The sequence below is a fragment of the Marmota monax genome, unplaced genomic scaffold (genome assembly GCF_021218885.2).
Source record: "Marmota monax isolate L192 unplaced genomic scaffold, Marmota_monax_Labrador192_F-V1.1 WCK01_AAM20220418_F8-fsc00064, whole genome shotgun sequence".
Taxonomy (NCBI): domain Eukaryota; kingdom Metazoa; phylum Chordata; class Mammalia; order Rodentia; family Sciuridae; genus Marmota; species Marmota monax.
Genome location: NW_026694542.1, coordinates 7,533,173 through 7,603,680, shown reverse-complemented (window position 1 = coordinate 7,603,680; position 70,508 = coordinate 7,533,173). Strand labels below are relative to the sequence as shown.

Here is a 70,508-nt window from a genome sequence, read left to right as displayed (position 1 = left end):
ATAATTGCTACTAGAGGTCTCAGGTCCTGAACCCAAAGGTTGAAGGTCAGAGTTAGGAATACAGACCAGACCAGTCACACCATAACCCCATTTCCCCTATCTCCCTCAGCCTTAAACTTCCTAAAACTCTGATTTTGTTTATACTGCTCAAATTATGGAGGTGGGTTGGGGGCATCTAGCTGCCTCTGGCATAGGAGTTGAAATTTATGGAAACATTATTGTGTCTGCCTCCCATGGCTAGCCTAGGACCAAATACACACCTACCTTGAGCTTCCTACCTTGCGGAATAAGAGAAGGATGGGGGAGGGGTGCAGGGGAATGGGGCTTCCATTAAGGAGAAATCAGAAAAAAGACAAAAAGAGGTGGCCATGGTGTGCTGCCCTTTGAAAAAGCCTGCAAGAGCTAGGAAGCCAGGACTCTTAAGAAATAGCCAGGGGGCTGGGGATTTGGCTCAAGCGGTAGCGTGCTCGCCTGGCATGCGAGCGGCCCAGGTTCAATCCTCAGCACCACATACAAACAAAGATGTTGTGTCCGCCAAAAAATAAAACATTAAGAAATAGCCAGTAGTAGTGTGCCAGGGCAAATGAGACTACAAACAAACAAAAGACTCATCCTTGACGGTCCCCCCACCCCCCGGAGTGGGGCAGCCAAGCGAGGGGAGCTCTGCCGGACTTTGCCTCAGCGCCAGGATACTGGCTGCATCACTTGCCCAGCCCACTAGAATGCTGTTGGGAAGAGTGCCTGACCACAATGCTTGGTTGATAAGTCATGGGTACCCCTGTCTGCTACCCATTCTCTTTTCTCCCTGCTTTTACTTTGCAACCTCTGCCTGGCAGGGAGCCTCAGAGTAGGGGTTGGGGAGCAGAGTCCTCCAGATGGTATTTAATACTCAGTGATTTATGGGTGCTGGAAAGGGCCGGGTGGAAAGCCAGAAAGAGGAAGGCCCAAGACTAGTTTCCATGAAGCACCAGCACCTCATTGACAAGAGTTGAGGTACCTATTTCCTTGATGCCTGTGCCTCAGCTTTGAGACTGAGTACAGATTTCACCATTCCCAGGGCCCAAGATTCTGGTACTATTTTGTATGAGACCAATGGAACTGGCTGGAATAAGGTTAATGAACACATGTCCAAATCCTTAACCTTTTCTTTAAGCTCCAGATTACTAGGAGAGGGAAGAAATAAATGAGGTTGAGCAGTTCCATAGCTACTATTTTTGGAGGATTTATTTTTTTTAATGCATTAAAAAAATTCTTGTACACAAGAATTCTTTTGAACCCTCCATGGCTCCAAGAAAAACTGTTTGAAATGTCCTTTCTTATGGGGCCAGGGGGTTAAGTGCCAGGGATGGAAGGCTAAATGCCAGGGATGCTGGTTGCAGGGATGCTTGGGACCGAGGCTAATGGCCTCCCTGCTGTGGGCTCAGGAATACCAGGCCCAGGCACTGGTTGCCCTGAGAGATGCAGCCATTTTTACTTCTGATTGAAGGGCACCACCTTCTGGGATTTTCCCTTCTGTTGTGGGAAACAGTAGAATATACCCGAGGGTCCAACACATCCTGTGCCCAAGAGTGCAGAGGGCAGGGAACGAGAGAACACTGAGACACTGGGGTAGGGTGAGACCAGTTAGTGATTTATACTGTTTAGAATTTGGTCCCTGCTGGTGGAAAGAAGATGCATTTTGTGAGAACCCCTGGTAATTGCCCCTCATGAGGATGATCTCAAAAGGTCAAGGGATGGGCCTTGAATAGCCTTAATGTCCCTGAAACAGTCCATTGTGTAGCTATTGTCTATACATGTAAAGGAACTCTTCTTGACCCTATTCATACTTTCTTTTCTCTCTCTCTGCCTCTGGGGTTTCTCAAGCAAATAATTGCATACTACCTTATCCCTAGATCTAAGACTATCTTCTTTAAGATTCAACAACAAAAAATCCAACACATATTTCTTAAGTCCCTACTATATGCCAGACATGCTAGGTTTCGGGGATATGCAGATGAATGGCACATGGTCCCCTCTCTGGACAGCATGTAGTCTGGTTTTCAAAAAATTTTCCTTTGCAATGACCTTTGGAAAACAAATTGGTGCCCATCTCCTTTCTGTGTCATACACCTGGATCATGTCCTCAGGCTCCATCTTTCACATTCCTTTAAAATGTGCTCATGTGGTAATATGCACTTTGATTATTTTGGATTGACTTTTCCTGTACTCTGATGTGTCTTCCTTAGGTATAATAACAAGAATTAGACGCTATATTTCATGTGCAAGTATCATATGAATGTGTGTACCACTGTGTTAGCTGACTTTCTTTATCCACTTGCCATTCATTCATACACCCAATAGTTATTACATGCCTACTAAGTGTCATGCACTCTACTAGGGTCTAGGAATGGAATATAGGTAAAATGGACACTGCCCTCCTTGAGCCTACAGTCTGGGGTACATATGGGAGGAAACAGAAGGCAAAGGATCCATATACCACAAACAAATATAAAACTATAAGCTGGGACAAGTGCTAAGAAGAAAAGTACAGAGTGCTATAAGAGTGTGCAAGAGGGAACCCCTATCTAATCTGGAAGGCTCAGGGAAAGGTTTCCAAGGAAATGGCATTTAAGCCGAGATCTGAAAGAATTGTTGAAATAGGTAAAGATGAGTATGGGGAAAAACATTTAAGGCAGAGTAAAGGGTATGTGCAAAGGTCCTGAGACAGAAGAAACCAGAGCATCCCTAAGAATTGCAGGAGGCCAAGTGAGACTGCATCATAGAGAATGAGGCAGAGGGTCATATGAGTCAGGCCCGCCTGGAAGGTTAGTCAGAAGATTGACCAAGAAGGTCTTCAGTCTTTATCCCACCGTGGATAGGCACATAAAAAGAAAGTCAGCCCATGATGACTCTTTTCCCCAGATTACTAATGTAGTTCACACTTATATTGAAGGAACAATACTGATGGTCTGAACTGCTAGGAACTTTCCCAGTGTCCTGAATGGTGTTGCTATGCCTGATTGGCACTGAGGAGGCCCCCAAACTGATGGATAAAAACCAGCCTACAGTCTTCAGGCAATGTATGTGCTCTGCCAATGTGGATATAGGGGCAGGGTGGAGTTCTCTGAGTATCAGCTCCACAGTGATGTTTGGAACAACCCCAACACTATAGGCCTTGTTCCTAGATAACTCTATCATATGCACCCCCCACTTACATAGTCTGCTTGCCCTACCTCCCCTCCTACAGCAGCTGTGCTCTCCACCCAATCTGGAGAAGGTTTTTGGATAAGAACTCTGACTCTGCCAAGGGTTGGGTCTTGACCTGGTAAGTTTAAGCCTCAGTACTATTGGGAAGCATGTATGCATACATAGCCTTAATAGTTTTCTAGAAGTATTAATGGAAACCATGGAAAAAGAGGGCTGGAATGGTCAGACCAGGCCTTTCTGAAGCCCTTCCTTTCATCCTAGATATTATTTGGAGAATGTGGCTTGGTGCAGTGACATCTGCTGGCAAGACTGGGCAGGTGATAAAATGACCAGATGCCTACTCATTCTCATGTTTTTTCCAGACCAACAAGAATATCTTTGTTAACCCCTGAGATTGAGTTGGGCTCAACTTCAGTTAGAGAAAGGCTGAGGAATCCAAGATTGTGGATTTGAACCATGTATGAGCTAGTCTGCACTGAGCAGAGAAAATGTGTTTTCCTAGTTGTAGCTTGCACCTCTCATGTTGGCCAGTTGATTCACATTTGGGTATAGTTAGTCACAAGAGAGTTTGGGTAAACATGTATAAATGACTCAGGGAAACCCATTCCTAGGAAAGCATCTTTCAACAATTAAAAAGACTCATATTTTACAAATGGCAGAATGCAAGGTCACTTTTCATCCTCCTGAAGTTGATTAGTTTGGGAAATTTTTTAGTTTCTTACAGGAAAATGGTGTCTATAGAACCATCTTCATGGTTCTTATGGTGCTTAAGAGTGAGTATGGCTTTTAAAGTGGCCCCTCAATACTTTCTGGGGTAGGGCATAAACTGCCTCCTGTTTTCATCAATGTCATCTATACATTCTGTTCAAAATTTCACTCTTCTTCAATAGCATGTTTTACTCACCCATACAGTACCAAGGCCTTGCACAGGCTAGGCAAGTGCTCTGCCACTAAGCTACAGCCCAAGTACTTTTTATTTACTTATTTATTTTTTGATACCATGGATTGAACCTAGGGGTGCTTTATCACTAAGCCACATCCCCAGCCCTTTATTTATTTTTTATTTTGAGATAGGGCCTCACTAAGTTGCTGTGGCTGGCCCCCAACTCATGGTTCTCCTGTCTCAGCCTCCTGAGTTGCTGGGATTACAGATGTGTGCCACCTTAATAGGCTTCTGACTTCTTAATAACTGACTCTGTAACTGAATATGACTCAGATAAAGCGTCTCTCTTTCTCATTCAAACTTAAAAGAAAAATGATCAAGACTCCGTCAGAGAAATTAGTAATGTGTAGATGTTCACAGAAAAGAAAAGAAAATAAACACACAGAAAACTGGGGTATATCCTCACTAGAAATAAAACCAGAAGCACAAGTGAGGGCAGTTTTCACTTTCAATAAAAACTGCAGAAATTTCAAAAGCGGTTAACATTTAGTTCTGGAAACAATGTCTTAAGTTAGCAGTCTTGCACTAGTGATGATGTAAATTTGTTCAAGTTTTTTTTTGGGGGGGGAAAGAAATAAAGCAATAGATCAAGGGCAGAAATAAAGATAGAAGAGAGCTATAGATGCCTGCAGATACTGACTTCAGCATTATCTGACATGAAAGACCCACAAGCCCACAACGGGAATGAGATCACTTTATATCATAGTACTATGGCCAAAGTCACAAAGCTATTACAGTTACAATCGTGAAGATTACAGAAGAAAATGTTAAGAGTATGCCAAAAATATGAAATCTCATGTAAACAATGAATGCATATACATAAAAATGTGCATAAATAATAAAATGTGTGCAGATGGAGTAAAATTGGGCGGCTATGTAAAACAATAAAAAGAGCTTTGTGGTAGCGGTAAGATTAAGGATGTCTTATTATCCTAAAAAATTTACTATTATTACAATGGACTGATAATTTTTGAAAAGTTGGAGGGGGCTGAGGGCAGGTGAAAGTCTTATCCCTTCTATACACACTTGTCCCAACTTGACAGGGAAAGGACGGTGTTGGCTTATTCATGGTGCACACTCAGCTGCCGGCCCAATGCCTAACACATATCAGATGCTCAGTAAATATTTGTTCAAATAAATAATGAAAATGACTATAATCTAAAAAGTCTCAACCCATGGTTACTGGGTACATTGCATCCTGGGGAATAACGAGGTATTTGGTTTTGGTGGAATCAAAAAACAAAGGCCCATCCATAATCGCAATTCCCTGGTCTTCTTGGTAAGTGAATTTGGGCATGGAAAACCCAGGGAGAGACCTTCTGTTAAAGCAAACCCAATTATACCGAGGAACATATGTTGCCCTGAGGCCTCTGCTGCCATAACAACATCATGTAACTATAACTACAGCCCTGGAGGGCTTTGGCCCCGTCAAATATGGAAAAAGATGTCTTCATCATAAGACAGCTTTGTGTTCAGACTGACTTCCCTAGGGGGCTTGGATCACGGAAGGGAGGTAGATAAGTGGAGGAAGGGGGAGATGAAGGGTAGGTAGGGACAGGAGAAGAATTCCTATTGAAACAGAATAGAGTGGGTTTTTTAAAGCAATTTTCAAAATGTGGTTATTTGAGTGTTTAGCTTTGGTAGTTATTTATAACCCCAGCTGCAGAGGCGGGGAGCTGTGTCTGAGCCTGCTGGGATCTATCCAATAAGTTCCCCCAGGGTGGGCTGGGGGGAGTGTTAAGAGTGATACAAGAACCAAATTAACAAGTGGCCAGAAGACATGAGGAGCTCCAGGCCACTTCCAGCAAGAGAAGGAAAGAAGGGTGCATTAGGACTATGCTGACTCTATTTTTAAAGCAGCTGTAAATGAAAAGATTTTAATATGAGTTATGATCATATCAGCAACCTTTGAGATTCTCCCAAAGGGGTAGAGAGAAAGCCAATACTTTTATTCAAGAGTTAAAAGCTGAACCTGGCTCCCCTACCTAGCATCGTCTTAAAAAGGCCCTGGCATGGTTCTCCCACCTTATAAGACAGTCATTTGCACAGAGGAAATGCCAATCCCTGACCCCGCTGGGCACAAAAATGGTCAGAGAGAGGCATAGAGGAGAGAGGATAGCTGGTTCATGCAAGTCTTTCCTAACTGTCAATACCTGGCAGTGGTGTCAGGACTATTCAATATAGTGCCACCCTAATGACTGAGCCTTTTTAGGAGTCAGGAAGCAAGGGAGAAGCTGGAGACATTGTGACCATCCAGGCAAGGATTCCAATCTTTAGGAGCTCCTAGGCCTTTGAGGAAACCATAAACAACTACACTTGAATTTGAAATATGATACCTATCAATTCCCTGGTAAGGGATCATCTCAAAGGAAATTGAGGGATCTTTAAGGGAGTTTACAAGACAAGACTGAGAAGTATGATTTCCTCCCTTGGTCTCCCTGACACTCTGATCATTCTCCTAACAGCTGCCAGAGTGAAGTCTCTAAAATGCAAGTCTGATCACAGGACTCCTTTGCTTAAAGTTCTTTAGAAACTGTCCATCACCTCCAGTCCAGTCTCCTTAGCAGGGCCCTGAAGGTCCTGCATGAACTGGTTCCCAACATCAGTCCTGCTTCTTTTGGCAAACACCTCATCTCTACCATGCCAAGGCAGTCACCCCCAGACACAATGCTGTTACACACATCTATTTCTGCAAATGCTGTTTCCTTTGCACCTCATTCTATGAAATTCCACTGGCTTCACTTCTTCTGTGTAAACCTACAAATCAAACACTTCATTCTTTCCTCTGTTCCACTTCTGGACCTTGTTTATCCTTTTGTTTTGCCATGTAATACTCTACAGCATTTTGAAACTGAGCTTACTGAAAAGTAAGGCACTGGTCTGTCTTCCTTACTGGACTCAAAGTTCCTTCAGTAGTAAGAAGGTGCTTTGTCCATCTTGGTGTGACTCAGTGTCTGCTGTATAATACCTGGGTAATCACTCTTGTGTTTCTTGAGTTGAAGTGAGGTTGAACAGACAAAAGCAAACAATCATTGAGACTATGTAAAGATACAGTCACAAACATTAGGATGTTATAGCCATGACTAGGGTGGCTGGAAATATAAATAACAACAGCCATTTATTGAGCACTTGCTCTATTTCAGCAACTGTGATGAGTGCTTTACAAGACTAATTTCCTTCATTCCTTACAATAACTTGAGAAGTGGCCATTAGTGTTCCTACTTCACAGATGAGGGAACTAAGGCAGATAAACTTTAAAACGTGTCCAAGAGCAGATAGAAAGTGGCAGAGCTAGAGCTCACATCAAGGCCCCACACTTGACATTAGTAGAAATGATGAATAAAACAAGATTTGTGTTACTTTTGTCTATTTGAGAAATGGGGTGGGGAACATCATCTACCAATTGTACAAGTATAAATATAGCAGTCAATGAAAAATAATATATCACTAAGCTCTAATACTTGAATAAATGAGGAGGGCTGGGATTGTAGCTCAGTGGCAGAGCACTTGCCTTGCATACGTGAGGTCCTGGGTTCGATCCTCAGCACCACATAAAAAATAAATAAAAATAAAGATATTGTGTCCATCTACAACTAAACACACACACACACACACATAAAGAATAAATGAGGAAAGTCTCTCGGAAGAAAGAAAAATGTCAAGAGCGTTGGGAGATGCATCCAGGCACTAAGAAGAGCCTGTGAAGAAGCATAAAAACAGGGAGAACTGTGGAAAGTGCCTATGTGAAGTTTGGTGGGTAAGGATGGCAGGGGCTTTGAAACCAATAGCTCCTGCTTATAATTGTGTCATGATGAAAATGACTCTAAAAGATTACATGCAGCTAAGGAGAAAAATAAAAATAAATAAATAAATAAATAAAATAAAGAAAACAATTTTTAAGATTCCCCTTTCTGGGGGGGGGGGGGCTAGGGATGTAGCTCAGTTAGTAGAGTTCTTGCCTAGCATGCACAAGGCCCTGGGTTCAATCCCTAGCACCACCAAAAAAAAAAAAAAAAGATTCCTCTCTCTCTGTTCTAAATACACCTAGCTGCTCTGCTGTTGTTTTCCTTATAATCATATTTCTATCCTGGTGGTATTAGTGTTTTCATCTTTCCAAAAGAGCATGTACTTTTTGAGGTAAGAAACATGTCTAAATGAAATTGTAAACTCTTCAGTGTCAGCTGCAATGTTAGAGAACCCAGTATAAGAGATTGGTACCTAATGTTGAATATCTATAATGCTAAAAACGATAAAGATATTCTGATTGACTAGCAAGCATATACTGCAGGTAAAAACACCATTGGGCACTATTAGAAAGTATGGTATAAACTGAGATATGTTCTTAATATGAGGTTCTTACCACTAATCAGGGATCCAGAACATCCATGAGTGACCTCAGGAGAACAGCAGTTAGTATAAAATACAGAGTGATAATGTGAAATTAAATGCATGAAGGGACAGAAGGGGCATAAAAAAGAAATATGAGACATCTTCAAATAAGTTTTCAACCCACTTATTCTAATATATTTATACTAAGCAATAAAAGTTAAATACTAAATACTAAATCTGCCTGTGTTAATAATAGCCCAGTATATCCTCAAGAAGAGTGCGTGCAAGCTAAATGTCTGGGACTTTTAACTCTTCAGAGTCCTCTGTTTAGCATTTCAGTCAGGTTGCTTTGTTCTAAATTCTGTGCCTGGGGTAAGTTATCTCAGCTGGTTGAAACTGAGGTCCAATACCCTGACTTAGTGCCTGAGCTTGCTTGGATTCCACCAAGCCACTCTCAGCCAAACCTCGTTCCTCTCATTCCTTCAGGGAGGTTAAATCTTGAAGCCTGATCTCCACTTTCCAGCCTTATAGCTCTTATTTCAACCTAATATCCTTGACCATTTTCTTCCCAGAAGAAGAAAATGGTCAAGGATATTTCTCATTATTAAATACCCATTCCTTTTTGGACTCCAGCTTTACTAAAAATATTCCTTCCTCTTCCTCCCTCCCCCACAAGCACTCTTGACTCATACATCGGGATTCCAAAGTCCATTTGGGTTAAATGGGGTTCAACGTTTCTCCTACACTCAAGAAATGTTTCCCACCCTGGCCACACTGCTCTCAGACCCAAACAGTGGGGGAAGGAGGTGGGTGCTCACCACAGAGCTAAACTGAGAATTCTTTGGAGCTACAGCTTTTGGAGAATAGCTTTGCCTCCTCCTGTAACGTGAACGACAAACTTATTGCTGTTCGCTTAGGGCAAGGACAATGTCTCCTCTACCACACGGGGAAACTTCCTCAGGACAGACGCCACCCTTTCGTTCCTTTTTTGAATCCCTATTCCCACCCTTTTGGGACACAAATTGACTCCTAAAAAACACAAGTTTCTTGTGCAAAATTATCCCTTCCCAACTTGAGTTTATGTGATAAATGGAATCGTCTTTTAGGCAGTTAGGCAACGAATGGGTTAAACTTCGACAACCTGATGGATTCTGGGGATTTCCTTTTTCGAGTCCAGAAATTAAAACGACCGGGAAGAGAAATTTTGCCCAAGGTAAAGATGAAAACTGTTAACTTCAAATGTCAGGCTTCTGCCCCAAAGAAGAATGGCTGCCCACGACCACGAAGGGTGCCACTTCCCTAACTAAAAATGGCTGGCCGAAAGGTCCACTACCGGTACTACTTCCAGCCCAAATCCAAAATGGCGATCACTAGCCTCACCAAAAGAAGAGAACCTCCCAGCACCCTCTCTGGCTCATAACGTCAGGTGACGCGAGCTCCAGCCGGAAGTGAAGGAAAAAGCGCTTCAGCCCGCCGCGCCTGCGCAGAAAGCTCTAGACGCTGAGAGGCAGGAGGCACTTGGGATCGTCCGCTGGATTGGGACTGCTACAGAGGCCGCCACGGAGCCCGCCGGAGCCACCGTTCCTGCTGCTGCTGCCGCCGCTGCCCGAATCGGAACCGTCGGGCCGCAGCCGCCGGCAATGCCACGAAGGAAGGTGAGAAACGGGAGAGGGATGGCGGGTTTTTAAGGACAGTCGATGAAGCAACGTGACGCAGTTGGCCACGCCTTGAAGTGGTCGGGTTCCAACTTCCCGCTCCCCCAAACCTAGCTCAGCCACCCTCTCTTCAGTCGGTACCCAACAGAAAAATGTGGGCCCGACCCTGGCCTCGGCCTATGCTTGCAACTATTCCCGCCCTCTACTTGCCCGGATCGGAGGCGTTCTTATTGTTAATTGGTCTCTGAAACGTCTCGGAGCACATTGATTGGCTGGTGACGCCGCCTATTTGGGCCCAACGGTCACCTCCCCGCGTGCGGGGGCGGTGTCTGGGCCAGGCCCCAGCGTTCTGCCACTGGTTGTGGTGAACGATCCCTCCTCTCTCGATTGGACAAGCTTGGCAGTCTGTCCCGTGGGGGCGCGGTTTAGTAGGGCCTGGATTGGGTGACCCGAGTCCCCGCCCTTCCGGGTGTGGAAGCTGGTAGTTGCGGAGGCGTGGTTTGTTGTGAGGTTCTCCTTCCCAGGTGGGGGGCACAACAAAGCCAAGGACCGAGGTGGTGGAAAACCAGCGCCCACTCCCGAGGGATCCCTTTCAGGCCTGTAGCGTCTAAGCTGTCATCTTCCTGTATTTGCTTAGTTTGTCACAAATGCTGTTCGTAGGTTAATAAAAACTTGGCTGTAATTGGAATGGTCTTATGAGATCACACAGGAACACCCGCTTCTCTTTTTTCAACTGAGCACACAGAAGCTTACTGGAATGTCTCAAAGCTACTCATCAGGCATTAGCAGAGCCACAACTACAAAACAAATGTAGTGCAGTTCAACAGATTTTCATTGACTGGTTGCTGGGGAGTGAAAAATTCAATAAGACTTAATCCCTGGCTTAAAGATATAAATCTGATGGGTAAAACAGACATACAAGTAACCATAGAAAGATGTAGTAAGTTATTTACTTGGGAATATAAACACAGTGTTAAGAGAAGGGAAATGAGGAGCAATTAAGTCTGCTCTGGAGTTAGTTGGAAAGTAAATTGGTGAAAACCAAAAAGAAGAGTTGAGTTCTATCTACGGTCAAGCCAGGAGGAGCAAGTCAGAGGTCAGGGATTCACATATCTGGGTCATTGAACTAGGTGACCTTTAAGATTTCCTTTCATCCTAGTGATTTTCTGTGACCCTTTCTGAGGCCTTTGTTGATATCTGGGCAGGCTACCCATGAAATATTTGGAAAGCTGGGTGGGTGGTATTCTGCTCATTTCTGGAGAAAATCTTTTCCCACAGAGGCTTACCACGTTAGATATTTACACATTTAATGTCTCCTAAAATGACCTAAGTTGGTAGATGGTATTTATGCAGGAATACTGTCAGTACTTTGGAATAAGTCCACAGTCTTTCTGCAATGCCCAAATGCAATGAGTTCTCTAAAATGCATTTTTTTTTTTTTTTTTTTTTTTTTTAGTAACTAGTTTGGCAAATCTGTCCTAAACTATCCTGAGGCTACTTATGGTTTTTGTGTGTATACCCTTTTTGTGTGTATACCCTTTTACTGTTTATATATATTTGCTGTAGGAATGCTAATGTGTTTGATTATGTTTTTTTTTTTTTCAAGGTATATGTGAAGTATTTCTTTTCTAAATGTGTGAGAAATTATGAATTCCAAATACTTGGCCTCAAGGGGCTTATTCTTTGAATAGAGCATTAGGATTTGGGGTACATTTCAATGGTAAGAGTGAGTGCTTAGCATGCTTGAAGCTCTGGTTTAATTCCCAGCACCAAAGGAAAAAAAAAAGAAATAAACAAACAAACAAAAAAAAAAAACCCAACCCAAACACTGGGACTTATAGTTTGAAGCTAGATGGAACTTTTGGCAAATATTCTTCTCTTTCTGGCTTAGTAAAATGGATAGGGATAATGCACAATTGATAAATGTAATCTTTATGCCTAATTACTCTTTAGGAGGCTAACTGACAAATAATTCTTAACTGAAATGTGATTTTATTTTTTAAACCCTGGTTCTGAATATCTTTGAATTTTCAGTACAAGGATATCTTTTTCAGCACTTTTGTCAGTCACGTAGAGAAACTTCAGTGACACATGGCATAAGATAGAAGAAGTTTTATCTCTTTCTGCTTAAGTTCTATTGGGATCAGAGTTATAGGCTATGATATTTTGAAATGATGTATGGCTTTTTAAAAATGCGATACTAAGGGGCTGGGGTTGTGGCTCAACGGTAGAGTGCTCACCTAGCACTGTGAGCCCCTGGGTTCAATCCTCAGCACCACATAAAACAATAAATAAATAAACAAAATTACCTGAAAGTTAAGTGGAACATAGCAGCAACATTTTTCACACTACTACGGTTTGTTTGTTTTGGTGTGGTTATGTCAGCCAGACCATTATGAGTGGGTACTTTTATTTTCAGTTTGTGATACTCATCACCAAATGGACTTGGTTCAGAATTAGTGATAATACAAGAATTCTTTCTTTACTTATTCAGCAAAGGTATCTTATTTGTAAGTTGCTCCATTTAAATGTCCTAAACAGAGGGAAGCTGGCTCTGGGGCAGGGAGGAGAAATACTTGTGGAGTCCTTTCTTGGTCTGAACTTTGTATTTCCAGCATCGTGGTTCATTTTATTTCCAGTACTTATACAAACCCACAGAGTAAATGCTTCTGTGCTAATGTCTGGATCTATGGTATTACAGAGGAATGCAGGCAGTAGTTCAGATGGAACCGAAGATTCCGATTTTTCTACAGATCTCGAGCACACAGACAGTTCAGAGAGTGATGGCACATCCCGCCGATCTGCCCGAGTCACCCGCTCCTCAGCCAGGCTAAGCCAGAGTTCTCAAGGTAAAAATCTTTGTTCTTCCTGACCACTTTTCACAGTGGACTCACTGGTTATCATATTATTGTGCTAGTTAATGTGGAAACTAGACTCATGGCTTATAGATGACAGAATCTGGTAAAATGTAAGACAAATACAGAAGTATTAGGCCTTTAAAAATGCTTCTGTTGGGGGCTGGGGATGTGGCTCAAGCGGTAGCGCGCTCACCTGGCATGCGTGCGGCCCGGGTTCGATCCTCAGCACCACATACAAAGATGTTGTGTCCGCCGAAAAACTAAAAAATAAATATTAAAATTCTCTTAAAAAAATTAAAAAAATAAAAAATAAAAATGCTTCTGTTGGGACTGGGGTTGTGGCTCAGCGGTAGAGTGCTTGCCTAGCATGTGCAAGGCCCTGGGTTCGATCCTCAGCACCACCTAAAAATAAATAAAATAAAGGTATTGTGTCCAACTACAACTAAAAAATGCTTCTGTTGGGCTTAGTACCCAAAGCAGGTATCACGGATGTAATATGTTTGCTTTGAGTCTTTTTTTTTTTTTTTAAAAGACTATGGCATTAGCATCAATTAAGTGGGAATGTTGTCTCTTCACTCTGTTAGAAGAGCTTAGGGGCTTAAAAGAGTCTCTTGAAGTTGTTATTGTATGAGGTCCAGTGCTTCTAAAAGCATGTTTAATTCTGGAATGTAGTTAGATACACATTTGATGGATATAACTAGTTGTACCCAAATATTGTTTAAATACTCAGAATATTGCTTTGGTAGTAAAAAAAAACAAGAATCTCAAAGTTGGAAGATAGTTTGAAGATTCTCTAGTGTATTTACCCATCTGGGCTTAGGTTTGGAGGATATGCCTGACCCCTCATGATTCTGCTCAGAGATTGCCTAAAAATGAAAGCAAGTTATAGTTAATACAGAAAGCTGCTGATCAATCTGCCTTGAGTACTTGACTAGTGTTGATTTGATTGCTGCTACATGAGCATGTGACAAAATGAGAAAAAAAACATGTTTTTTAAGTAAAAAGGTAGGAATATTCTCTCAAGAACTGTTCCCACTATTGTTAATTTAAGGTTTCAACTGAAATATGATTATTTTCTCTTGATTTCTCCACTTTTTTCCCCCCCTGAGGTACTGGGAATTGAATCTAGGATGCCCTCCCATTCAACTATATACCAGTCCTTTTATTTTTTTGAGGCAGGGTCTTGCTAAGTTGCCCTAGACTGGCCTTGAATTTTAAATTCTCCTGCCTCAGCTGAGATTATAGGTGTGCTTTACTGGCCCTGAAATTCCTCAATCTTTTTTTTTTTTTTTTTTTTGGTGGTGCTGGGGGTTGAACCCAGGGCCTTGTGCTTGTAAGGCAAGCTTTTTTTTTTTTTTTTTTTTTAACAACAGCGGGGCTTTTGATAAATGGTTCTTATAATTTAGGCACTCTGTTATATACTGGGCTATATCCCAGTATACTGGGATACTGTAATAGAAGAATCACAGTTCCTGCCCTCAAGGGGCTTAGTTTATTGTGAGATATAGATAGCTAAAATATAATGGTAATAATATAATGTGGACAGGGCTGTGAGAAAGGTGTGTTTTTTTTGTTTTTTTTTTTTAAATTATTTTTAGTTGTAAATGGACAGAATGCTTGTATTTGTTTAGGCTCTGGGTTCAATCCCCAGCACCAAAAGATGGCACAACTCCTGGGAGCATCATTCACATTGTACTATATGTGAGCCCATTCTCTTTAAAGTGAAATGTAGACTACCTTGTGAGCAGAGGAGTCACATCCTCAGTGCATTTTTGTGTTGTATTTAGAGACAGGGTCTCTCTGAGTTGCTCAGGACCTCTCTTAAGTTGCTGAGACTAACTTTGAATTCGTGATCCTCCTGCCTCAGCCTTCTGAAACACTGGGATTACAGGTTCGTGCCACTGTGCCCAGTTGTCCTTGAGGAATCTTTACAATTTATACATTATTCTAGGATTTATTTTGTTGTTTAGAATATGATTTAATTTCAGCTTTGAATTTCTTTTATTTCCCATAAGTATCATCAGGTTAGAGATGTAAAAGGGCTGCTGAGTGCTTCAGAATAGGTTTTGCCATCCAAAAGAACTTAAGAAGCTATTTTTCTTTGTGTCTTGTCTTTCGGGTCTAATATGATTTTGCATAAGAGTCTGAGAGTAACTGGGTGTGGTGGGGCACATGCCTGTGATTCCATTGACTCAAGAGGCTGAGGCAGGAGGACCACAAGTTCAAGGTCAGCCTCAGCAACTTGGTGAGGCCCTGTCTCAAAATAAAAAAAATTAAAAGCATTGTGAACTGTGGGTAGCTCAGTGGGTTTAGTCCCCTGTACAAAAAAAAAAAAAAAGTATGGGTAATTAGAAATTAGAAAGAAAAACAAGCCCCACCTATTGAAGAGAAAATATACTTGGTAATAGAATGGTACTATAACAAACAGTAGTATAGGATACTATAATATATAATAATATTATAATTAGTAGTAGAATATCTGTTTTATGGTAGGTTAGAGTATGGAAGGAAAGAGGATGAGACCAATATATGTAGAGCACTTTCTTCATACCAGGCACTACATTAAGTGCTCTCTATGCATTTTTTCACTTACTCCTTACCACAAGCTATGAGGAATGTGTTACCAGTATTTTCTTTTTTTATAGGTCAATAAACAGGTTTGGAGGGATTAGCTTGACCAAAATGCCATAGCTAGTTGCCATAGTAGAGTGGAATTGAATCAAGTTCAGTCTTGTTTCCAGAACCTAAGCAATTAATATTATACTATGTTGTATATATATATCTGAGCTAAACTGTTTTGCTAATGTTTTTTAGTAAAATGGGTATTTTTAAAGTTTTGTTGAATTTTGTAAAATAGGAAGAAAAGGAAACTACATTTTAATAAATTATATGTTCCCTTCTTTTTTATTTTATGGTCTTTTAAAATTGGGATCAGATTCTAGCCCTGTTCGAAATTTGCAGTCTTTTGGCACTGAGGAGCCGGCCTATTCTACCAGGAGAGTGACCCGTAGTCAGCAGCAACCCACCCCAGTGACTCCAAAAAAGTATCCGCTTCGGCAGACTCGTTCATCTGGCTCAGAAACTGAGCAAGTGGTTGATTTTTCAGATAGAGGTGAGTAGGTATGATGTCACTTGTACATATTACAGAGAATCTGGGCAGTTGGCTTTTAAGGAGGGCTTGGGCATTGTAGATAGATACCTAATACTGAAAAAAATTCAGCCAAATGAACTCTGCTTACTTGATTCCTTTCTTTTATCTTGCTGAGAACAGTTTGGTACCTCAAATCTCCTTGGTCCAGAGTAGCTGGAGTACATATTAGAACCTGTAATAGGAACAAGGGAGTAGGGCCTTCTCAACCATAGATGAAGATGGCCTGACAGATTTTCCTGTAATTATGCTTGCCTGCCAGTCTGTTTATCTCTGAATTTCTGAGTAGTATTGACCTTCATAGGACTTTTGAGGTTATGATTCACCAGCCCAAAGGCCTTAGAACAAGAGGCCTGAGAGTAGAGCTTGGAAGATGGTGAGCTTCTGGTAGCTTACCAACATGGTTGGCTGGTTTGCTTGCACTGTTTTTAAATTTTTAAAAATCTGTTGCCAGTATTTTGAAATATAAAGATTTCATATAATAACCTAGATTACTAGTTCATTAAGAAAATAGGAAGATCTGGGAACACTGAGTAGCCATTTACCCATAGTAATAATTGGCTGGAACTGAATGGTAGCTTTCTCCTTTTGATGGACAGTGATCTCTCTGTGTGATCTTGCCTTTCCCCTGTAAGCATTTGATTTACAATCCTTGATTTTGAGTCTGGAATTTGAAGATTAGATTGCTAGACTGTCTGTAAGCTAACTCAAGAGTTTTAAGTCTTGTCATATTCATACCGCATTATTCAGTATCATCCAGAAAGAGAACCATTTTCATTTTGTGTTTCTTCTAGAAAGAAAGTGTGATGGTTATTTTTAAAAAAATTATTTCCGTGGAGTTTTGATTACCCATGACTGTCAACTTAGGAGAAACATAAGAGAAGTGAAATGTATTAGGTAAAGCCCAAGTTTAATTTTAATCAGAATTTAAAGTTGCACAAAAGGAATTTTGTCAGTATCTTATAGCAAATACATAACTAAGAGTTACTGGTAAAGTCATAGAGACTTTATGAGAAGCCCATAAATTCTTCTGAATAGTAAACTTCTAAATGAATGAATCCCATTCTTAAGTTCTACCAATTACTTTTGCTTTAGAAACTAAAAATGCAGCTGATCATGATGAGTCACCACCTCGAACTCCAACTGGAAATGCACCTTCTTCTGAGTCTGACATAGACATCTCCAGCCCCAACGTGTCTCATGATGAGAGCATTGCCAAGGACATGTCCCTGAAGGACTCTGGCAGCGATCTCTCTCATCGCCCCAAGCGCCGTCGCTTCCATGAAAGCTATAATTTCAATATGAAGTGTCCTACACCAGGCTGTAACTCTCTAGGTTGGTGTGCCCTGGCTTCACTACTTCTTCATTCTTTGGTTTTGTCTTTCTGAGGAATTAGGATCAGCCAGAAATATTTTGTGTTCTGTTGTGATCTAGCTTCTTAGACTTTTCAGTGGTTAGATGTTGAGAGTAACAGTGTGTTGCTCACTTGAGTGAAAGCATTTCTGCTTCTTAGCCTGCTGTCCATAACAGCAGATCTAATGCAAGGAAATTAACTATGATGAACCACTTACTTTATCAAGAACTTTTCCTAGTGAAAAATTCCCTTCTTTTCGCATCAAAAATAAAACAGAGCTGGGTGTGGTGGTATACGCCTATAATCCCAGCGACTCCAGAGGCTGAGGCAGGATGATCACAAGTTCAAAGCTAGCCTTAGCAAAAGTGAGGTGCTAAGCAACTTAGGGAGACCCTGTCTCTAAATAAAATACAAAATAGGGTGGGATGTGGCTCAGTGGTCGAGTGCCCCTGAGTTTAATCCCTGGTACCAAAACAATAAATAAACAAAAAATGATGACCAGCTATCTCCAATTTTCTTATTATATAGCAGATAGTTCACATTGAGGAGGACTGATAGAGCATAAGCTAGTGGAGAATATTGGTTGCATGGCTATGGTTGTTAAGGAAATGAGAAAAACAGATTTCTTACGAATAGGCTGTGAAACTAATAAATACATGTGAGACCCTGGCCTTTTGTGACTTCAGTAGTTTTAAATCTTGTGGCTTGTGTACTTAATAAATATAAACATGATAAAGTATTTCTTTTCACATAAATATCTCATTTTTTCCTAAGACTTAATTCTTATTCAATAACTAGGGATTCTTAGATTCTTAAATGATTTGAAGCCCATTTGTGCTGCTCAGGTGAGCTGAGATACAAATATCATGGGTTAAGCTTTTGTGTAAAGTTGGAACACATCACTTGGGAGATAAGGTGCCTTTCACAACAAATTTTTTGAGACTTCCCAGTGCATATAATAGTTATGTCATAGAATCTATGTATAGCTACCTAGTACAGTAGCATTAAGGTTTAAAAAAATACATACCTTAGTTAAAAAGAGTGCTTGCCTAGTATGTACAAGGCTCTGGGTTTAGGTCCCAGATACGGAAAAAAAAAAAAAATTTTTTTTTTTTTTTTTTTTTTTTTTTAAAAAGAATACTGTATTGTTAAAAGAAAGCTAATGTTCCTATGCATTGTTGAAAAAAAAAAAATGATGCCAGTAGTCTTATTTGATGCAGAGTTGCCACAAGCCAGTATCTGCCAAGCACAATAAAATGAAATAATGCCTGTATCTGAAAGCACGCTTGTTTAGCAGTGATGATACATTTTTATATATGGTGTTTGACCACTGAAGGTAGTCTTTTGGGTGTCCAGGAAATAGTCATAAGTTGCTTAATGTCAGGGATGCATTCTGAGAGAGTATATTTATACAAATGTAGATGGTATAGTTTACTATACTTCCAGTCTATATAGGGTGTGTGTGTTTAAAAAACAGCCAGTTGCTCCTAGGGCACTGATGAACAAAACGAGATTAAATCAAACATAAGTGAAAATGGTGCTGTGGAGAGATGTGATAAACTCAAGATGTGTGAGGCTGTTGCCCATAACATATGGCACACTGTTTTACAGAAAACTTTTTTTCCCTTCAGTATTGGGGATTGAACCCAGGGGCACTAGACCACTGAGCTGTATTCCCAACCCTTTTTATTTTTAATTTGAGACAGAGTCTTGCTGAGTTGCTAAGGGTGGCCTTGAAGGTTTGAACTTGTTATTCTTCCGTCTCAGTCTCTTGAGTAGCTGGTGGTGTTGGCATGCACCACCACATGGAGCTTCAATAAACATTTTTAAGTAAATAGAAGGACTACATTCTTAACATGAAAGCCATATTATAGTAAATTCACAAACCAGTAACAGTTGTTTATTTTATCATTTTCAAGTATTATGTACTCTACATAATTTTATGGGCAATGCTTTTTCTATGACTGGCAATGCAGTAGGTTTATTTGCATCAGCATTATCAGAAACACATGAGTAATGGGTCTTACTACCATGTGACGATAGCTGTGATGTCACTAGGTGATAGGAATTTTTTGGCTCTATTATAATATTATGGGATTACTATGATATATATGGTCCATTGTTGACTGAAAAATTGTTTTGCAGTGTATGACCTAAGTGTCTGGCTCTCCACAATTACATTTTTAATAATACAGTTCCAAGGATCTGGTAGTTTAAATGTCATAGAATACCACTCCCACCATTTTTGAACTATTTTTGCCCTTTGAATGTACTCTCTAGGGCTGGGGCTTGTGGCTCAGTGGTAGTGCACTTGCCTGGCATGTGTGAGGCACTGGGTTCGATTCTCAGCACCACATATAAATAAATAAAATGAAGGTCTATCAATAACTAAAAAAAATTTTTTTAAAAATATACTCTATAACAGTTGTATAGTTTTTAGAATTGTTGCATCTCTTACTGAAAATTAAATAATTTCTTTTTTCCATGAAAGACAGGTGGAGATTTTTGTAGAAATTCAGCTTAGGTAACTTATCTTTTTACTTCATTAGCAATGTTTCAGTTCTTTCACTCTCTGGTGTTTTATAAGCCTCTTATTAAAGAGATGTATAACAAGGAAATAATGTTCAGTTTCTCTGTGTGTTTTCAAAAAAACACATGAAAAATAGAAGAATAAGAGTCACTCTTTTAGATAAAACAAACTTTCCGTGTTACTATTCCCAATGTTTAAGCTCCTAAAGAAGGCATTGTACTGCCAATTTCAAGATTTAATTATAGAAGCTTAAATCTTCAAACAAAACCAGTCATTCCTCCAAGCAGTGGTATACTTAATCCTAATTCAAAATTATCAAAATGTTTATTTATATGTTAGAAAAGGGCATTTTCTTTGTTTTTCAGTTTCTTTTGATTATTGAAGGGAGTTAAATTCAGATTGGATAGCATTGCATTATAGAAAGAATAGTAATACACTTATTCATTTATATGACTTTATTAATTTAACGTGAGTTAAATTCCACCAAAGGAAAGTGTTCTTGTTTCTAATTTTGTGTCTTATTATAAATGTTTGACTTTATGACATTTTGGGATTTAATAATATTTGTATCAGAACAAAAGGAGCTGTAGTTTATATTAAACATAACAAGTATGTTCAAAGATTGACAGATGCATTCTGTAGGAAAAAGTTTATGGTGGGTGTAAGCCATAACCCCAACATCACTTACCTTTGGTGGATTCCATCTGAGTGACATATATTTGATAAAAATATATGTTTTATATTTACCAAGAAAACAGGTTTGTTGTGGAGAATAGTCTCACTTTCTAAGCTTAAATCTTCTTTCTGGAGATAAAGTTTTCCATCCTTTAACAGGGCACCTTACAGGAAAACACGAGAGACATTTCTCCATCTCAGGATGCCCGCTCTATCATAACCTCTCAGCCGATGAATGCAAGGTAATTGTATTCTCATTTATTCAGCATAAACTTATTGAGTGCTTGCTGTTTGTGTGGCACTTTGCTACACTGGGGATATGTCTGTGAACATGATGGACAAGGTCCTGTTCTTTCTAGTGGAAGAAACAGTAAAAACAATTCTTTAAAAAAAAAAAAAAAAAAGTATTTATGCCAGGTATGGTTGGGCAAGCCTTTAATCCCAGCTACTTGGGAGGTTGAGGCAGGAGGATTCCAAGTTTGAGGCCAGCCTCAGCAACTTAGCTTTAAAAACAAACAAACAAAAAAAAAACATGGGGATATAGCCCAGGTTAAAGTTCCCCTGTGTTCTATCCCCAGTACCACAAAATAAAATAAAGTACCACTTAAACAGACAAAAGAATTTCAATATGTAATGAGTGCTTTGGAAGTAATTAGCAAGAAATTACCTGTAGGATAGTATTAGAATGCCTTGATATTTTTCATTGTGAACTCACTTCAAAAACTGTTAGGGACATATCTCTTCTATGGCATAATTTGCAAAAATTTGTGATCTCTGTTTATGCATGAGAGTCTCTTATGAATCTATGACATTGTCTTGCTTTTAAAGTTTTTTTTTTTTTTCATAATTCTTGTCCTTTCTTCATTTCTGCAGAATACTTTCCTTTTTGTTACTCTCAAATCACACCTACTTTTGGCTAATTCATCTTTTAAATTTTTGAAAAAATATAGCTTCTAAATGACCTTTGGGATTTTGAGAAAATATTTGAGAGTAGAACCTAAGGTCCTATTCTGTATGTTCCTGCATAGGTTGCTGCTCCCATGGATAGAATTAATAAAAGAGAAGCAAGTTAAATAGATCATTCAAATATCATTGGACAAGTTTTTTAAACTAAATACTCAGTTAAATCGAAGTATTAGTTTTTGTTTGTTTGTTTTGTTATTTGCTGTCAAGATCTGAATCAGGTTTATGCTTGCCTGAACAGGTTTCTTTTTTAGAAAAATTAGGTTTCCTAACCAACATTAGTTCTCCTTGATTCAGGAATTTGTTTTCTTATTTACCAGTAGGCCACACAGGCAAAAGTTTCTTTGTGTGTTTTGTCTTTCAGCAAAGTAGTATACTTCCAATGCTTGTATGGATTTTTAAGGTCAAGAACCCTGCTCTTATTTTATTTTTCTTTGTTCCAATTTTTTTTTTTTTTTTTTTTGGTAGATGGACACAATACGTTGATCCTATTTATTTAGTTTTATGTGGTGCTGAGGATCAAACTGAATTGCCTCACACTTGCTAGGCAAGCACTTTACCACTGAGCCACAACCCCAGCCCTCGTTCCAAATCTTTTTGTAAGCAAGGCTGCTTCTTCTCTTGCATAGGTTCTTCCTGCTGTCGTCCCATTCTCTTGGGCTGACACATCTTTGGCTGAATAGCTCTTCCAACTTCTAATCGGAAGATGACAAGTCATTGGGTACTTCTTGCTCTGAAAACATCTGATCTTGGTTTTATGTGAATTGTCTACTGCTTGCCTTTAAATATAATGATCTAATAATGTGGTTGGTTTTACATCAAAATCTTTTTAAGGCATAACTTTAAAAAATGTTGGTTCATAGCAGTATCTGCATGTTACCTTAAGCAACCTCTTTTAGGAAAAGAAAAAATTCATTCTGGGGAATAAAATTCTGAAAAAAAGAAAAACATTTATGTTCTGATTTTTTCATCTTTGTCTCTTGTCCTTTATAAGGAGAAGGAGGCTTAGCATACGTAATCCATCTTTACTTCTGGACCATGTTGCTTGGAAGATCAGGAGAATTTCTGAAAAAAATCTTTATTCCTCTTGGAATACCAAGTGGAGAGTTTAAACTGGTACTTCATGAACATTTTCAAGAAATGATAGACTCTTTTATGTTGTTTTTGTGTGGGGTTTTGTTTTGTTTTGTTCAGAACTGGTGATCAAACTCAGGACCTTGTGAATGCTAGGCAAACACTCCACTACAGGTCTACACACCAGCCCAGCACAAGCTCTAGAGTTTAAAAATTGCCTGCATATACATCATGACTCAGGAGTTTCTCAGTAAACCTTTGTAGTCAGCAATATTACCATTTTGATTCAGTCATGTTTCTGTGGCTGCATGTGGTAAACACTGTTACAGATATTATAGGATTCAGTGAATAAGATAATTGCGTTCAGGGAGGATACACTGTCATGGGAGGAGGCAATACAAACCTAAAAATTGATAAGTAAATAAGAATTTCATGTAGAGATAAGTACTATGAGGAACAAGGACTAAAGAGAGTGACTACTTGGGGGGTAAGGATAATGTACTGCTTTTGCAAGGTGGGGGCATCAAGGAATACATTCCTGAGAAGTTGGCATTTGATCTTGGACATGAATGATGGCACAGAGACAATTGTGTGAAGCTTTAGGAGAAGAAATAGTAATAGAAATAGCTAAGTAGAAGGAATAGCAAGCACAAAGACCAGGATGTGGGGATAAATCGTTGGTTTTGAGGAATTGAAAATAAGCAGTGTGGCTGGACCATCAAGGGAAATGAGAAAGCAGGATTCACACCTTGAAGGCCTTGTGGGTCTTGGCACAAGGAGTTATGTTTTTATTCTGATGGCAACAGGAAGCATTTGAAGGGTCTGAACAGACATTTGATATAATTTCATGGACGTTTTGTTTAAATAAATGACAACTTGGTAACGTGGAGAATGGACTGTTAGGGAAGAGTTCACATGGGGTAGAGCAATTGAAAGACTGCTTAGAATTCCTGGCATTAATGATACTAGATGCCTATCCTAGTGTGGCATCAGTGGAGAGTCTTAATAGGTTGGATTCAGGTTGTATTTTGGAGGGAAGCAAGCTACTAGATTTACTGATGGATTCAATGTGAGTTGTGAGAAAGAAGAATTAAGGACATCTGACTTTTGGTCTGATCAGTTGTTGAGATGGTGTTGCCATTTATTGGGAACATTTGGGATGGAGTGGATTGTGAGGAATGCTAGTTTTTCTCTTTTGACCTTGCTAAGTTTTAATGGTGAAATTGAGATAGGCAGTTGGAAATGAGGTCTCAGTTCTCAAGTGATGAAACTGAAACTATTGAGAGCTGATATAATTTGTTTGAGATCACATAACTACAGATTTCAGTTTTCCTGTGGACTTGAACCCGACTTTCTTTGTCCTTCCTCAGTCTCTTGCACTTCTCACAGTTTCTTATTCATGGCACAGTGGAAAGAGTCCAGGCTCTTGAGTCATCAGACTTAATTAAAATCTTAGTTTTATCATCATTTAGCTGCAATCATTTCACTTCTCTGGTTCTCAGTTAATGGCTGAGAAAGCAAAATATGAAGCTTGCCTTATCTCTTTCTTACGGAGATTGTGATAATAAGTTGTACTTTACTTTCAAAGTACAACATAAATTCAAGGGATTATTATTGTATTTTTATACTTTAAGTGAACGTAGTCTTAGAATCAGGTGGATTTATTGACGTTGTTGATGGTTGCAGGTGAGAGCACAGAGCCGGGATAAGCAGATAGAAGAAAGGATGCTGTCCCACAGGCAAGATGACAACAACAGGCATGCAACCAGGCACCAGGTACGGGCCTTGTGAAAGCTCTGGCCGTTCATAGCTTGAGATCCATGCCTTGGATCTTCTTTGCCCCATAACTGTCTTTATAGTCATATCCATGCCTCGTTTCCCATGGTATGTCTAAATAACTGCTCTTTTAGGTATTAAACTGAGAATCGTGTTTTTTTTTCAAATAGTAAATTTTCATCAAGCAAAACTTTTATTTCATGTGGAGTAATCAAGTTCTTTATAATAATAGTAGTTAATATTAACAGGTATTCTGATTATTTGAAAAGATTATACTTGGTATTTCAGTTCCTCATTTAGCATTCCTTTTTTTTTTTTTTATATATCTCATTATAGTTTCTCTTCAGATCCCCTCCACTTTGCTAGAACATTTGCAAGATCATCATCCACTTTTCCTTAGCATTTGACACTTGTTAACCAAGTCATTTTCCTCTTCCTATGATTTCCAGGAAGCATCCTGGCTTTGTCCTAGTCCTCCTGCCTCTGTGAACATTGAAGCCACATTGATTGCCCTAAATTCCTTGTTCTTCCTAAATGTCTTTGATCTTTACTCTTGCTGGTTTCCTGCTTGAAACTCTACGTGTACCAAGAAGAGGAGTTGATATTTTCTTTCAAGGCTTTGTGTAGCTCTTAGCTGTTGTAGGAATTCTTTTCAAATCCTTTCTGACCAGTAGTGAATCTCTTTCTTATGTATTTCCATGTTATGTTCTCAAAATGTCAGCCTTTGTCTCACATTATACATAGGTCATTATCCAGGTTTGTTTTTGTAGTTACATTGTAGGTGGATAGCAAAGGAGGCATGGTGTGGTGAGGAAGAAATTTGGCTTTGCCAAACAGATCTGAATCTGAATACTGTGATTGTTTAATTGTGTTGTCTTAGGAAGTTCAGCCAATCTCTTTTAATAAAAGGAGTAAACAATGCCCACCTGTCAGGGTAGAGCTAAATTATGTATATAAAGTACCTATCCCCAGTGCTTGGCAGGTGAAGGCACTCGTAAATGGTAGCCACATTCTTTGTCATCATCTGTCTTAGATTCTAGTTTTACTCAGTTTTTGTTTTTATTTATTTTTATATTACTTTCGATCAGATCAGTAAGCATTACTTCAAAAATTGTAAGCAGCCTTGGGATATAGATCAGTGGTACATGTTTAGCATGTGCAAGGCCCTGGGTATCAATTGGTAGTATCAAAACGAAAACAAAAACAAAACAGTAAGTATTCAATAAATACTGAGTTGAAATGATCTTTATCTTATTTCTGTTGCTTTGATGGAGACTTCCATTTTTAATTTGTATTAAAATAAATTTGCATCCCTGAACTCATATTTAACTGGCAGTTAAGGTAGTGGTTTGGGTAATGGAAAAAAACCTAATTTGGAATTACAAAATTGTCATATTATTTAGTGTGGTTATAATTGTTTCTAGCAGTATTTTTCTTTAATTTTTTTAAAATTACGATGCTTTGAAGCTTTACTTCATGATGAATTTTCTAGCTAGCTTCTCAGTTTTCTCCTTCTTCCTTTTAGGCACCATCAGAAAGGCAGCTGCGATACAAAGAAAAGGTGGCCGAACTCAGGAAGAAAAGAAATTCTGGACTGAGCAAAGAACAGAAAGAGAAATACATGGTAAGGAAGAGTTCAGTACTTAATTAGCATGAACTCCTGCTGTGGCATTTGATTTCCTTTTGCTTTCTAAGCTTTGTCAGGTTTGCTCTTTGATATTCTGTGCAATTTAATATCCAGTGAAGGCTGAGTGAATGCCAAGTGACTCCTCTCTGGCACTCAAAACTTACTATAGGCCCCCAAACATCTGGAGTGTTGTTGGATGGTGGGTTGTTAGGTGAAGTTGTAGCTGAACACCTGATGTACCAGATTGTTGGGTTTGTAGCCTAGGGAAAGCTTTAATAGTAAGCTGTAGGGTACCAGATTGCATGCCTGCCTCTGTCCTGTTCACTCCCCTTGTGAGTGCATGCAGGAGCTTGGATCCCAGGGCCTCAGCATTTTGCTACTGAGCTACATCCCCAGCTTCCAGAAGAAATTTTTAAAGGGGTAAAGGTACAGGTGAATGGTTTCTTCAGATGCTAATTTATGTGGAAAAGGAGGAATGTTCTTCCTGGGATGAGACATCACTTAATTTAACTACCATTGTCTCTTCTCCTCTGGGGGGAGAGGTGGAGTCTAGAGCCCAGAGGGAAGGACTAAATCAGAGATTTAAAAGACACATTTCCATTGTCTGATTTCTCTCCAGAGAAACGTACTTGTAGCAAGAGCTATGGTAAGATACGAAAGTTGTCTAGAACCAAATTGTGTGCTTTTAATTCTGTGTGATTTTTCTTTTAATCTTTCTTAATTTTAATGAGACTTTTTAAAGAGGCTAGCCTGTTTTTTTTCCTTGCAGTTTTGGGCTGAAGTTTTAAAGTGGGAGCTGACATTGTCGGTGGACAATGGCAATGGTGGCTACAGCAATTCAAGGCAAAGAATTTATAAAGGACTGCTTATTAACCTGGCCACCCTCTTTTCTTGCAGATTTTCTTTTAGACTAATGTGTTAAAACATAAAACACTAAGGCTTGGAGAACCTTTTTGTTTGTTTTAAATCAGGGAAAATCTTTTAGGTCTCAGGACTCCTAGGATTTGTAGTGCCTCTGTGTTTGCTGCTCTTCATATTTTGCACTGTGCTACGTGTTTTCTCATGAAGAAATGGAGGCAGAGTTCTGATCTTGGGGTTGCTCATATATAGATAAACAGCACTCCATCCTGGAGCTGTAGAAGCATCTCCAGATTCTTTAGAATGGGTAGTGAGTGTGCTTTAGTATTAACCTACTAGGGAGTCTGTGCTTAGTCCCTAGCACCTAGTATGTAGGTGCTGAGTAGACAGTTTATGGCTGTGGTCGATGTCCATTGGAATGAAGTGAACTAACTTCTTAGCAGCAGAGAGTATTCCATTCTGTTTCTTTTCTTAGGAACACAGACAGACCTATGGGAACACTCGGGAACCTCTCTTGGAAAACCTGACAAGCGAGTATGACTTAGATCTTTTCCGAAGAGCACAAGCCCGGGCTTCAGAGGATTTGGTGAGAGTTAAAACCTCCAAGCTGAGGACCCTTGTGAAAGGCATTCAGAACTGCCAGGAAAAATGATTAGCCTCAGTCTGATGGCCATGATACTGCTTTGCTGCTCAAGTCTCTTCCCCTCCCCTAGCTGTCCTTCTTTTGTGACTGCCCTTCCCATTCTTATTTAAAACAAACCACCCAGTAGTGCACTCACCACTTGCCCAGCATGTGCCCCTTGCCTAGCATGTGCGAGGCCCTGGGTTCAATCCTCAGTACCACATAGAAATAAATAAATAAATAAATAGAGGTATTAAAAATAAATAAATAAACTACTTCTCCTCCTCTCTTCCCTATTCCTTATATTATTTCCCTACTTTCCACCCCCCACCCCACCAAGTTCTAGTTTGACTTGAGGTGGTGAGGCACTTTGAGTAGGTGTTCCTTTGTCTCAATTGGGTAATTTGCAATTCTGAGAACCTAGGGACAGTGTGCATACTAGCCCATGCCCATCTCTAGCTCTAGCTGGGACCTGGTTTCTTCACTGCACTTGAATAGTTATTCTGAAAGCAAGGAAATAAAAGTGAAGGGGAAATTAAGGGGGAGGGCTACTGTCAGATTATTTATTTATTTTTAAAATATTTTTATTAGTTGTTGATGGACCTTTATTTACTCAAACCCAATGCCTCACACATGCTAGGCAACCGCTCTACCACTGAGCCACAACCCCAGCCCTTTTTATTTATTTTTTTTTTTGAGACAGAAGTCTTATTATGTTGCTCAGGCTGGTCTTAAACTCTGGGTTCAAGTGATCCTCCTCACCTCAGCTTTCCCAGTGCTGGAACTACAGGTGCATGCCCTTCACCCACCACTTTTATCAGATGTTTTAGAATTAAGCTTTGACACAGCCGAGTTTTATATATAAGATGGTTTCCTTTTGATTTATATTTACAATTAGTTTATAGTTAGGTTTGATGCCTGTGGCAGAATTTTAAACAAATATAGATCAAAAAATTCTGGGAATTGATTTAACAGATAAGTGTGTTCAGGAAAAGCTTGTAAAAGGAATCTCATCTCCACTCTTCACTCTTTTTTTATTATATCAAAATTAGAGGGGGCTTGGGTTGTGGCTCAGTGGTAGATCGCTCACCTCACATGTGTGAGATCCAGGTTCGATCCTCAGCACCACATAAAAATAAATAAACAAAGATATTTAAAAAAATTAGATTGATTGAAAACTTAAAGGAGGTTTAAAGACTCCTCTGTGCTGGGATAGGCTGCCATCACTGTGGCTGCTTTTCTTTCCTGTTCTGGAAAAGCATTACCTAGTCCTACCTTTCACAGCTTTCCATCTGGTTATTGTAGTTGTGAGGTAGACAGAATGCCTTTATTTTATTTGTTTATTTTTATGTGGTGCTGGGGATCGAACCCAGTGCCTCACATGTGCTAGGCAAGCGTTCTACCACTGAGCTACAGCCCCAGCCCAACAGACTACTTCTGTAGTCAGTTCACGGCACTGAAGGAAGCTAGGGATCCAGAACTATTTTCTACTTGCTTAGACTGCAGAATTAAATTGTTGTCCACATACTTTTTAAGGCTGTGCACATTGGCATACACCTGTAATCCCGGGACTCAGGAAGCCGAGGCAGGAGGATTACAAGTTCCAGGCTAGCCTGAGCATTTAGACCTGTCTCAAAATAAAAGATATGAAGTACTAGAGAGATAGGTCAGTGGTAAAGCACCCCTGGATTCAATCCCTAGTGCTCCCCCCAAGAAAAAAAATTTTTTAAGGACTATTATTTTTAAAATTGAATATTGTGAATATATATCACTGAGATTTATATGGTTTTGTGAAAAAACAACTTTTGCATAGTAAAGGAGATAGTCTAAATAATTTCACTTGTTTAGTTTCTTATTTATTTAGGTTTAGAATACTTTGGAAGAATAGGGAGTTTGAATCTGTGGTAGATTATAATTCTGTTTTTTGGTTTTTTTTTTGAAAGAGAGAATTTTTTAATACTTATTTTTTAGTTTTCAGTGGACACAACATCTTTATTTTTATGTGGTGCTGAGGATCGAACCCAGTGCTTCGCGCATGACAGGCAAGCGCACTACCGCTTGAGCCACATCCCCAGCCCTCTGTTTGGTTTTGACTGATAAAAATGTATCCAAGGACTCATTTTTTTTTTTTTTTTTAATTTTTATGTGGTGCTGAGGATTGAACCCAATGCCCCATGCATGCTAGGCGAGCGCTCTACCCCTGACCCACAGTCCCATCCTCTCCAAGGACTCATTCTGATGAGACCCAGAATGTTGTAGGGAGTATCGAAGCAGTTTTATTGAAACCTGTGCTCTGAGCAATATAGGTATATGGGTGTTGTTTCTTCTTCTTCTTTTTCTTTTTTTTTTTTTTTTTGGCAGTATCAGGGATCAAACTCAGGGCCTCATGCATGCCAGGCAAGTGCTCTTCTACTGAGCTACATCTCTAGCCCCACACAGTAAATAATCGTCTGCCTGATCTTGGGGCCCATGTGGCCCTTTCTAGTATGAGTATCTCATACATAGAAGTAAAGTCTTTTTTTTTTTTTCCATAGCCTAGCATGGTGGCCTGCACACAAGCTTACTACTATAGGTTTTGAAAACAAAGACAGTAAATTCTAATCTTCTTTTGACTTTTGATTTCTCCTTGGCAATAGGAGAAATTAAGGCTGCAAGGCCAAATCACAGAAGGGAGCAACATGATTAAAACAATTGCATTTGGTCGCTATGAGCTTGATACTTGGTACCATTCTCCCTATCCTGAAGAATATGCACGGCTGGGACGTCTCTATATGTGTGAATTCTGTTTAAAATATATGAAGAGCCAAACTATACTCCGCCGCCACATGGTGAGTTTGTCTTGGATTCCTCTGCCTTGACTATCATAACAGTGTTACAAGATTTTTGCCCTAGAGATGACATCAGTCGTAGCAATCTTAGTGGTACAAAGGCATAGGGAATCGAAAGTCACGTTTCAGGGTGAGGCATATAGCCTGTGGCCTAGCTGATGCTGGTTCTACTCAGAACCGCTGAAGGCCCTTAACCACATCCTGTCATAGGCCTTGCTTTGTCTGTTTTTCTTGCTTCCTACTCTTCTCTACTTGTTCCTCAGAATATGAATTACCTCTGCCCAGGGTTTTGTGTGTCTTAAACTAGATGAAAATGCATGGACTTCATTAGACAGAGTAGAGACAGAGTAGCTCACCTTTTGGGCAGTGAGTATTCAGGAAATGTATGTTGAATGAAAATATATATGAAGAACGCAAGATTGACAGATAATTTCAATTAACAGACCGTGTCCTGGGTGCCTCATCCTCAAGTTGTTCTAGTACTTTCTGGCTTCTGAACATTCTTCATTTTAAAATAGGAAACAGAACTTGAATCTGGTTTTGCTGTTAACAAATATGCTTACTAGATTTTCTTCAGCTTTAAGCATTTTTCCTTCCCTAGTTATGGAACAAAAAGCCTGGTCTTAAAGGGAATTTCTGCCATGGAGCAGGAAAAGAGAAAGGGGAAGGGGTAGAGAGTTATGAAATATTTTTGTTTCTACAGTCACAACATACTTTGGCTCTAAAGCCTTTGGGTAAAACTCTTTTCTTCCCCATCATCTACAATCCAGGATTACTGTGATTCCTGTCATGTACTGCTCCCTAGTTTGGTGGTACTGTTTTGTGTTCCCAGCTCTGGAGCACATGTAGCTTTGTGGTCCAGTCCTGCCGTGATGAATTAAACCCTCCAGACTCTTATCACCCTTGCTTTGCCTGAGGTGGGTATACAATAATGGAGGGCTGGTAATGGGTGAGGACTGGCATAGACAGTAATGGTGTCAGGGAACTGAATACTGACACAGATTGTAGATCATGGAGGTAAGTAAAACTGGTATTTTTAATGATATGAACTATTTACATTTCTACCTTTTTCTTCCTGGTTATTTAATAACATTCACCAATGAAGGTAGCCAAAAGGACAAGATAAGAAATAGAGGAAACAAAGGGTCTAAATAAGTTCAGGGATCAAATAAATATTCTGCATAATTTGGGGTCTACTGTATTATATGAGTTATAAAAATCAAATTTGAGGAATTATAAACGTCTTTTACTCCATGACTATTCTGAATACCATGTAAACTGAAGTGGTCTTTCTTTGACTTGGCTTTTGTTGTAAAAGAAATTATTGTTGTGTGTGTTATTGTTGGAAAGAGCCAGCATGAGTAAAAGGGTGGAGATGGGAGCAAACTATAGGTGGAGCTCTGAAGCAATTCCAGTTAATAATATTTGGATTTACATGTAACAAAATTAAAACATGATTCTTTTTTTTCAGTACTAGGGAATTGAACCCAGGGGCGCTCAACCACTGAGCCACATCTTCAGCCCTTTTTTATATTTTATCTAGAGACAGAGTCTCACTAAATTGCTGAAGTTGGCTTTGAATCCATGATCTTCCTGTGTCAGCCTCCCAAGCTGCTGGGAGGACCAGGATTCTTGAGTTGACAGGAAGCCAAAATAAAATTGTTTAATATAAAATGTTCCTAGGCTGGGGATGTGCCCCCATGGTAGATCCCTCACTTAGCATGTTCAAAGCCCTGGGTTCAGTCCCTAGCACTACAAAAGCAAAACACATAGGGGTTGGAGTTGTGGCTCAGTGGTGGAGCACTTGCCTAGCATATGTAGGGCCTTGGGTTTGATCCTCAGCACCACATTAAAAAATGAATAAATAAAATAAAGATATTGTGTCCAACTACAACTAAAAACTAAAAAAAACACAAAAATATTCCACATATGTACAGTTTTTTAAAACAACATTTAAAAATGTTTTTACCTGAAACCTTTCCAGAATTAACGTGTTTACACAAGTGATGGGCTACATTAAAGCTATTGGCAGGGCTGAGGTGTAGCTCAGTTGTAAAACACTTGCCTCCCATGCCCAAGGCCCTGGATTCCATCCGTAGCACCTCAAAAGAAAAACAGCAACAAATATACTGGCAATTGAGAGTGAGAAAAGAAAATGCCTTGTGCCCTCTTGTGGCCAAGTGCCCCCCAGTGTCCTGCAACTCAGCCATGGTGCTTTTCCTGTTTTTTAAGCCACAGAAAGACTTTCTCTTATATACTTACATAACAAGGAGAATGCATTTGCCTGGAGCTGGGGCAGATAGTAGTTCATTTGGTTTTGATCACTGTGGGTCATTTTTCTAATCTGGAAAAAGACGGTAATGGTTAAGTGGTAATGAGAAGTTACTGGTAAAGGTGAGAGTGAAGTACTTAGCAACTCTAAGCTCCTGCAAATAAGCTGCTTAAGAGTTTCCTGTTGGCATGAGGCATTTTATACTAAGCAAGGATATTCTTATTTATCTGGCTTTTACGTAGTAGATGATTTTAATCTCCTGGACCAAGACACTGCCAGAATACAATCTAGAAAACTTGTTCCAAATGGTTATAAAAATTCCACATATATATTACAATGACTTTAGAAGACTTTATTTGTTTTACTGGAAAAAAAAAATCTGTAATATGTGTATCCAACTTTCCCTCAGTTCAGTTAACCAGATTTGATCTGTGATGCTTTTTCCCTTTGAGGACCCTTTTCCATAGGGAGCTTTTTATCCCTGATGGGAATTCATTCTCTTGCAGGCCAAGTGTGTGTGGAAACACCCCCCTGGTGATGAGATATATCGCAAAGGCTCAATCTCTGTGTTTGAAGTAGATGGCAAGAAAAATAAGGTAAAAAGTGGCAAGTAAGATAGAGCGGTGGGAATATGTGTTCATAGATTTCTGAAGGAGTTGGGTATTTTTTTTTAACCACACCTTGTAAAGAATATCAACATTTTGCGTGCACAATAATGATATGATCATATTTTTAGGCCTTTATCTGGTAAGTTTTGAATTCACTGGCCCTTTCATGGAATCTCTTCCTCTCTTCCAGATTTACTGCCAAAATCTGTGCCTGCTGGCCAAGCTTTTTCTGGACCACAAGACATTATATTATGATGTGGAACCCTTCCTGTTCTATGTTATGACTGAAGCAGACAACACTGGCTGTCACCTAATTGGATATTTTTCCAAGGTCAGTAGGATCTGGGGATTAAGAAGCTAATGGCTGAGGCTGGGGATATAGCTCAGTTGATAGAGTGCTTGCCTTGCATGTACAAGGCCCTGGGTTTAGTTCCCGGCACCAAAAAAAAAAAAAAAAAAGCAGCTAATGGTCAGAGCAGGGGTGATGGATGTTGGCATCTTGGGGCTCAAATCCCTGATGGGGAAGAGATCATACCCCTGGCAATGATGAAAGTCCTTCCTTTAAGAAAATCAAAGACAAATGCATGTATCAAAGGTAGTTTAATGAAAATATCCAATTGTTTATTAAAAGTTCTGGTTTATTCATTTATGGACTTGCAGGCTGGAGCTGCCTATTAATTAGTGGCCTTGGCCTCCCTAGTAATCCATGAACACGCATTTTGCAGTCAAGCCAAGTCTTTGGCTTCGCGATCCTCAGTGTTGTTAGCTTAAAACCAGGAATATATTCCGGTTAGCTGGGCTCCTTCTAGCATAGTCCTATTAATGCCTCTGGGCCTTCACCGACAAAGGCTGGATTTGGCTTATGACTTTTTACTATAGCAACTAAAATTGAAATAAAATTTATATACATTCACAAGCCAAACAGTTAACCCACTTGAAGTGTACAATTCAGGAATGGGGTAGAGTGCTTGCCTAATGGAAATTGTATTATATGCGATTTGATCATTTATTGATCCCCTTCCAGAATGAGTATTTATGTTAATTTTCTTTTCTTCTCTTCCACTATATAGTCTCCATTTGAAAAAATTGCTTTTAAAGAGGGTGCTGTAGGGCTGGGGCTGTGGCTCAGTGGTAGAACACTCGCCAAGCATATGTGAGGTACTGGATTCGATTCTCAGCACCTCACAGAAATAAATTTAAAAAAAAAAATTTTTAAGGGGGAATGCTGTAGAGCCACTCAGGAGTCTTAATCTTCTTGACCTATACTCTGGCTGTAAAGAACCCAGAGTTAACCCCCTTAAAATGAACTGGAGGTCTCAACTTGAAACCCTGGGATTAATGACTTTGGGCATCATAAAGGGTATGGGTATAATAACTGAGCCTGATAGCCACTCCCCAGGACTGGTTAGTCATATTTTGTAGGCAGCTTTATTTTATATCTGTAGGAGTGTGAAAACCTTGGTCCCAAACTCTTAATGACCTGCTCATTTGTTTGCTCTTTTTAGGAAAAGAATTCATTCCTGAACTACAACGTATCCTGTATCCTTACCATGCCTCAGTACATGAGACAGGGCTATGGCAAGATGCTTATTGATTTCAGTAAGTAGGAATGCTAAAGTCGTCAGCTTCACAAGGCAGGGACCCTGTGACCATTGCCTGTCTATCTGTCCTGTGGTCTCTGCAATTCCTGGGATGTAGTAGAAGTATACTGCTTCTTAGTGAATGAATGAACAAGTGGAGAAATCCTAAACGCTGTCAGTCTACTAATAACTCAGTTAAATCTCAATGAATACAGGACTCTGAGTTGGTACTTAATTAGGAGAATAAAAAATTAAGCTCTTCAGGATTATCCTAGTTTGAGACTTAAACAGAACACACACATGCATAAGGCTTAAAGTCTGTTTCTTTGATGTTTGGGATTTCATTTTTCAAGGACTTGTCTAGAGGTAATCCATATACCTGATACAGACTTTGAGTATTACACTCTATTCTCATTAATCTTGGATTCCACCTTTATGGAATTGTCTGCTCACTAAAATTTACTTGAAACCCTAACATCTTGGCACCTTTGTGGTCATCCATGGACATGTCCAGTGCAGGAAAAATTAAGGGTCATTGGATACACACATACTTAGCCACATTCAAATAAGTCACCCTGTTTAGCTGTCATACCGTGAACAAGTGTCATTGTCGGTGTGTTAGTGCCACTTTTCCACATTTTTGTGCTTTTTGTTGATAATTTTTAATGGCCGCGAAGTGTGCTCAGTGCTGTTACTAAATACAGGAAGACTGATGGATCTGCAGGGATGAGATGAGTTACAGGGCTGTTGGCTGGGACGAAATGTCTTTGATTCAACAGCATATATTAAACAGGGTATTTACCATTTTAAAAAATGTACTGGGGATTGAACCCAGGGGTGTTCTAGTTTTATTTTTATTTTGAGACAGGGTCTCTCTGTGTTCTGAGGTCTCATTGAGCTGCTCAGACTGGCCTTGAATTTGTGATCCAGCTGCCTCAATATTTTGAGTCACTGAGATTATAGGCATGTGCCACCTGGCCTGGCCTGTAATTCACTTTGAATCTAAAAGTGCCTACTCTATGTCTTTTTTTTTGCCCTCTGCTGTTTCTTTTGGTGACAAAAGATTAGTTGTCTAGTAGAGTTTCCCATATTATGTATTTTGCAGATCACATTCTCATGTATATTTTGTATAAATTGAATGTTAGACGTTAAAACTGGAGGTATCTTCATTTGCACTTTCTCACTCCCTACTACTATATGGGTGGTACTGAGATAATCAGTTCAAAATTTTGAAAAATATAAAAAGCCATATAATGAAATGGCTTCTCCTCTGTGTTCTTAACCTGTTTGCAACATATCACAACATAGAGTCGTTGTTTTTAAAATTCTAGTAAAGGCTTCCAGAGGTTTTTTTTTTTTTTTGGTGTCATTATAAGTAACTGTAAATACACCTTCTTCCCCTTTTGTTTATACAAAGGCAGTATATTATATTTAACAGCTACACAGTACATATTCCATTGAATGGCTGATCCCTAATTGATACTGCAGAGCAAATTGTACTTCTTAAACTTTCTTCCTTAGCACTGTTCTTTGCTATTAGGATGAAATACAGTGTTGCTAGAAAAAGTCTGTATTTAGGCTGGGGCTGGGGCTGGGGCTCAGCAGTAGCACACTTGCCTGGCATGTGTGAGGTACTGGATTAAATTCTCAGCACCACACATAAATAAGTAAACATTGGCACAATAAATAAATAGATAGAGAGATATAGGTCTACCAGCAACTTAAAAATTAAAAAAAAGAAAAAGTCTGTATTTGTTCCCTGGCAGGTTATTTACTTTCCAAAGTGGAAGAAAAAGTTGGCTCTCCAGAACGTCCACTCTCAGATCTGGGGCTCATAAGCTATCGTAGTTACTGGAAAGAAGTGCTTCTCCGTTACCTGCATAATTTTCAAGGCAAAGAGATTTCTATCAAAGGTTGGTTTTTAATTCTTTAATGTTTCATTGTTAGTTCCACTAGATGTCCTACCGTTTCCACTTGACCCCTGTTCATGCTTTTTGTCACTTGCAAAGCTGTGCCCCATTCTGTGTTTCTTCTAAATATGAAGACCACTGATATGGACCATTACAGAGAGCCTCACTAGAGTGCCTAGGGATTCTAGAGCGGTAGACCCCTGGGAATGGCTATGAACTGGTTTCTTAAAAATGAAGAAGAAAAACAAATATTTTGACACATGCAAGAGCTTCTAAGATATCCCTTTTATGCAAAGGTAGGATTTATTTTGGTCTGTTTGACCTTGATATCTCTAATTAACCAAGAGTAGCTTCTTACTATAATATCCTTTTTCACTCTTATTTGACTGGTCAAATTCTTTGTGTACATTTTCCGAACAGGTAGGATTGAATCAGAGATTCTAGCCCTTTGGATTTCTCCTAAGAGAAAGGAAACCTCAAAAAGGGTGGGGGTCTATGCTTTGACCAGGTTCTCAGTGACTCTTCTGTTTTCAGAAATTAGTCAGGAGACCGCCGTGAATCCCGTGGACATTGTCAGCACTCTGCAAGCCCTTCAGATGCTCAAGTATTGGAAAGGCAAACACCTAGTTTTAAAGAGACAGGTGAGGTTTTTAATCAGCTGCTTGCTCCTTGCTGACTGTCCCTTGAGCAGAGCCCAGTAGGGGTCTTACCACCCATCCTTTCACAGAGGAGCTCAAATATTATGCCTTCATTTCTTTAACTGGCAGTGTAAAGCCCGAGTGACCTTTGGTATTAAGCTTATCTCCTACCTTGTCCTTATCGGGAGCTTTTGTTAAGCTCCTGTCTCAAAGTTGGATGACACTAGTTAAGCAGCTTTATGTTGCATAGCACTTTTATCATTTAATCATTTTCTTAGATTAGGAAGAATGGCCCAGCTGTAGAGGGGAATCTTCACAGACTCCCGGGCTTTCGGAATGGTTTTAAATGCCATCTCAACTAATGCCCACTTTTAATTTTTTTAGTTGACTCATACGTGTAATAAAGATAGGTGAATAATGATTCCGGTTCTTACTATGGGCAAAATTGGAAGAAATTTATTAGGTTGGAAAGCCGTTTGCAAATCAAAGGATATTTTCTTAAACCTTAATACATTGTTAACCTTTTGGTGATTTCTTCTTGGCTAGTAGTTATTTTAAAATCTGTATGTCAAGGCATGCTGATTGAACGAGTCTAACAGTTGTTCCCATTGTTCTTCCCAGGACCTGATTGATGAGTGGATAGCCAAAGAGGCCAAAAGGTCCAACTCTAATAAAACCATGGATCCAAGCTGCTTAAAATGGACCCCTCCCAAGGGCACTTAAAGTGACCTGTCATTCCGAGCCAGCGAACCCCAGCAGTAGGAATCCGTACCCTAGGGATCTGTCTGTCATTTCTGTTGCTCTTGTGATTGGCAAGTACAGTATCCTTTGGGAAGGCCATCCCCCTCAGGACTGTCCTGGCTCCGACCTTCATTTACACTGCAGACGCTGGTTCTGAGGAACTGTTGTTTCGGCCTCAGTGAGGTTGCCTGGATGAGATCTGTATTAGACTCAAGTGCAGATCCCTCATAGCACTGACCCAAGGAGTTCTGTTATGGTACTGTACCTGTCCAGTCACTGGTTCCCTCCTCATGTTCTCTTGCCCCATGAGGTGTGTCTTGTCCTCTGAACTTTGTACTAGTGCTTCTTGCCGCCTGGTCACCAGACCTCCAAATGTGGTTGCCACTACCAAGACCTTTCCAGTTACTCTTTACAAGTGTTTTTGTGGAGGGGCAGGGAAGAGGCAGCACTTTTGAGGGTGTGTGTGTGTACTGGGAGGGGTCCATTCACATGAGATTTCATCTTGCTTTATTTAACCTTTGTTCCTCCATTTTTATTGGAAGACTTGTTTTTGATCAGTATTGGGCTGCCCAGAACCAAATACTTCTTAAGAGTTTCCCAGAGATTAGTTTTGGTAACAGTGCAATAATCCATCCAAATGATATGGCGAGAGCAATAAGAGGTGGTGATACTGTATTTTGGTTTGAGTTCACCTGTGGGCAGTGGGCATTGTGGAAGGGAATGGATAATTCTTTTGCCTCACCACAGAGTGCCCAGCAGTAAATGTTTTCTTCTCTCTTTACTCCCTGCCCCTTTTACATTCACAGGTGCCAAAATAATTTCCAGTTCTCCCTTTCATGCTTCATGTTAACTGGTTTAATAGTACTGCAAAACCTTTTCCCTCATACCAGTTTTAATAGGACCCCTGTACTGCCACATAAGTTGCATTGATTTTGTCCAGAGCATCTTGGGAGAAGTTGAAAGTGATTGAAAATGACTTTCTGTCTCAGCCCATGGCTTTCAGCAAGGCAGAGTGGCCACCTGCCAAGGTTTGCTTCTCTTTTCAACAGTTACTCACCCTCTTCTAGGCCTAAAGTGCTTCTGCCCTTCCAAGAACTCCTCCTCCATTTCCCTTTTGGATTTGACACCATCCTATTCTCTGGTCTCCTATTTTTGGTGTTGTTCAAGTGAAGGAAGAGATGTTCCCTCTAATTTCTCCCTAGCCCGTTATAACCTGCTATCTTGGGGCAGCTTTTGATGTCTGACATGTCACCCTTCCCAACTTGGTCTCCTACAACACTGCTGTCTTCATGTGGCACCCTTACCACACTCCCTACTCTGGTCATTTGTGCCTTTCTCTTGTCATCTCTGTACACTACTTATATTCACTGTGGGTTGGGGGGAGCTGATTTTAAGCATGTTCAGTGGCGGCTCCCCTCCAGTTTCAGTGTCACTGTTAAAATTTATCCAAAAGCAACTTCACTGGGGGTTTTCTTAAGGGGTAAAGGCCTTTTACAGATGCTAAACCCTTCCCCACATGTGGTAGAATGTGCTCTTCTATATCTACTCCTCAATAAAGCATGTTCTCTGCTCAAGTCCGTTTTATCTGGGGCTCTCATTTGTGTATGAAAATGACGCAGCTGACCTGCTCTAATAGTAAGTGTGTGGGGACTTGTTTTTTCTAGAAGTAGACTGTTGAGGGATGTGGTTTGTGGCTATGGAATTGTTTTTCCCTTGGTGCTAGCCATAGAGGGAGTGCTGAGTCTGAACTTGTGTAGTTGGGATGAATTCAAACTGCCTTCTTTTTGGTGCCAGCAGTGGCTACTTGGTATTACACATACTTTTTTATTGAGTTCATTTTTGTCTGGTTTTAGGGGCAAAGGAATAGTGGGAAGTGAGTATAGGTAGCATATGATGGATACTTTTTTGCGGGGCGGCGGGTGGTAACCAGGGATTGAATTCAGGGGCACTTGACCACTGAGCCACATCCCCAGCTCTATTTTCTATTTTATTTAAAGACAGGGGGTCAACTGAGTTGCTTAGTGCCTCACTGTTGCTGAGGCTGGCTTTGAACTCATGATCCTCCTGTCTTAGCCTCTGGATCCACTGGGATCACAGGAGTGTACCACAGTCCCCAGCTACAATGGATACTTAAGGGAGTCAGAAACAGATGTCTGTTTCATCTATCTATAAGCACATTCTCCAGTAGTGAATTGTGTCACCTCTAATCATTCCTTCTCTTCCAGATTGTCTGCAGCTTTTATCCAGTGGCAGGAAAGGAAGCTGGGCACTTTCCATCTGTCTGGTAGAAAGGGAGGAGGGTGGAGTCGTTGTGTTGCTGAGATGGTTTTGTTTACTGTGGCTGGGAGTGTTGAGACCCTATACCTCTGGGCACACAAAGAGTCCTTTGCAAGGCTAGAGTCCTTGGGTGCCACTTATTAGGGTAAGCGTGGGGTGAAGAGAAGCTGAAGTTTTTTATAAAAAGACTCATCTCATCTTTTCTTAATGATGCATGCCAAAGTCTCCCTGTTGTAAATGTTTGCCTCAAAGGGAAATTTTGCTTTTCTTCACATTTTGAAAAAAAATTGAAGTAGGTAATATAAACTATGGAAATGAAATGCTCAGAGGAAAATGTGCTTGGAATTTTGTGCACAGTCCTGGTCCCAGTCCTCTAAACTGGTTGCTATTCCTTTTAGTAAAAGGAAGACTTTTCTGGTTTGAACCTTTTACAACTATGGGAACAGAGTGTTTACTTTCCTGCACAACATTGAGTGGGACTCCATATCCCCTTTGAAGTTCTCTAACCCCTGTGCATAAAAGAAGCTCAGCTGCTCCTTCATTAGAAGTTGACAGTCCTGGATCTAACTCCTGACGTCCAGTGGAGTCACCTACACCATTTTGGGAGGAAGTAACCTCTAGCATGTACTTCCCATATGCTGGGTGGCATCACTGCCTCGCAATAGCCCCATGCAGCTGATGTTCACATTGGTTTTGCAGGGAAACCTGGAACCCACGGTGACACCATAAGCAGTGAAGCCCCACACCTTTCTTCTAGCTTTTTTGATTCCTTAATGATTAATCATACTCTCCCTGCTAGCTAGATGCCCTGGCTACAGGCACCCATGTTTCTAAAGCTTCCATTACAAGAATATTAAGGAAGCTAGTAAATACTTTGAGACAAGAGTTGATTTTGGTTGATTGTAGAGGTAGCAAGTTGGGCAGGAGTGGGAAACCAGGGAAGCAGAAGATATGCCTCACTTGGGACTGCTGATGAATTAGGGACAAACTGCCCCTTTGCCTGCACAGTGCCCTTACAGCACTGGAAGATGGGTCTTAGATGCTTTTTCCAGAAGAGAAGTTTTGATGTTCAGAGAGTTCTTGACAGCTAATAGCAACAGGATGAGAACCTTGTTCCTCTAGTTCTATATTTTGATAATGCTGTCGTGCGGTCTGGTGACCTGATGCCTCTGTTGTTTTCCCCTTTCTTTCTTTTTTTTTTAGGTTGACACAATATCTTTAATTTGTTTATTTTTAATGTGGTGCTAAGGATCGAACCCAGTGCCTCACACATGCTAGGTGAGCACTCTACCACTGAGCCACAACCCAAGCCCTGTTTTCCCATTTCTTACATGGTAATAGTGAATCATATCAAGTAAGCATATAGTATACCCTTCATGTTGACAAGGTGATGCTTTTGATTTGCTCAACTTTTGTTAGTCCCTATAATTCTGGACAGGTTATGGCTGGGGTTAGGAGGGGCTTGGAATAGAGTTGACCATGTCAAGCCAGTTAGTTGAGATGAAGGTGGGGGCTACATAACATCTAAAACGAGTATATAAAAAGCCACAGCTTGCTTACAGTACACATTCCTTCTGGAACATGAAGCAAATGAAAACCAGTCTTTTCTGGATGTACATTAGTAACTTTCCAAGGGCAGTCCTTTACCTCCCTGCCTTTTCCCCCTTTGATGAGCAATCAGTGTCAAATGGCATTAAAACAGTGGTTTCATGAGGTGGAGGATCAAGCAGCAGAGTTCTTAGCTACATCTTTACTCCCTTTTGTTTTCTTCTGACCTTTCGAAATCTGATCAAAGCACTGGATTTGATTTTTTTTTTTTTTTCTTAATGAACCTATGCAGATCTGTACACACTTATCTACAGCTCAGGAAATCACCTTTGAAGGCCATATCTGGACCTGGGGTTAAGAAACCCTGGTTTGAGAAGCCTCAGTGAGAATAGGAGTCTTGCTCTCTGCCTGCCTTCACTCTTAGCCCAAGGCCCTAAGCTGGTTCTTGAGTGTGAGTGGACTCCACAACTAATTCCATCTAGTGTAGTGAAATGGGATGGCAAAGGCATGCCTTACTGTCTCTCAACGTTGGCTTCCCTCTTCCCTGTGAGACTCACAGGTATGTATACGTACAAAATGTATAGAATTGCACGTCATAAGAATAAAATATGAAAACCTCTTTGTTAAGTAATAGCACGTGTTGAATTCAGAAACGACCCTTTGCTGTTCATCAGGATCATGAAATTCTAGAATTGGACCTCAACTGGTTTTGCTCCAGCACTTTTTGCCACAAACATGTAAGACTGCTTCTTCCAGACTATCTCCTGCTGATGGGGGCAGTGTAATTGCTCACTTCCTTTGTGGTGTCTTCAACAGTGCCAATAAGTGTCACTAAGAAAGAAACAAAAGGATTGCCTGGTGGTGAAAAATGCCCCTGGTGCCAAAATATCAGTCTGCCTCTTCACTCTTGTGCAATACCTTTAGACACAGGTCCTGCCATCGCCATTTAGGGGCTTGGAAGTTTGTTTACTTGTGCCCAAGAGTGGAGAGAATAACCTGTGCTGTTGTACAGCTCTGGCTTCATGGTACCTGCCAAGTGTTCCATGTAGAGAGAAACACCTTTTTTCTTAACCAAGTCACATTCATTCCAAGAAGCCAGTCTTTGTTCTTAGTTAGTATTTGTTTCTGGAAACATCTTGCTTTATGTTTATTCCAAAGTTACCAGAATCTTATACTTTTGGATATCTTCAAAGATGGCTACCAACAATTGCTCCCATCCCCCGTAAGTATGTGCTGCTCCTTCCTATCAGTGGTCCACTTTTACCTATGACTCATTTTGACTGACTGGTAAAATGATATGGAAGTGCTTCTGGTAGCTTCCACCTTTGCTATTGGACATGTGCTGACATGTCTTCAAGCTAGAAGCTTGGGCTAAACTACCAGGGAAAGGGAGACCAAGTAAGAGACCATGTGTAGGACAACTGGTAGCTCCACAAGTCCACACTTGGGTTTCTTGAAAGTTTCAATTTCAAACTCCTCACTGCAGCTTTGTGAATGGTCCCTGCTGTCACCATAGGAAGCTAACGAAACATCCAGCTTTAAGTCCCACCAACCCAGAGAAATATTCTTCTAAGCCATGTTTTGGAATTGTTTGACACAGTAAAGGGTAAGCGAGACAGGACTTAATGAGGGCTGGGGGTATAGCTTAGTGGTAAAAGCACTTGCCTAGCATGTGTAAGGCTCTTGGTTCCATTCCCAGTATTGGGGGCAGAATAAAAAAGGATTTCTGAAGGGCTAGAATTCAGTTTGATCCTATAGTTTCCATTAATTTCCTTCTTGTGATTGAAAGGTGCACAGGGGAGGATCCCCATCTTGGGCAACTCTTATGTGAATGGCACCCTCAGTCAATTCAGCCCCAGTGTGGTCATTCAGCACATCCCAACTCTAAAATTGTTTCTGAGGCCTCTGACTGGCTTTAGAATTCTCACTTCCTTAGAAGTGGATTAATGTGCTTCTACAACTGACACACAGCCTGTCACTTCCCTGTTCAAGAATTCATGTGACCTCCTGTGCTCCTTGGATTAAGTTCGTATTTATCCTGGCTTTCAAGTTTTTCCATAAGCTGACTCAGCCCTCATAGCCTTCATCATTCCCTTCTACGTAGCCTCAGCGTGCAGTTGAATTAGCCCATTATCCCCTTCTCTGTGTTTACTGGGAAAGCCTCCACTTCAACATTCCCCAGAAGTCTTCCATTAAATACAAAAGTATGAACAAAGAGTGCTGTGGTCAAATAAATTTGGAAAACACTGTAAGTACCAGTATATGTCTTGACTTCTGGACTTCTCAAAACCTCCAGTAAGCTAATGCATACTAGAATTTTCCAAAGAGGAGCGAGAACGTAACATTGCTGAAATGATTTGATCTGGATGGAGCTTCTGGAGATTCTGGTATGCTGGGGTCAGACATATTGGGAAATTTTTTCCCCCTACCCAAATAGGCCCAGTTAAAAAGGAATTCCTTTGAGGCCCCACTTACAATTTCACCTGAGGCTTGTAAGTGTCAGGTTTGAGCATGTGGAGTGAAGCCGCCTTGACTCAAATCTTGGCTCTGCCATTTCCTGTGTAACTTCAAGAAAGTGGCTTATACTCATCTGCAGACCAGGAATGGTGGTTGTGAAGGTGAATTGTCTTGCAAAGGGCCTGACATTCATTCAGTACCCAAGTATTCATAAGTGTCATTAGGCCCTGGGACAGGAGATTTAGTGCTACATGAGTGACTAGCAATCTCCTGGATGAGGCGAATTATTTTCAATTGTGATCAGTTTAACAGGAATGGGACAAGGTATTATGAAAGCATCGCAAAAGAGGATTGGTTGAACTTAGCTAAGAAGCCCTGTCTTTAAAAGGGTCTTGATCCTAGAACCTGAAAGATAACCCAGGAGAGAAGTAGAGTAACTGGGGCAGTGTCCAGTTGGGGAAGCCTGAGAACCTGGTAATGAGCTTGAGGATTGAGAGGAGAGAACAGAGCACAGGACCTTGGAGGTGTTGACAAGATTGTTGTGTTTATCTCAGGGCAGCACTGAACTGGTCAAGGATGGGCACAATCCATTTTCCTTTTTTAAAAGGCATGGGGAAGACTGGGGGATATAGCTCAGTTGGTAGAGCGCTTGCTTTGCATGCGTAAGACCCTGGGTTCAATCCCCAGCACCACATACACACACACAAAAAGTAGTGGATGGCAGCAAGATGGAAAGCAGACACTGTGGGGAGGCCATTCCCTTCCAAGAAGGGCCAAGGGTGGCTTATGTTAATGGAGCTAGCGGAGATGGCCAGAAGTGGAAGAATTTGACATCCTCCACAGCTAGAGGATGCATCAGAGGTGAAGAGTAACTCCCAGCTTTCTTTGGCATCTGGGTATACTAATGTGTAGCGATGCAGATCAGAAGTTCAGTGTCGGACATGCAGAGTTCAAGGACTACCCACCATGTTCACTAAGCAGTGGCTGCTGTTATTTACTTCAGTTACTTGCATTAACTTTGGCTCCCTCGAGACAGACTCCTTGTGGACAGGAAACGTGAGCCCTCCAACCCACTTCCCGAGGACCACTTATGCATCAAGCACTACTGTTTGAGCTGAGGGTATAAAGATAATTAAGGTGAGGTTCCTGACCTTGAGGCAAACTAATTAGAGCAACACATTTTCTATTGAGTGTGAATGGAAGAAAGTGTGTAAGGTGCTTTGGGAACACTGAGCAGGCAATGAATGGGTAGTTCCCCAAGGGGGAAACTTTATGGAGAAATTGACCTGTGAATAAGAACCCACAAAATGGAAAGGGAATGGCATGTGCTGGAACCGGAGCTTGAGGGAACATGGTGGGTTCCAAAGAGATGATTGGCAAGAAGGCTGTGGGCTTTCCAGAGTGAGTGCATCTTGGTTCTCTTCTAAGGACCTTAGGTCATCAGGGCAAATTCCTCTCACTTCTTTCATATTCCCAGTCCTATCTGAGGTTCTAGGGAAGTGCTAGCGTATTGAGGAAACTTATTAAATGTTTGGTTTTTCCTAAACCTCCCAAACTTCAAACACATGGATAAAGTCATAAACCCTTTTGCTGCTCCTTGAGTTGGGTTATTGAAGCAACCCATCCCTTGGGACCAACCATTGGATGGGGGGGCTAGGGTGAAATGGGCACTGGGGAGGCTAGGAAGCTCCTTAACGGGAGAGTTCGGCAGTGTAAGAATCCTAGGAAGCCTGCACTGTCCCCTGCTCCCATATGCATCATTGGACATGACAGGTGTGAGATAAAACAGAGGTTCAGGAGCCGGGCATGGTGACGCACACCTGTAATCCCAGCAGTTTGGGAGACTGAGACAGGAGGATCTTGAGTTCAAAGCCAGCCTCAGCAACTTATCGAGGTACTAAGTGACTATGTGACCCTGTCTCTAAATAAAATACAAAATAGGGCTAGGGGTGTGGCTCAGTGGTGGAGTGCCCCTGAGTTCAATCCCCGGCACCAGCTCCTGCCAAAAAAAAAAGAAAAAAGGCTCAGGGTGTGTTCTGGGTTTACAATGAGCAGGCAGTCTTAGGACAGAGTCACTACAGGTCAGATGGAAGGAGCCACAGGTTGTGCTGGCACCACTTGGCTTCCCCTTATCAGCCTTCCTGTCACTTCCCTGGCACCTAGATGAAGGTCCTGCCCTCCATCAAGGCCTGCTTTCCCCTCCTTTTAAATATAACCTACTCCCACCCACATTCCCTGACAAGACTCAAATGTCCAGAAAAACTAACCTTTTTTTTTTTTTTTTTTTTTTTGAGTGACAGAAGCTTAACAAGTCTTGTGGCCTGGTGAATGAATGGATCTCCTTTACAGCTGAACCTCCCCACATAATTTCCAACTCACTCCTGGTTCAGAACCTCTCATTGCTTAGGTTTCCCCTGGGGCTTCATTCTGGCTAATAGGCTTCTTTCTAGGCATTCTGGGTTCCTCTGTGTCACACTTGCCTCAAACTACAAGGGCAAGGACAAGGGTCCCCCCAACACACTGGGGACCTCCTGAGGCTGGAAGCTGTTCTGTTCCCCTAGTGCTCTTTCCAAGACTCAGAAATGGGATCACTGTGTCTTAAAGGCAAAGGGGCCACCTTATACAAAGGAATTGATGAGTGACCTGGGACCCAGTTCTCCAAATCAGGAGATGTGTGGATTTGAACCCTTGAGGTCATGGTTGGGGTAGAGAAGATGAGGAGCCTAAAGGGGAAAAGTCTCCCTTGCCCTCAGTCCCTCCCACTCCAAAATACCTGCTGCATCTCCTCACCCTGTGGTCTCTTCCCTGTTTCTCTGTGTAGGACCTCATTACCTGTGTCCCAAGCCTGTTTTCCCATCTGAGAACAGGACCTGGGCTGAGTAGGCTTCCTTTGCAATTCTGATAAAAGCCTGGTGGCCTGCTGACACCCTGCCCTCTACCCCCACCCCCCACCCCAACACACACCACAGAGAAAGCCATTCAGTGGTCATTCATTTATTGAGTCCCTGCTTGTGTGCTGTGAAGCTAGCTCTGGTGATGCACAACATGTGGGGGAGGGTAGGGCCACTCCTGCTCACCAGGGTGACCACAGTGCATCTATGTACCACAGCTTGTCACGAGAGTCCTGGAAGAAGCCCAGTGAGTTCAGTGTGGGGCTGGTGTGGATTGCCAGCATGCAGGATCGAAGACCCCGGGAGGAGAAAGTCAGCAGTGAGATCCAGGGAAGACGTCTTGCATCCTCTGGAGGCTCTCACTCTGAACCTGGGTCCTCATCCTCTGTGTCTGGGGAGAGTTTTGTACACAGATGGTGGTTAGGGGGCTCTTATGTCTCCCCTACTCTGAAAGGCCTTCCCTAGTCACTGCCCAGGGCCCTCCATTTCCCTCTCATGTTTCTTCTGTCTGTAGCTATCTAGGGTGGCAGAATTACAGACCTGCTGCCATATCTTCCATTATTCAATCATAAGTGCCTCCAGAACAGGGATGGAGCCAATCCTTAGTTATTTACTCTAAAGAAGAGGAAGCGGCATTCAAAAGTCCCAAAGGCCTGCCTGGGGACATGGGAGGTGCCATGGATCAGGAAACTGGAGACACAGCTTTTAGTCCTGGCTCTGTTATTAGCTTACTTGTGACTTGGAACAAATTGCTTTCCATCTCCAAAAAACAACAGCTTCTAAGCTTCCTGTGCACAGCATGCCTGTGGCACTCGTTTCTATTTGGTGTTGGGGTGACTTCCAGGGTCCTTTAAATGGAGTGGTTCAAACATGTCAAGAAAATCTCAGGGGAAAATAGAGACCTTTCCCAAGCAGATGTTCTATTTGGGGAGTAAGGGAGGGACCCCAAAGTCTGCGCTCAGAGGAAGAGGTTAGTCACTAGGGAAGGCAGCCTAGAGCTCAGGTTCATAAGTATCTTTGACCTCTGGGGCACCCATTTATCCTCTTCTTGTGTGGGCTCTCCAGACCTGTGACTTTTCCCTGCCCAATTCACTTACCAGCCTCCATGCCTGACGCCTGCCAGAGGTGTAAACTGGTAACTGTTTAGGATAGTACCCATCTCAGAATGATGTGCACTTAATGACATTTGATGAAGGCAGTGAATCTCTTCACCACCCTCTCAATAGGAAGGACTAGGACTTTATGGACAGTGAGGGAGTAAGGGCATGTTTCAGGATGGAGAACTACACATCACTGTCTGTGGGTTCAGCTGGCCCCCACGGGCAGAGCAGAGTGTGCTGGGGCATGTTGGGGTGGAGAGGGCACAGTTTCAGAGCCATGTTATTTTTGTTCTGAATCATCAGGGATCACCTCCCTACACCCCTACCCTCTCCCAAGGGGCTACTGCTGGTGGCTTGTGGAAGCCTGTTCTGTCTGATTGGCAGCAAAATGCAAGGCCACTTTCCTATGATGTCCCTGTGGCCCACCAGGGGCTTTCGCTTACCTTCCATGGATGATCCCCTCCTGCTCAGGAGGGCCTGGGCCATTTGTCCCAGCTTATACCCTGGTGAGAGAGAAAGATGAGGGAGAGAAGAGAGAGGCAACAGAGAACCATTGTCGTGGATACCAGTGAAGGGCAGAACCAGAGCCAAAGCTGGGACCTTGAAAATGGAGTAATTTCTCAATCATCTTGGAGTTGAGGGTTACCCTGGATTGTTTCATTCTTTCATGTCTACATTCATTGATTTCTTCTTTTTTTATTTAATTTTTTTTGTAGTTGTAGATGGACAGCATGCTTTTATTTTATTTATTTATTTTTATATGGTGCTGAGGATTGAACCCAGTGCCTCATGCATGCTAGGTGAGCAGCTCTGCCACTAAGCTACAGCCCCAACCCTGATTTCTTCTTTTTCTTCCATTCTCCCATCTGTTTTTCCTAGCACCTAGTGTGTGGGGGTGGATGGGGGGGTGTTGGGGATCAAACCCAGCGCCTTGTGCATACAAGGCAAGCGCTCTACCAACTGAGCTATATCCCCAGCCCAATAGTGGGTGCTTCTTTTGGAAGAAACTAGACTGTGTATCTGGGATACAGAGGGATGGCAGATCTGGAGCCTGTGCACTGGAGGGCTGGGAACACCAGCTGTGTGACCTGGCAGGACAGCACAGTGCACTATGCCAAGGAGAATCTAGTGCCCAGGCTGAGGAGACCACACTGGCTGGGCAGGGCAGGTGGTCAGGGAGGACAGCAGCCAGGGATGGGCCAGAGTCAAGTCAGTGAGGCCCAAAAAGTATGCTGGGGTTGGGCTTGATCCCGAGAGCACTCAGGGGTCATAGGTACAGGCTGGTTTGCTTTCTTTTGATTTTGTTTTTCCCTTTCAGCTGAAAGGTTTTAGCAGGGTAATGGGTAATCAGATTTTCACTTTTAAGATCCTGCAGTATGCAGGGGATTGAAGCTTTGAGCACTTCTGATCTTTGATTCACTTTTCCAACTCTAGGATTTAGATCCAAAGTGATTTTGAAATTTGGCAGAACCAGACTCACCCCTGTCTCCTCCCAGCCCTGCAAGCATTCCCGAGGCATGCATGGACCACCCTCTATGGAAACAACCAGAAAGCCCAGCACTTGGCCAAACCACACTAGCCCCACCCTCTGCACTGCAATGCCAGCCTTGCATTTCTGATTTGCTAGTGACCGGGACAGCCTGCCCATCCCCAGACAGCATGCGGAGAGAAGGTCTGGGCAACACTTACCTGCTCTCTCTGGCTGGATGGGAGGTATTCCTGGGGGAAGGAAAAAGAAGGAATGAAGACTGGGCCACCCCTTTTGGGTGCTTGGGGAGGTAGGGTGGGGGGGGGGTCTTCATTGGAGCTATAGTCATTCCCCTGGTGTCCTCAAGTGACAGCAGGAGTGTTCCGGGCAGAAGGCAGTGAGGAGTAATGTGATACACACACTTTGGCCTCATTGGTGCCTGGCACCTGCTGGGTGGGCATCCTTGGGGAAGGGACTTCCCCCACTGGAAGCTGAGTCCCCACTGGTGATAAGGAGATTAAACTGTCATACTCAGGAAATCTTTCTTTTCCATCCCCTGCTCTTCCTGGGCTGTTGGATTGGGAAGAGAACTTGGAAATGGCCTATTCCCAAACTCATTTTGTAGAAGAGGAAACTAAGGCCAAAACTGGTCACAAGTTGGTTTTCTCTATTTTTATATGCATACTTTTTTTTTTTAACTGCAGAAGTAGTCCTTGAATACTCGCCCACTGTTTTAAAACCCAAGCCATGTAAAGGTTTGTACAGTAAAAAAGTTCCTCTTCATTCTATCTCCCTCATTCTCTACTTCCTGTCCTTGATACAACCACTACTTACAGTTTGATGTTTATCCTTCTAGAACTTTTCCTGAGTTTGCATATATGTGTAAGTATGTAATTTTTTTTAAACAAGTAGGCTTCTATCATGTATATTTGTTCTGTAACTTGCTTTTTTCTTTTAACCATATATCTTAGAGCTCTTTCCATATCTGCCCACAAATCTGCCTCTTTTTTTTTTTTTTTTTTGAACTGGGGATTGAACCCAGGGGACACTGAGACACATCACCAGCCCTTTTTATGTTTTTTAATTTAGAGACAGGTTCTCACTAAGTTGCTCAGGACCTTGCTAAGTTGCTGAGGCTGGCTTTGAGGCTGGCTTTGAACTTGCAATCCTCCTTCCTCGGCCTCCCAAGATGCTGGGATTACAGGCATACACTATTGTGCTCAGCTGCCTCATCTTTTTAAATGTCTTTGAGGTTATGTATGTGCCTAATATATTTCAGTCTTTCCCCCATGATGGTCTTTATGTTATTTCCAAATTCTCCCTATTAAAAAGAGTTAAAATGAATACTTTGATCAGTGGCATGCACATTTTCGATTTTGATGGATATAGACAGTGAATAAAAATGCCAGTTTCCTCATGTCCTCACCATCACTGAGCATGACCACTTAAGAAATAGGATACACACCTGTAATCCATCGACTACAGAGGCTGAGGCAGGAGGATTGCAAGTTCAAAGCTAGCTTCAGCAACAGCAAGGCACTAAGCAACTCAGTGAGATCCTGTCTCTAAATAAAATATAAAAAGGGCTGGGGATGGTGCTCAGTGGTCGAGTGCCCCTGAGTTTAATCTCTGGTACCCCCTCACCCCCCCAAAATAGGATGTTGACAATAAGCAAGGAGAAAACCGCTTGCAACCTCCTTTCCCCCCTAGGCAGGACTCCCACGTTGGCAGTGCCCTTGGGAAACAGAGGTTTATTTTAGTAATTCTGTTTGAGCCAAAGAAACAACTAAAAAGCTTGGCTGGTTGCTTTGCTCATGTATTGACTTTGGCCTCTACCTTTACTGCTACTCCCCAAAGTCACCCAGGAATGGAAGCCAGGGACACCAGATAGAGTGCAAGATGTTTGCCCCACCATTAAGGTGTCTGTGCTCCCCATATGCCAGGACAGTCTCTATTTACGTCTGTTGCCTGTTGTCATTGTTAACATTCCCCAAGGATCATAATTTACATGGATGATCTACCCCACCTCATCTCAGGAGTGACCCCTTCTGGACTGGAGTAACTGATCCAAGCTTCACTGCTTTAACCTAGGGCCCCTTCTCAGGACCTATTCAGAACCACGCTTTGCTGGGCTCCTGCATGTGACTGTCACTCACCTTCCACCTGCTTCCCCATCAGCCCAAAGAACTGGTTTGCCTTGCTCCTCTTCCCCTCCTGCAGCTGGAGCTGAATGCTGGGGACAGGGATCTCCTGAAGAAGCAGAGAGTTAACAGTAGGGTGGGGGGGTGCTGTCGAGGAGGAAATCCTCAGCAGTAACAATCTCAATAACAGCAGCTCAGTCACAGGACACTTGCTGTGTGCTGGCACTGAGCTCATTTGCATATTTCCATCCTATTGTGCATTATAATATTTACCAGCTAACACGTTACCTACTAAGTTACTGACACTGTTCTGAGAGTTTTAATGTAGCAACTAATTTAATGCTCACCAAACCCCTATGAAAACACTACCCAGTACTTCTACTGTCACCATTTTACAGATGAAAACACAGAGGTACAGAGAGATTAAATATGTCCAAGATCACCCAGCTAGAAAGTGAGAGATGAACCCAGGCCATCTAAGATGTAAGGTGAGTAAGTGACTTGTCCAAGGTCACACAAGTGGTTGAATCAGAATTCAAAAGTCTGACTCCCAGAATTCTGCTCTAGGAAACATCCCCAACATAGGCAAGGAAGAGACCCCCATTAAACTCAGGGGCACCAAGGAGGCAGGGTGGGACTGCTTCTACTCTAACTCTGGCTCTCTTCCTTGCCCTGGGCACTTCCCCTATTGTCCCAGATTTGCCTACCCTGGGGTCTGTGCCTTCCAGCAGCAGGTGGGGGGGGGGAGGGGGGGGCTGTTACCCTGGGCAGTCATTTTAATCCTTGAGCTGACAGGACAAACATCTTGACCCAAGTCTGTGGGTTTAAGTTCTCCCTCCTTTGTTACCTCCAGGACCTTGGCTAAAGCCCTTTCTCTCTCCCTTCTTAGCATGAGCCCCAGAAGTGGTGGTCCTTTCTATAACCCAGAATAGGATCCTTCTGGGAACAGGGAAAGGAATGGGACCTCCTTTTCCAGGAAGCCTGAAGTCAGGCAGACAGGGCCCAGGGTATGCAGGCACCTTCCCAGAGACTGGGAGCTGAGATCGGATCAGGGGCTCTTTCTTCCATCCTTTTTTTCCTCCAGGGCAGTGCTGGAGCCCCCACTCCAGCAGGACCAGCGTGGACCTGTCTGGGGGCAATGGGAACTCACAGGCCTTTCACAGTCTTTTTTGTCCCAACTTTTGGGATCAAGAGTGGATTGTTTTCTAAGCTGTGGACTAATTCATTCACTTCCCATCTGTCTCCTCCCTGGGTCGTCAGTGGCTGGAGCAGCTGTCTCAGGCTGGAGTCGCCCAGCCTGGCCAGAAACCAGAGAAGACTCTTTGGAGATTTGGACCCATTTCTGAGAAGCTCATGAAAACCACTTTGCCTTGGTAAAAGGCAGCCTTCAAATGCAAGTGGGAGAGAATGGCCCTTTAAAGTTTAAATAGGACTGACCCTTTTCCTAGCCACTGGGTTTCTGGAGGGACATTAGAAGGCATCCATTCCTTTTCACTCAGGAAGATCTTTCCCTCAGTGGAGCCCTCCATACTGTTTAACCCAAATCCCCAGCTCCAGAGAAGACAGCAGGCAGGGAGCCCTGAACTGAGGAGTGAGCAGATCATTGGGAAGGTGTCTCCAAGCGCCAGCCTCCTACAGTAATGCTTAGCAACCCACAGCGTTTGGAAGTTTCTCCAGCTTTTTAACCGGGTCTCTCCACCTGTACTCTAAGTCCTGCATCTTGGAAGGCAGAGGAAAGTGAAAGGAGACTAAGGATGGGAACGGCAGAAAGCCCGCAGAACTTGCTGGAGTTTTTGACAACCGTCCCCACACGGCTCCATCCAGAGTGCGCCCTCACACAGCCGGGCTTCTCATATTGTCGGGTTCCCCACCATTTGGCATAGATTCCCTAAAGCGGTCAAAGCTCAAGGAAGATCTTGGGTATCATGCCTACTCCCCACTTTGCAAGTAAAGAAACAGGTCTAGAGAGAATCAGGCGCCGGTGGAGAAGCTGACTTGAGCCCATGTCTCCCAGGCCCGCTGCCCTCTTGCTACCCACAGTTCCATGTTTAAACCAGAAAGAAAACCATCACTATGATTGCCATGTCACAAGTCTTCCTTCCTTTGGCCCCATTTTCTAAGAACTTCCAAAGACCTCAGCATGGCCCTGGACCATGCTGTGCTTCACCGTACCTAGCTCTGAGCACTAGTCTCTTATTTACCTGTTTGTCTCTGGTCTATTAGCCCCTCTCCCTGGTTGAACTGGGAGCTCCAAGGTCAAAGGTCTTTGTCTTCTGAATCAAATCAGATCAGATTTTGGTTGTGGTTTGGGTGGTAGCAATGTTGGGTCTCCAGTTTTTAGATTTCTCCCTAGTGACAGTGCTCAGGGGAATAGACAAGACTGCTATCATATCAGTACTGGTCAGGAAATAAAAGTGTTTCTACATGCGTGAAAAAACAGTGACCTTGCCCAAAGTTGATCCCCTCAAAAGGATATTCTAGAAAATTTCTGATACAGAGATACACAAAATAAGATCTTGGACAAAGTGCGCAGTTTGCTTTTGAAGCTATGCAACTTTGGACAAACTACTTGACCTCTCTGTCTCTACTTCCTTATCTGTGAAATAGGGATGATAATGGTACTCTCCCCATGAGGTTGAAATACAGATTAAATGTGTTTAGTGTTTATAACGCATTTAGACAGTACTAGGAATACAATATGTGTTAAATAAGCGTTTACACACATACATTACACACACACACACACAGCTAATGCTCTCAGTCGTGTGAGCCGTGACCTCTTTGGTCATGGCCTTGAAGCTAGTCACAGGGGGGAGTCAGCTGACCTGCCTTGAGTGTACAGTGTACCGGCTGCTCTCCAAGCAGGTGTGGAAGGGATCTTCCACCCCTCCACCATGGGTCACCCCCTGCCCTGCACAGAGCTTCTCCCCAAAGTTACCTCTAGGATCAGGGTCACCCAGGGCCCTGCTTCAGCGCTGAGTGCCAGTTCCTCTCCACTGTCACCTGTTGTGTTGCATACTGACGGCCCTATCAGGAGAAGCAGGGTGAGGCAGGGTAGCATGGTGCGCGTGCTCTGACTGAGGACCCTCTGGGAGCCCCTCTCAGCCTGAAGACACCGTCTCCAGTGGCTGCCTTTTGGCTGCTTGAGTGTAGGAGGGGAAGCTCCCCTGTCCTCTGGTCCTTCCAGCTGTTCTGCTTTCCTTTCTCAGCTTATTTGACCCGGAGACATTTCCTGTGCCGCCTCTGGTCTGGGAAGGCCAATGATGGGCTGAGCTGCTCAGGAGGAGGGATCAGACCTCCCCCTGCTGTGCCCCCAACATTTGATCCAGGGCTTAGCACTCTGATGCAACACCAGCCTCACCTCTGGCTGCCTCCCTCCAGGGGCAGTGCACAATGGCATAGTGTGTGGGGTGTGCAGCGTCCAGCTCCAGGCCCACAACCCCCAGGGGACCTCATGTTGGAAAGAGGAAGAAACAGGTGGCTCCTCCCTATGGCTCCTCCCCCTTTGATGCCTGCTCCCCTGTTCAGAGAGTCTTCTTCCCAGAACTTAGTACCCCATCATCTAGCTCCCCTTCTGCTGGGGATTGAACCCAGGGGTCTTGTGCATGCAAGGCAAGCACTCTACCAACTGAGCTATATCACAAACCTTCCCTGTTCAGTTTCTCCCTCTTCACCCAGGCATCCATTCATCCATCTGTCTGTCCACCCATCAGAAGTCTAGAACCAGGGCTTGTTCAGAGACCTGAATTCCAATTCTAGCCTCCTCTCTGAATGACTGTGTGACCTTAGAACCCTCATGTAAAACAGGGTTAACGATAGCACTCTTTCCAAAATTTGATGTAATGAGATAATGCATGCGGAACACTCAGCACAGTGCTTGATGGTAAATATGTAATGCCTGTTTACTATTATCCGTGGCAGATAGGCTAAATTCTGTTTGGCATGTGCCAGCCTCTCTTGCCCTGCCTGAGACTCCAACCCACCATCTGCTCCCAGGACAGGATGAGACTTCCCGCCCTCATGGTTTAGTTTGTCATTGCCTCTGCCCGGATGTTCCTTTCCACCTGGTAAACTCCCAATCATCCTTCAAGTTTGGTCCCACTTACTGTGCACCCCCTTATTAGGGTTTTTCTGTCTCTAATCCCATTTCTAGCAAGAATTAATTGGCCTCTTTTCCAATACATCTCTTATGGTTCTCCAAAGACTGCTGTGAGAGGCTGTGTAGGTTGTGTACTGAACAAGGGTAGCGCCTGAGGGGAGAGTGGAACTCAGCCTGTTTTGATCACTGAGCAACAGATCCTAGAGGGAGGCTGCACACCCTGGAAGAAGGAGGTTGGCTCCAGTTCTCCCAAATGGGCCAGCTGGGCACAGGGCAGCCCTGCTAGTTGGCTATGTGGTAGTTGATTGTGCTGTGAGCTCTTTGAGAAGGGGGCTGTGAAAGACAGTACTTGGCACGCAATTGGTCCATAATAACTGTGCATTCACTCTGAGTCCAGGCCAGCTAAGACAGAGCTAAATAAGGGCTAGCATCAAGTATTTGGAGGGGACTCCCCTCATCCAGGAATCTCTTTGGTGGGTCCCAGCCAGGATAGCTTCAGAATCCCAGAATTTGCTACAGTTCTCTGGTTCAGCCTATTTCTCCCAAGCCTGGGCTGGCCTTTGGTCCCTCTCAGCACTCCAGAGAGGTATCCTGTTGACTCTTACTTAAGTCTAAGGGCAGGATGCTTAATGCCTCACATTCTCTTTTGGGCTTTCCACTGTTGTTATCAAGTTCTTTCATACAAATGGGGTTTTACTGGGCTGGGGATATAGCTCAGTTGGTAGAGTGCTTTCCTTGCACGCATAAGGCCCTGGGTTCAATCCCCAGTACCACAATTAAAAAAACTGATGGAATTTTGCTTTTCATCCCCTTCATTTTACAGATATGGAAACTGAGGCAGTCTGGGCTTGCTCTAGATGACACTGAGAAGTAGTGGCAGACCAGCTTCCCAGGCAGTGCCTTCCCATCTTCCCTGGGGCCTGACTGGGAAGAAGGCTGCAGGCAGACCCAGCATGGGCCTTTGGACAGAAGAGATGGCCTTCCATTTGCAGATGTAAAGGGGGTGACCTTAGCCCCTAAAGAGTAAGGTAGTCTCAGTTTCACCATTGGCAAATTGAAGCTGCCCCTCATAGGGCATGCTGAACATTTCATGAAGTCCTACTAGGAAAGTGCTCTGCACAATATTTAATAAACTCTAACTTAATTGTGACTATTAGACCCCAGGAGCTCTGGATCTTGATGCAGGTCTCCTGGCCCCGGTGCCAGCTCCGGTCCTCGCGGGTGCAGGAACCACCCCGCGGGGGGCAGGATGTGGTGGGCGCCCAGCGGGGACGAGGCAGGAGGCATCTGGCCGAGCAGAGAGGGCGGCGGAAAGCAGGGAGAGAAAACCCCAAAGGTCCGGAAGGCCGGGAGGCAGGCAGGGCACCGGCTGGAAACCGCGGCTATTTGCAGCGTCGCCCTCGGGCTGCGGTCAGGCTGGGGCTTTCAGTCCTGGCGGCCGAGCCCGCCGCCCCGCCCGGTGCCCTCGGCCACCCGGGCACGGCCTTGGCCGCTGCGTCCCGCTTCGCCTTGTCCTCGCGGCCCGGGCGGCAGCTGGGACTGGGCGCCGCTGCCAGCGGGGAGGACCAGGACAAGGAGGAGGGCAGGACGCGGGATGGCGGGTTTGGGTGTGACCCCGGGTGGACAGGGTAGGTTGAGGTGGGGCGCGACCTCGCGTAAGGCGGGCCGGGGCAGGTTCGGGTTCGGGCGACCCGGCCAGCGGGCAGTCTGGCAGGCTGCGCCCCGGGGACCGGCCGGGGGTAGCGCGGGGGGGGGGCGGTGTGGCCGCGGGCGGGTGGCGGCCGCCCGGAGGCTCCCTGGGCGCCGGGTGGGCGCGCAGGATTGCTAAAGGCTGCGGTTTGGCTAGGACTGCTGAGCTGAGAAGAAAAAGGGCGCAGGAGGGAGGGACTGAAAAAAGAAAAAAGAAAAAGGAGCGGAGGGGGACGGAGAAGGAAACACGAGCTGAGGGCGGGATGCGCGGGAGACCCACATCCAAGCGCCCGCCCCAGCCAGAGGAGGTGGGGTCATTGGCCCATTTTACAGGTCACTTGGGGAGGTGGAGAGCCGTGGGTAAGGTCCCCACCTGTTGACTAGCAGAGGCGGGATTCTAATCCTGATCATCTGCCGCTTGCGTGCTTTTCCACTTTGACTGGGAGCCCCAAAGAGCAATAGAAGAGAAACAGAAGGGTGATGGGGTCTTGGTTGCCTCTTGGGGACAGGGAGCTGTCAGCTAACAATCTGGTTCTGCCACCCGGGTGACTGAGCCTCTGAGCGCTGCTTTGCGCTCTTCCAGCACCCCCATGTGGAAGGTTCTGTCTGGCTGCCTCTTCTGCTTTCCTAGAACTCCTGGAGGTGCAGGAGCTGGCTCCCTCCTATGGCCTGACCCTTGTATATATGAGGGATTGGGCTGCCAGAGACAGGCCCCGGCGGGGGGGGGGGGTCCCCTGGGGCCCACAGTGCAGTCCTTCTATTAGCCAGGTAGTGGGTAAACACACCACAGAGCCCAGGGCTGGGAGAATACTCTGTACCCTGTGCTTGGACCTTTTCAGCTGTCATGTCTTGGACCCTTTTGGGGACCTCTTTGCGGTTACATTGGGGCACCCAGTCCTTGATTTATGGATTTATTGAGCACAGGTAAGATGAGAGTTGTCAGAGAACTGAGATGAAGGAAGGGGACACACATGACAGTTTTAACACAGTGTGGAGAGTGCCACGCAGACAGTTCCAGGGAGGAGCAAGAATCCCCAGCAGACTTTAATGCATTCCTGATGCAGGACACGTGCACACTGGTCCTTCTAAACCCACTTGGGGTTTAGAAGTAGAACTGTAAGCCCATCGCATAGATGAACCTAACCCTTGTCCCTTAGGCCCAGAGATTGTGTGGGCAGACTTCTCTGCCCACATTGGTGGCCAGTCTGCCTTGCTTCTTGGCATTTATAGCTCCTCAGCTGTGCCCATAGGAAGGGTCTGAAGGCATCACCCAGTTTCAGAAATAGATTGTCACTGCTAGCTGATCAGAGTTAACAGTGCCTATCCCTATCTTATTACCAGGCCCTGCCCTGCCATCAAATGCACAGCTGGCCCAGGAGTGCAGAGACCTGGGTTTGCTCACCATGGCTCCTTCCTTCTCTATCAACTTCCTCTGAAAGGCCCACACTCACCCACATCTTTAGCAATCAGGTTCCATAAGGAAAAACAAACATGACCAGTGGAATTACTTGTCCACACGAAGGTTTTAAGTCAAGAGAAGTGAAGCAGAGCAGAGTGGTTAAGAATATTCTGGATTGGAGGCTGGAGATTGTAGCTCAGTGATACAGCACTTACCTAGCAGGCAGGAGGCCCAGAGTTCAATCCCTAACACTGGGGTGGGGGTGGGGGGATTAGATTGGAATTCTGCCCCCACCACTCACCATCCTTGACCTTGGGCAAGTTATTTAACCATTATGAACTCCCTAAGCTCCTTCACCTTATTCATAAAAAGGGAAAAATAATATACAGATCAGAGCAAGTGGATCAGAGTAGGAAGAGAGGAAGGGGAGGTACAGGAAAAGAGGTTGATGAAGTTATGTGCGTGGATGAATATGGCATAACGAAGCCCACTATTATGTACCAAAAAGTAAATGAAAAAATTAAAAAATGACAGGGTAAGGGCATATATTTAAGTTTTAATTCTTATTGTTCATAAAGTTGTCAGATTGAAAATAGTAAAAGTAGAATATTTTAAAAGAAAACATAAAATCTTATTTTACATGTAAACTTAAAATGTTGTCAAAAAGTACATTTTTTCCGGGATAGTGGTTTGTGCCTGTAATCCCAGGGGCTTCGGAGGCTGAAACAGAAGAATTTCAAGTTCAAAGCCAGCCTTAGCAATGGCAAGGTACTAAGCCTCAGTGAGACCCTGTCTCTAAATAAAATAAAAACTAGGGCTGGGGATATGGCTCAGTGGCTGAGTGTCCCTGAGTTTAATCCCCAGTACCCTCCCCAAACCATATATTTTCATTGAAAAAATTAATAAATATACAGTGCTCATGTCAAAGGGTTGTTGGGGATTAAATAAGATAATGTATAAAAGAACTTCATGCAGCATCTGGCACATTATAAGCACTTAATAAATGACATAATTATTATTGCTGTTAATAATATAATTAAATGATAATATCCATCCGTGTTCCATGGGAAAGCCCAGATTGAGGAAAGTCGTTTTAGGTATTCCCTGATATTTTGCCATCAGGCCAAGTTTCCTAAGGACAGGAACTAGGTGTCTCCCATCAGATTAGGAGCTCCCTGTGGCTGGTCTTTTCTGTAGACAAGGTCTGATGTACCAGACCTTAGCAGTGGACTTAGAAGCCTTGGGCTGAGGCTGAGGGAGGCTGGTACAGCCCCTTTTGGGGAGTGGGTCCCAGTCCTGCCCCTTGCCTCGAATGTGGCGCTGAAGAAGTCTCCCTGGGGCGGGGATGCTTTCTTCTCCCGGAGTCTGCATGCAATAATGGCACCTGACTCTGACCCCATTAATGAATGCAGAGAAACTCATGATTAAAATCAGCCTTTTCTTCCTGGATCTTGGTTAGTGAGTGCAGGAGAAAAGTGAAGGGCTAATTGAAAATATAATTATAATGCATTGTCTTTTGTCTACCAAGTGGAGCCTCCAGACCCCACTGTCTGCAGAACAGTTTGTTTCTCCTGTCGGGGAGGACTCCCGAGACAGCCACGTGGAGACAGTGCCAGTGGGCGGGGAACTGGGCTGGTTGGTGGGGCGTGAGGGGCGCGAGCTACCCATTTGGGGTTGATCCTCTGCTCTGCTCTTCTGACCATTGTCTGGGATACCTGAGCTGACAGAACTGGCCGGGGAGGGCAGCTGTGGAGGATGAGGTGCTGCCCATGCCCTCCTTTCCCCTCCCTGGAGGTACCCAAGCTCACCTGTGGTCTGGGTAGAATAGGGGTTGGTCTAGGGGTGGGGAAGGAAGAACTTCAGTCCCCTTTTGGTCTGATGTATGAGCCCTGGAGCAGGGAGCAGAGATGCAGATAGAGGGCAAGGTAAAGATTCTGAGTCCTGTCAGGTGCAGTGGCAATTGCCTGTAATTCCAGTGGCTCAGGAGGCTGAGGCAGGAGGATCATGAGTTCAAAGCCAGCCTCAGCAAAATAAAGGCGCTAAGCAACTCAGTGAGACCCTGTCTCTAATAAAATACAAAATAGGGCTGGGGATGGGGCTCAGTGGTTGAGTGCCCCTGAGTTCAATCCCTGGTACCCCCCCCCCCCAAAAAAAAATATTCTGAGTCCTCTGGGCCAGTGTGATCCCAGGAAGAGCCCAGGACAAGAGCTGGGGCCCTTGGCTCTGCTCCTCCTGGCTAGGCCAGCTCCCTGTTCCTGCACTCTGATCCTGCAGACAAAAGAGCAAGGTGTTAGGGCACTCACTCGTGATCTATGCCTAGCACTAGAGGTGGCAATTAAGGAACTTGCCATTAGGAACTGTCCCATCTCTCCATCTCAGCAAGCACCTCCTCTGTCTCCAGACTCCTCCCTGTTCACTCTCTGATGTCTGTTTCTCCTTCTGCTCTGAGTGACCCTGGGGAAGAACCTTTGCTCTGGGATCACCTGGAAAACAGACAAGTTTGTTGAATGGAAAGATCTGAGATTCTAAGCGAGGTGGATGGAGATGCCATTGGAGTATGGGCATGTGTGGGATAGTGAGTGAGGATGGGGTTAGGGCATGAGAGGAGTCGGCTGAGTTCTGCCTTGATGGTGAAGTAAATCATCAGAGGCAGGGCTGCCCCATGCAGTGGTGCAGGTTGAGTACTGTACAAGGACACTTTGCTGAGGCCGAAGGTAGATGCTGAAATTTGGTCCCTGCTCACGGCACCAACCCAACCACTTGGGCTTGACTGCACCCCTGGAAAAGCCTTCTCTAGATCTCACAGAGATGCCTATGCACTAGCACACACCTGGGTAAAACCAAAGAGGATGGTGACATATATACCTCAGAGCACTCCTTGTCCCCAAGAAGGCATTGAAATGCCTGTGCCAGGCATAGAATGTCAGGTAAAAATAAGATGTGTCACACCCCCTTGGAAACTCCCGTGAGTCTCGCGAGAGAGGCATGTGGCTGAGATGAAGCACTTTGACCGTCCATCAGAACACAGCATGTGGCAGTATAAGAGGTATCCGGGGCTCATAAAAAGGGACCTTTGTCATGAGAGGTTTCTGGTCAACCCGGGCCCTTTGGTCTTCAGCAGAACTTTGTACTGTGCATGGTGGATGCACAGAGTGGCGGATTTTGCTGGGAGGGTCAGGAAGAGTCCTCAGAGGAGATGTGGACTAGTGGACACAGAGCAGGAGTGACGGGGTGGGTGGCCTAGGCGGTGGGGATGGCACAAACAGAGGCACAGAGGCTGGAGACAGGGCTCTGTTCACAGGGCCACTGATTCAGGAGGCTGCTGGGCCCTGTTCAGGGAAGATGGCGAGGCTTCAGGTGCCATCAGGGGACCGTGGGTGGCAAAGCTGTGGAGTTTAAGGAGATCAGGATACCAGGCTGGTGAATTCTGGGGAGACCAAGAAAACCAAAGGAAATTGAGAACTAAATGGGCTGAATCTGGAGACCTAGGCAGGCTATGGATAGGGGTGGACTGAGGAAGACTGAGAAGGAGACGTGAGAAAGAGGGGTGCATCAGGAGAGCAGTGGGGTGCAGCGATCAGAGAGAGAGACGTGGTGGAGGGTGTGTGTATGTGAGAAGAGACATATATAGGGAAGCTCTGGAACGAGGACTGGAAGGAGGCTCTAGACCGGTTCACTGTGGTTCCTTCCGAGATGAGCGGTAGGTCCAGGGAAGCGTCCATCATCTACTCTACATCCTGTATTATTTGAACATATTTTAAAAATTTTTTCATTGTAGATGGACACAATACCTTTATTTTATTTATTTTTATGCGGTGCTGAGGATCGAACCCAGCGCCTCGTACTCAGTAGGCAAGCCCTCTGCCATTGAGCTCCACCCCAGCCCTTATTTGAATATTTTACAATATTCAAATTAAATGTGTTACCTGCACAATTAAAGCCAAAGAGATAGAAGTCAAGGAAACATGGCTTAGCACGCACTTTGCATTCAGGATCAAGCAACACACACACACACACACACACACGTACACAAGGAAAAAAAGAAGAAGGAAGAGGAGAAGAAAGCTACATGTCCATTAATAGGGGAACAGGTAGGTCATTGTGACCGTGGAGTACTACATGTGAAAACGAATGAGTTAGAGTACTTGTAACCAACATGGATACAACTCACAAGATGGTGAGCAAACAATGTAAGGAACCTGAGCTGGGGGTACAGCGCAGTGGTGGAGCACTGGCCTAGCATGCTTGAAGTACGGGGTTCAATTTGAAATTCTAGGTAGAATTGGAAAATGTGAAAAAACATTATATGTATTTAAAATGGATTCATACATATGTCACAAAAGTATAAAAAAAACTCCTGGGAAGAGTGGATAAATTGTGGGAGTTCATAACCCACTAGAATCAAAGTGTGGAATATGATATGTCAAGAAATTTGTAATGTTTTGAACAACCCACAATAAAAAATTAAAAAAAAAAAAAAAAAAAAAGAAAAAAAAAAAAAAAAAAAAAAAAAAAAAAAAAAAAAAAAGAGTGGATAAATTCAAGAAGGATCTTACTTCTGGGGAAGGAAAGAGGGAGGGAAGATGGAGGAGACAGAGGCGTTTTCCATTTTCTCTGTAACAATGTATTTATTATTGTTGTTGTCATTATTGGCAGTAATGGGGATTGAACTCAGGGGTGCTTTACCACTGAGCTACATCCCCAACCCTTTTTAATATTTTATTTTGAGATCTCTCTTAGTCACTGAGGCTTGCCTCCAACTTGGGATCCTCCTGCCTCAGCCTCCTGAATTGCTGTGATTACAGGTGTCTGCCACCACGCCTGGTTTGTTATCTATACTTTTTGATGTGTCTTACCCACTTGGAAAAAGAAGAGATCTATGGGAAACCATGAACAGAGGGTTTTAAGGATGAAGGTAGGCGGGGTGAGGTGGCATGTGCTTGTAATCCCAGCAGTTTGGGAGGCTAAAGCAGGAGGATCACGAGTTCAAAGCCAGCCTCAGGCAAAAGCGAGGTGCTAAGCAACTCAGTGAGACCCTGTCTCTAAATAAAATACAAAATAGGCCTGGGGATGTGGCTCAGTGGTTGAGTGCCACTGTGTTCAATCCCTGGTACACCCCCCACCCTCACCCCCCCAAAATGAAGGAGGTCAGCAGTTGGAATGAGGAAGAAGGTCTTGCAGTGAGCTAATGGGGTGAGCAGGCGCTGGGCTGCCCTGGAGTAGCAGTGCTACCAGGGGACTGGGCCTCAGGTGGAGATATGCTTGAAGTCTTCCTCCTGACTAGGGGGCCCTGAAACACCATCATTAGCCAACCTTGGGGGTTTCCCAGTGCTGGGAAGCACCAAGCTTGAACCGAGCTGGAAGTTGTTGACAGCGATGCAGACAAGTTGTCCTTCGCTGTCTCCACCCTGTTGTCACCCTGTGAGAGACTCCCTGGGAACCTGAGGGCATGACAGTGGCCCTCCCAGCCACTGCGGCTGGAGATGGGTGTAGGTTGGCCCCGAGGCAGGCAGGTGACCGGTCCGACTTTTGCAGGAGCCAGTGAGTCTCCAGAGTCCGGGAATGGGTGGGCGAGGACAGTGTTGAGGCTTGAAGATTTGGGGAGACCAAAGCCAAACCCCAGTGCCCTGGCATGGAGAGTGGGTGATGGCCAGGCTTGGCAGACAGCAGGCTGAAAGATGCAGTGCCAAGCTGGGGAGAGGGCCGCCAGGGCAGGAGATCAGAGGAGCGGATGGGGGCAGGGCACTGTTGGGGCTTGAAGCAGGAGGCCGCCTGGGGTGGAGTGTGGGGGATCAGTGAAGCGGGAGGGGAGGGGAGCTGGAGGAAGCAGGCGTTGCCAGAGGAGCAGTGAGAAAGAGTCAGTGCCAGCTCGGGGCTGGGGGCAGGGGGCAGGAGGAAGGAGCCCTGGCACTTGCTTTCTCCCCAGGTCTCCTCTCTGGCTGTTTTGGAACACGCACAGCTGCCTCTGCTGCCAACTGTAAAACCCTAGAGTCCCTTGGCTTAGGGGGCCCTGGGGGTCCTGTTTTCCAGTCGCCTCTGTACACATGGGGCAGTCATGCCCAGAGGTGGGGACTGAGTGGTGCAAAGCCAACCAGCGAGCCTACTGACAGGGGCTGCACTGGACCCACCGAGCCACCAGGTCTATACTCACACCTGGCTGTTGGAGGGCTGGGGCAGGGTGAGGCAGGTCCAGAGTGAGGGCTCTGGCCTTGACCACCAGGAGCCACGAGTCCTGTTGGGGAGGCAGGTGAGGACCCCCCACACCCCAACCCAGGCCGCAGTCAGGAGCAGCACTGGGAGATGTCCTGGGGCAGAGCCTGTGAGCTAGGACCTGGGGTCCCCAGGGGCTGTAGCAACAGTGGCCTTACAACTCCACTAAGAGGCACTTTTCAATGGAAACCAAACTCCCTCAGTACTATACCAGAAAAACTTCAGAAGACAAAGATATATTACAAAGGAGAGATTGTGGCTGTGTCTAAGGCTGACCTTGGTTACTCATGCTGTCTGAAGAGAGCCAGGGTCTCGCTCTATAACCAGCAAATAACCCGGGGGGCCTCGGTCTGTTGGGGGACAGGTGAAGACCTCCTTTTGGCTTTCATCAACCATAGCACTACCGGTCAAGGGCAGAAGTCATCCTGGTCATGACCCTGGAGAATGTCAGGCCTCCTCCTTGTATTACCACAGAGCAGACTGAGGCCCAGGGAGAAGTCACATAATGTCAACATTTCATTTATTTCTGACATGTGTTTGGAGACTTGCATGTGACTAAAGGAGTGTGTGACATTCTAAGAGGGTGGTGACCTGAGCTAGGATATCCCAGAGGGCAGTGGTGCTCAGGGGAGCGGGCCTGGTTGGGGAGACAGCCATGAGGATCAGCCCAGTTGTCCTCTGGTCAGGGGAGGGGCCAACAGTGGTGGCCTGAACTTTGAACCCTCTCCACCCTCTCTTTGGCCTAGGAGTGCCTGACCCCTTTGGAAGGGTGGCCCACTCTTGGGGTAAGGGTGGGGTGTCCAGCAGCTCCCGGGGGCTGCAGGATGGGACCTATTTAACCTCTGCAGTCATCTGACCCCCATGACTCAGGCCTGGCCCTGCCCGTGGAGGGCATGGGGCCAGTCTGAGCTCATCACCACTGCCTGGAGCAGAAGTGGTAAACAAGTTCACCCTGCGCTTCCCACCCCTGTGAGGGAGCAGAGCACAGGGTGAGGTGGGGATCCCACAAACACTTCCCCACCATCTGCACAACACAGGTGCATATCTTGGGTTCCCTGGGGGCTGGTGGCATGTGCTGTGGGCTCCTGCTTGTGGGTGAAATGCATAGAATGTGCTCCATGCCGGAGCCTTTAGCCAGTCTCTCCAGGGACTAAGCTCATGGGGATGGCCTGGGTCATGGGGAATGATTTTACCCCATCCCTACTGTCTGGGGGTCATGAGTCTGAGGTCCCCATGGAGTGACACCTGATTTTGCTGCTGTGTCCCCCCTTGCGTCCTGCGTCCCATGCCCTTCATGACTCCTGGCTCATAGCCACATGCTACAGTCCCCCATGGCCTCTGGGAGCCCCTGAAACACCACAGAGAAACATTCTGGCACATGGCTCTCGCCTGCCTGGCCCACGGCAAATTCTGAGGGCTCAGCCTTCTTCATCTCCCCTCATGCCGAGGCCTCTGGACCTCCCTCCTTCCCTGTCCCCCCTCCTTCTCTCCTTCAGGGCTTTCTCTGTCTTCCTTTCACACCCTCTCCCCCATTTCTTCCTCCTCCCACTCTCCCCAGGGAGCGCTCATTGCTATTTATAGCCACCAGATGGCACCAGCGCACCATGTGTCCCCTCCTTGCTGGGGGTGCTCACCCAACCACACACACCCATGCCCAGGATCCATCCTTACCCCTCTCCACGTCTGCACCTTGCCAGTGCCCACCCCCACCGGGACTCAACACATGGAGGAGGACAAACAGAAGAGTTCCTGCAGGTCAAGGGTGGAGACAAGAGCCCCCTGTCCCCTTCAGGTGACACCTGCCAACAGTGTCACAGCACTTAACTCCTCACAGCCCTGTGAGGTATGGTTCTTGTCTCCACTTGCATACAAAGGGAATCAAACAGAGATGGAGTCACTTGCTGAAGGTGGGACAGCAACTGTATAGCAGGAGGGACCTCAAGTCCAGGATTTGCAGGTGCCAAACCCCTGGGGGTTCCTGGGTAGGGGTCGGGGAGTGCAAAGGTCTCCAGAGCAGGTCACAGTCCACCACGCTCAGTCCCTGCCACCATCTTTCTGTCTCTGGGGTTGTTTTCTTTAAACCTGTCTCACGATGCTCCTGAGTCCAGGGACCTTAGATCCTTAGACCTTAAATCTTCCAGGATGTAGACATCTCTCCACGAACCAGCTTTTCTTGTGCTCTTTGGTCTCTCTATGTACCCTGATGCTAATGAGGCTGAAAAGTAGAGGGGGCAGCCCCTGTGCTTTGTCAGGGAACCCCAGGCTGGCAGGCCAGCTGGACGGTGAGGACGGAGGTATAGCTTTCTGGGAGGTCCCCCTGTCGGTGCCAGCGTGAGCTAGGGAGAGTACCAGAGGAGCCCGGGGGCTGGAGGGAGGAGGGGAAGGTGGCTGAGTGAGGGCGCACCCTCAGTGGCCCTCTGAGGCCGGGAGTTGCTCAATGACCCTCATGTATGGGGGGCAAAAGGGGTGGGGCTGCCACAGTCCTGGAGTCAGGGCAGGGCACTGCCTGAGCCCTAACTTGGGCTAAGCTCCCCTACTGTCCCATCTCCTCCCCCTCGCTCCTGTTCCACTGGGAGGCTGGCTGTGGGCTGGGGCCAGGGGCACCAGGGTGGGGTCCCTTCCCTTGGGCCTGAGCAGGATCCCGAGCAGGCTGTGGCAGTGCCCAGGAGCCAGAGAGGAGCCGCCACCCCCCACCCCCTTGGGCCCCTCTGTAATTAGGACTATTTTTAGGCCCCTCTTCCTTCCTATTTCAGGCCTCTGGACTGGGCCAGAGAGTGGGCTGTCCTGGGGCCGAGGGCTGGAGCCGCTAAACTGGGCCGAGGCGTGGGAGCTGCAGCCACAGGACAGACCACAGGCCGGGGAGGAGTCCTGGTGGGGGAGGGGAGCCAGGACGTGGCCAGGCCAGGGCTGGGGGTGGGGGTGTGTCTTGGCTCATGGACCCCCTCCCTGGGTCTCTCACTGGTATGCTCTACCCTGGCCCATCCCTGTGTTTGTGTGTGCCTGTGTGCGTGTGTGTGTGTATGTGTGTGTATGTGTGTATGGTGGGGACACTCCTGCTGATGTGAGTCCTGGACCCACATCTCTGGGTGTCTAAGATTGGGCAACCAGCAGCTTCAGGACAGTGTCAGCCCCAGAAGAGATTCTCAGAATGTTTACAGTGATGACCAGCATGTGCTCACCGTGTGCCAGGTGCCTATATTCACTCATGTTTAAGGCACTCTGAGGTCGGGGTTATTTTATTCCTATTGTATAGTTTAGGAAAACTGAGGCTCAGAGGTACTTCATTGTCACATGCCAGGCCTGGTCTCAGGTGACCTGCTTTGAAGGAGCACCCTGGTCCTTAAAGGGGTACTGAGATGTGGGCTTCTCTGGTCGGTTTCTGAGCTGTTTCTTGGGTCTGGCGCTGTCAGGCATGGCTTTCAGGCAGCCATCTGCAGATGGCCTGCTGTCCATCAAGTGCTGGTCCACGGCCTGTCCTGCAGGCGGAAGGGTGGGTCTTGCCCAGCTGGTTCCAGTTAGGCACAAGAAAGCAGGCAAGGGGTATATTTAGCCCTGGTTTCTGGAGGAGCCAGAGGTCTTTCATCCTTGGAGGCGCCGGCCACAGTGGGCCTCAGCTTGCCAACGCCGGGCTCCTGGGCTGCAGGGCAGCCAGGCTGCAGGCAGGGAGCAGGGTCAGGGAGGAGAAGGGCACAAGTGATCCTGCCCACCCCTGGAGCTGGGTTGTGGGTTGGCAAGTTGACGCCAGTCGGGGCAACGACGTCTTCATGGCAATGGTAAAAATATGTCCTCAAAGCTCCAAGGTCCTGCAGGTATCAGAGACAATGCCAGCACCTGCTTCCTGTACCCAGGCCCAGCCTAGACCTAGCACATCCCTGACTTGGGACTTATTCTCTGGCGTTTAGCCTCAGCGGGGGAATCCAGGGTTCTTCCTTAGGTGAGGTGGGCAGAGGGCAGAGTTCAGACAACAGGAAGGGAGTGGCTTTTTACGCTTTCCAAGAAGACTGACTGACGTGTGAGCATTTATGTTTGGCGAATGTTAGAGGGTTGGGGGCAGGCATATGGGTGCAGGGGAAAAAAAGTCCCCCAGCGCAGCCATGACACATCGAGTGTGTTGGTGTCTATGAAAGGCCACAGCATTTGATCTGCACCCTGCACTATGGCCTTGTGGATCTGAACATGGTGGCGAGGAGCTGGGAAACTGGGGCCCTGGGGAAGTGGGGGGTTGCATTGCTGGGTTCTGGTGCTGTGCGGGTATGAGGTGGCTCACAGTGACCATGGCATTGCCCGCTGATGGCAGCTAGGATAGCAGGGACTCCATCCTGGTGTTCCTGGGGGGCAGCCGGTGAGCAGAGGAGCAGAGGAGGATGAGGGCTGTTTTAAACTGCACCGCTGTGATCTTGTGGGGCTGTGTAATTATCCCCTGGAGGCTGGCCTCTGTGTGTGAGACTGTTAGTAAACACATGTATGGAAGCAGTTTGGGACTCGGCTGTGTGTGTGTGATTCTGAGTGTGACTGAGCCTGTGGATGTGCGGCTGCATCTCGGCTTCCCACTGCAAACAAGGCCTGTTCCCCGCTGAGGTTCATGCCCCATTGCCCTTCCGGGGACCCCCCACCCCAAAGCCACAGGGCCCCTGGGCCTGAGGGAGGGAACCCTAGGAGTTGCAAGTGCCTGTCTCTCCCCTAATCCTTTCACCCCCACTCCCTCCGACCCGTCCCCACTGAAGGCAGGCTCCTACCTGCCCTGGGGCGGAGGCAGGGGAGAGAAAGAGGAGCCGGCTGCCTGCCCGCCCGCCCGCCCGCCGCCCTCTGTCGTCTCCGAGTGCAGACAAAGAGCTCACCCTGGTCTCTGTGGGCGTCTGGGAGACGCTGGGGGGATTAGCTCCCCGCGCCGCCCTCTCCCCACCTCATGCCAGCCCACCCGGCTGGCACCAACACCTGGAGCCCTGGGCGGTGCCCTCACCCCTCACCGCAGCCTCTCCAGCAGGGAGTGTGTGTGTGTCCCCTGCCCAGCACTGCTGTGGAAGCAGGGGTGCAGGCCAATGCCTTGGTGGCAC

At 44.4% G+C, this 70,508-nt stretch overlaps 2 protein-coding genes across 6 annotated transcripts; one reads left to right on the top strand and one right to left on the bottom strand.

Moving 5' to 3' along the window:
* The first annotated feature begins 9,930 nt into the window (after nucleotides 1-9,930).
* On the top strand, nucleotides 9,931-39,749 carry Kat7 (lysine acetyltransferase 7). 4 transcript variants are annotated; one of them, XM_046420466.2, is made up of 15 exons: nucleotides 9,931-10,113; nucleotides 12,815-12,962; nucleotides 15,907-16,083; nucleotides 17,215-17,454; nucleotides 20,838-20,920; nucleotides 24,402-24,491; nucleotides 26,017-26,115; nucleotides 27,452-27,562; nucleotides 30,235-30,426; nucleotides 33,205-33,294; nucleotides 33,497-33,637; nucleotides 34,812-34,905; nucleotides 36,653-36,799; nucleotides 37,331-37,437; nucleotides 38,056-39,749. In XM_046420466.2, exons 1-15 carry the CDS (start codon nucleotides 10,099-10,101, stop codon nucleotides 38,155-38,157), a joined length of 1,836 nt encoding a protein of 611 aa, XP_046276422.1. In that variant the 5' UTR covers nucleotides 9,931-10,098; the 3' UTR covers nucleotides 38,158-39,749. The 4 variants fall into 4 exon arrangements, with proteins under 4 accessions (XP_046276422.1, XP_046276421.1, XP_046276424.1 ...); XM_046420465.2 differs by having other exon boundaries at nucleotides 36,632-36,799; XM_046420468.2 differs by lacking the exon at nucleotides 24,402-24,491.
* A 7,698-nt stretch (nucleotides 39,750-47,447) lies between these two features.
* Nucleotides 47,448-55,257, bottom strand: Tac4 (tachykinin precursor 4). 2 transcript variants are annotated; one of them, XM_046420573.2, is made up of 5 exons: nucleotides 54,996-55,257; nucleotides 52,073-52,166; nucleotides 50,138-50,167; nucleotides 48,892-48,951; nucleotides 47,448-47,739 (listed from the first exon to the last, which is right to left on the bottom strand). In XM_046420573.2, exons 1-5 carry the CDS (start codon nucleotides 55,116-55,118, stop codon nucleotides 47,708-47,710), a joined length of 339 nt encoding a protein of 112 aa, XP_046276529.1. In that variant the 5' UTR covers nucleotides 55,119-55,257; the 3' UTR covers nucleotides 47,448-47,707. The 2 variants fall into 2 exon arrangements, with proteins under 2 accessions (XP_046276529.1, XP_058427512.1); XM_058571529.1 differs by lacking the exon at nucleotides 47,448-47,739 and having other exon boundaries at nucleotides 48,599-48,951.
* Between the last annotated feature and the right edge of the window lie 15,251 nt (nucleotides 55,258-70,508).

What these genes read in the sequence shown, in the direction of transcription:
- Tac4 (XM_058571529.1), bottom strand. Translation starts at nt 55,118, where the DNA reads ATGCTACCCTGCCTCACCCTGCTTCTCCTGATAGGGCCGTCAGTATGC. An exon ending in GGGTGACCCTGATCCTAGAG is followed by an intron (nt 52,167 to 54,995) that starts GTAACTTTGGGG and finishes CTGCTTCTTCAG; the next exon opens with GAGATCCCTGTCCCCAGCAT. An exon ending in GATGGGGAAGCAGGTGGAAG is followed by an intron (nt 50,168 to 52,072) that starts GTGAGTGACAGT and finishes TCCTTCCCCCAG; the next exon opens with GAATACCTCCCATCCAGCCA.
- Kat7 (XM_046420465.2), top strand. An exon ending in GGCATGCAACCAGGCACCAG is followed by an intron (nt 24,492 to 26,016) that starts GTACGGGCCTTG and finishes TCTTCCTTTTAG; the next exon opens with GCACCATCAGAAAGGCAGCT. An exon ending in CTATACTCCGCCGCCACATG is followed by an intron (nt 30,427 to 33,204) that starts GTGAGTTTGTCT and finishes ATTCTCTTGCAG; the next exon opens with GCCAAGTGTGTGTGGAAACA.